At 47.2% G+C, this 71596-nt stretch overlaps 2 protein-coding genes across 2 annotated transcripts in view; one reads left to right on the top strand and one right to left on the bottom strand.

Moving 5' to 3' along the window:
- Positions 1–28861, top strand: part of LOC146197846 (protein madd-4-like) — a 261142-nt gene extending 232281 nt beyond the window's left edge. Inside the window, exons 11-23 of the mRNA XM_084593100.1 lie at positions 4763–4945; positions 7025–7154; positions 8662–8872; positions 9594–9785; positions 10539–10636; positions 13783–13979; positions 16175–16299; positions 17902–18052; positions 23100–23260; positions 24230–24382; positions 24966–25148; positions 25485–25635; positions 27453–28861. Coding sequence (XP_084449226.1) covers positions 4763–4945; positions 7025–7154; positions 8662–8872; positions 9594–9785; positions 10539–10636; positions 13783–13979; positions 16175–16299; positions 17902–18052; positions 23100–23260; positions 24230–24382; positions 24966–25148; positions 25485–25635; positions 27453–27562 — 2045 coding nt within the window. The 3' untranslated portion in view covers positions 27563–28861. The remainder of the gene's footprint in view (positions 1–4762; positions 4946–7024; positions 7155–8661; positions 8873–9593; positions 9786–10538; positions 10637–13782; positions 13980–16174; positions 16300–17901; positions 18053–23099; positions 23261–24229; positions 24383–24965; positions 25149–25484; positions 25636–27452) is intronic.
- A 9235-nt stretch (positions 28862–38096) lies between these two features.
- Positions 38097–49674, bottom strand: LOC146197845 (cathepsin B-like). Its single transcript, XM_084592534.1, has 8 exons — positions 49432–49674; positions 47974–48183; positions 46551–46663; positions 44350–44352; positions 42621–42853; positions 39171–39287; positions 38329–38457; positions 38097–38194 (listed from the first exon to the last, which is right to left on the bottom strand). Exons 1-8 carry the CDS (start codon positions 49561–49563, stop codon positions 38118–38120), a joined length of 1014 nt encoding a protein of 337 aa, XP_084448660.1. The 5' UTR covers positions 49564–49674; the 3' UTR covers positions 38097–38117.
- Positions 49675–71596: the final 21922 nt, after the last annotated feature.

The raw sequence follows: 71596 nt of genomic DNA, 5'->3' as shown, positions 1-71596 counted from the left end.
TAGTGAAAGGTTCGACCGGCGCTCGCGAAAGGCAGTCAGCATCCGCGTGCTTTTTCCCAGATTTGTAAATAACTGCCATGTCGAATTCTTGTAATCGAAGGCTCCAACGCGCGAGTCTCCCTGAAGGGTCCTTTAGATTCGTCAGCCAACAGAGCGAGTGATGGTCGCTAACGACTTGAAAGGGGCGAGCGTACAAATAAGGGCGGAACTTCATAACCGCCCATACCACTGCAAGGCATTCTTTTTCGGTTGCCGAGTAGTTCGCTTCTGCTTTAGATAGGGTCCTGCTGGCGTAAGCAATTACTTTTTCTACACCACCCTGGCGCTGCACCAGCACAGCACCTAAGCCCACGTTGCTGGCATCCGTATGAAGCAGTGTAGGGGCGTCGTCATCAAAGTGCGCCAGGACAGGTGGTGTCTGTAAACGTCTCCGCAGCTCATTAAACGCTTGTTCCTGTTCTTCATCCCAGTGAAAGACAGCATTGTCACGCGTCAGCGAAGTTAATGGCCAGGCAATTCGTGAGAAACCAGCAATAAACCGGCGGTAATAGGCGCAAAGACCCAGGAAACGCCGCAATGTCTTTTTGTCCGTAGGTGTCGGGAACTTGGCGACTGCGGAGAGCTTTTCAGGATCAGGCCGGACACCTTCTTGGCTAACGACGTGACCTAAGAATTGCAGCTCCTCGTACCCGAAGTGGCACTTCTCGGGTTTTAGTGTGAGGCCCGCAGATCGTATGGCCTGAAATACAGCTAGCAGACGGCGTAGATGCTCTTCAAATGTGGCCGAAAACACAATCACGTCGTCAAGATACACCAGGCATGTTTGCCACTTAAGTCCCGAGAGCACAGTATCCATCAACCTCTGAAATGTTGCTGGTGCTGAGCATAAACCGAACGGAAGGACCTTAAACTCGTACAATCCATCGGGAGTGACGAATGCTGTCTTCTCCCGATCTCTCTCGTCTACTTCTATCTGCCAATATCCACTTTTCAAGTCCATTGATGAGAAGTAACGTGCATTTCGTAGGCGATCAAGGGAATCGTCGATGCGAGGAAGAGGGTACACGTCTTTTTTAGTTACTTGGTTGAGCTTGCGGTAATCTATGCAAAATCGTAAGCTGCCGTCCTTCTTTTTAACAAGTACCACGGGGGAAGCCCAGGGGCTCTGTGACGGCTGGATAACGTCGTCTCTAAGCATTTCGGCCACCTGGCGCTGAATGGCTGCACGTTCTTTCGGAGCTACACGGTAAGGATTTTGTCGAATCGGGCGAATCGAGTCATCCGTGATGATTCGATGTTTTGTCAAAGGCGTTTGGCCGATCCGCGATTCGGAAGCAAAGCAGTCTCGAAATTGATCTATGAGATCCAAAAGACGGTCCCGTTCTGAAGAAGACAAATTTTTACTCACATCGACGATGGTTACGGGCGTCTTGCACATTGATCCTTCCTGTTGCAGTGAGAAGCAGTGCTGCGCCTTTGGGACGCTGTCGAAAAAGGCCACAGTTGTGCCTTTCGGAATTTGCTGACGCTCGTCGCTGAAGTTTGTCAGCAGCACTTCGGTCTGTCCATTGGTCAAGTTGACTAGCCCTCGAGCTATAGATACACCTCGGCTTAGTACCAGGGCGACTGCCCTTTCGGCGATACCATCGCCGGTATGCGCCATGTCGCACTTCACTTCAACAAGAGAGCATGATCGCGGAGGTAATGTCACTGTCTCATTGGCGACACGTAAGGGCATCAGTGGTACTTCCGCACAACCAAGGTCTTCATGATTGATGGTGAAGGCAACGACGCTGTCACGAATGCTGATTACAGCCCCATGAAGACGCAGAAAGTCCATGCCCAAGATGAGATCTTTGCAACAGTCAGGGAGAATAACGAAGCTGCCAACAAACACCGCGTTTCCTATTCCTATCCGGGCAGTGCACTTCCCTGTCGGTGCCAGTAGCTGGCCTCCAGCACTTCTTATTACTGGCCCAGTCCATTCGGTTTTTACTTTGCGCAGCGTGTCAGCCAGTTTCTGGCTAATAATTGAAAAATCCGCCCCGGTATCCACCAGAGCATGTACCTCCAGCCCATCAATGGAAACGGCGAGGTCAGCGCTAACAACGTTATCTGGGTTGCTCGTCTCTTTCGGCATTTTCGGCGGAAGTGCGGCAAGGTCAGCGGTATCAGCTTCGTCGTCGGGGCTGCTCATCTGATGCGGCATTTTCGGTGGTAATGTAGGCGGCATTTTCGGCGGTAGTGCGGCAATGTCAATACTAACGGCAGCGTCAGAAGCACGGGCTGTCGGCTGTTGCGGCGGTGGTGAGGGTTTTGACACTTTTAGACTGTGTGCAACCTCCCCTCGTGAGGTTGCGGCTGTTAGTTTCCCCGGTGAGGGCTAGGGGACCGCCGTCCGCCAACGTCAGCATTGCCACGACGCATCGGCGGAGAATAACGCTGTGGCGATGGGGAGGAGCGGCGGCGGAAGCCCGGGGATTCGGTTTCCCTGCTGACCGGAAGGCCATCGTCGGTTTGGGCAGTGTCAGCGTCGAAGCGGCGGCGAGCAGAAGCAGACGGAAAGGCCTGCCCCTCTTCGCGGTAACGGCAGTACCGATATACGTGGCCAGGTTGTCCGCAGTAGAAACAGAGTGGCCGGCTGTCATAACTGCGCCACCTGTCCGTTCGGCGTAGTTGAGAGCACCTGGAAGGCGCCCACTGAGGCCCCTGGAAGAATCGCGTCTCCTGACGGCTTGGTGCGCTCGGTGAGGCGTGGTCTGGAGGCGGGCGACGTAGGACCGCGGCGTAGCTCTCAGATTGCGGCTCGTGATAAGGTGCAGGAATGTTGGCCGGGTAGTTGACCGGTTGTGGAACGCGGTATGGTGGTTCGGAAATGACTGCCGCGTTGTCGACTGGATGAAATTCGTTGCACTGGGCAGACGGTGTTAGGGAGCACCGAATTTCATTCCTTACAGCCTGCACGAGGGCCTCTGACGACTGAGCTTTCGTAACCGAAATTCGCTGCAACTCCTCAAGGACAATTTCTCTAATCATGTCTCGAAGAGTGGTCTGATCTGTTGCAGTCAGCGCCGCCGCAGTCGTCGGGGCACAGCCGGCTGGTCGGTTGTACTGGCGGCACCGATCTTGGAGGGCTCGCTCTATAGCCGTAGCGTCCTTAATGAACTCACTCACGGTTTTAGGTGGGTTGCGTACTAAGCCGGCAAACACCTGTTCTTTGACACCGTGCATGAGATGCCGTAACTTCTTTGGCTCACTCATATCAGGGTCGGCACGGCGAAAAAGGCGAGCCATGTCTTCCGCAAACATAGCCACGCTCTCATTCGGCTTCTGGACACGCACTTCAAGCAGGCGCAGCGCATTGTCGCGTCGATCAGTTCTCGCAAAGGTGTCTACAAGCTGGCGGCGGAAGTCGTTCCATGTGGATAAGCTGGCCTCGTGGTTTTCAAACCACGTTCTAGCATTATCCTGAAGGGCAAAATAAACATTGCAAAGCTTGTGATCTTCGCTCCACTGATTAATCTTGGCCACTCGCTCAAACTGGTCAAGCCAGTCCTCGACATCTTCAAACGCTTCCCCGCGAAAGCACTCTGGCACCTTGGTGTTCTGAAGAGTCACCGGTGTAGGGTTGGGATGTGCCATGGCTTTGGAGACCTGATGGACTTGGTCGTTTGAAGAGTAGCTTGGCAGATGGTTGTACTCCGGGGCTAGGCCTAGAAGGCGGCGGCTAGCGCGATGTACAGGCGTGTCGATGTCTGGGATTCGCTGTGGACTGCCGGAAGGAGTCTTATGCATACCCCAGCGCGCTCCACCAGTGTCACGTCTCGATTGAACGCCAAGGAGGACCCAAAGATAGGACGGGTTTAATAAATCAACCTGGACGAGTCTTGCGCTCCAACTTCCTTCTCTTCCAGGCTCGCGCTTGTGGGGCCCAGTCATCATCTTTGGCGTCGTCTTCTATGCGGCAATATTGTATTTGTATTTCGCGGGTTTTCTCTTAAAACTTGTAAAAACGACACGGATGAGGCTTTATTTATCGGAAATTAGTAGAATGGGGGTTTTAGAAAGTGCTCTCCAACTTTTTAAATCACTATTACTGTCTAAAGGCAATACTGTGGTGCGCCAGATGGCTAGCAGTTGTATACAAGTGGTTTCTCTTGCCTATCTGAAACGTTTTATTTTTTAACCCTTGGGCTAAAGTTAGCTTGGACACCCGGTATATCCTGCAAACCAGCGCCCGGTTAAAAGACTCTGACTAATGTGGTCTTGCAAGCGTTATATTCACCTTCATAAAATATGCGAAGTGTGGTTAGGGACAGATTCGTCGGCCGCTATTGGAGAAAGATTTTCTTGGCTCGTACTTTTATATTCACTCAGCGGATTCCGACAGCTGGGCTCAAAGGAATGAAAGGTGTTTATATATGATATTGGACACTGAGCTGTGCTTGTAGCAGAGGAAAGGGGTGAGGATTAAGCCCACAGGCAAACAAAAAAGTGTTTTTCTCAGAGTCATGGCAAGGTAAGAGAAAGCCAACTGGAAACTTTGGAAAAGCTCTAGTGAATACTCAAAACCCGCACGAACTTCTTCACAGGACAGCTGGTGCTTATTTCAGCGCAAAACAAGGGGGCTTTTTCTTACAGGCGGCTGTTGCGTAAAGCGGATGTGAGCCTTACTTGTTGAAGGCTGTCGTGTGCCATTTTGCCTAGGATGTGCGAAGTGCGATGTTAGATCCCGCGCCAAAACGCGTGCGCGACGGCGCAGGCATCCGACCAGCAGAGATGCAGCGCTGCACGATGCGGCCCTGCGCTCTGGACCAGAACCGTGGGGACTCCGACGAGGAGGAAGCCGACGAGGAAGGCGACACCACGTCCGATGCGAAGCCAGGCACTCCATACTCGTGGCGCTCGGTCGGATACACACCCTGCTCGGCCTCCTGTCTGGGAGGTGGGTCTCGTGTGCTGAATAAGTGCTGAAAAAGCATTTAATAAGAATGAAACGATACATGACCCCGCTGAAAATTACCGACAGGCTAGGTCATTACGTCGTTCCCTAGCCAAGGCTCGACTTTCTCTGGCGAGACTTCTTCCTTCATCGAATGACAGTCCCAACCGGCTTTGTCTAGGGAGAAATGGTCAAACTCAGGAACCTAGGTTCCTGGAAGGCCATGGATTCCAATCTCACCATCTCATCTCAAAGGTGATACCCGAGTTGGCCATTCGGTCATAGCACGGGGTTGCGTTACGCTACAAAACCTGACGACCAGTTGGTGCACGGATGTGTCAACTGCCAACCACCTGCCAGATCTAGTATGCCCATGGTTTTTCGTTCCCAACGCCGACGCCGGATTTTCTGGAAAACTGAGTATCAAAGCTGCCGCGTTAAAAGGGCGGATTAACAGCAGGTCTCACTGCTCAATTGGCTCCTTAACCACAACTTGAGAGAAGGGACGGAAGGGGAGTGAACGAGAAACGCAACATGCTATGCAGTGCAAGGCTCAGAAATAACTTCGACCACCGACTGACCTTTAATGTACAGTGGCTACCTAAAATGCCAACTCTTCGCCATTGGGCTGCCGTTCTCTTGAGTTAATAAAACGCTCCGGTATTTTCCTTCTTTTCGCGATGCCTGCGATGATGTGGCACCGCTAGTTGAGACATACCCATACCCCATCGCGCTAACTTCCAAGCCCACCCGTATGACGTCATCTCAGGTGGCACATCGAACGTCATCGAGTATGCCACCTGCCTGCCTATACACCCCTATTGCAGTAAAGATGCATCTATATTCCAAATGGGACAATACGTTCATGGTGGCTCGGGTCCACCTAGGCAGTGCAGCGCTGTTTTTGTGGAGGGGGCAGGTGGTTAAGATATACCGAGGCCGCTTATCTTGGAGAAAACGTATTGTACGGCTATCGTTGTAGACATATAGCGCCCTCACTACGCTAACTGCTGCTACCAAGGCTGTGACGTAAGAACTTGCACACGGTTCTGAAAGGTGGGGAGTCGAAGTAGTGCACGATGACGGGTGGCGCGCTTCATCACTGTTGCATTTACTGGTGTCTGATCCCGCCGTCGACGGGACTGCGGCCACTGCTCGAGGAAGGCGAGCGAGGCCGCTCAAGTGCAGTCCGGATGCACCGTCTAGCACAGGTGCCGACGGAGGCCGGTCGGGCGCCTTCGACGTAGGTGGTAATTGGCAGGTGACGTGGCCGGGCACTGATTGGTCGTTGGGTTGTGTGACTTCATGAAACCCATGACTTATCTGACACGAGCTGCCAACTAGGGCTTCTCTTTTGAGATGGTCAAATGAGAATGGACCCTCCGGGATGCCTGGAGTGAGACATACATCTTCTCCTCGGGCGCACAAGGGTGTTCGTATGACATGTTTAAATCGAGGATTTATGCCTGTGTTGGGCGGGTTTTCATATAATGTGGCAGCTTATTACTGTAAACTAATGAGTATATATTTGAGAGGGAGAAATTAACGTTTTAGCGATTAGGGAAGAAGCAAAATGTATGTGCGAGAATCCGCAAGGGGATCCGACACAGAGGAACTATTAATGCCGTCGTCCTTAAGTTCAGTTCAACTGAACTAACTAATGAGTATATATTTGAGAGGCAGAAATTAACGTTTTAGCGATTAGGGAAGAAGCAAAATGTATGTGCGAGAATCCGCAAGGGGATCCGACACAGGGGAACTATTAATGCCGTCGTCCTTAAAGGTGGAGATAAAGAGCCCCCGATTTTTTTTCGCTCCTTTTTGAGCAGTAACAGCATCACCTGCACTTGCTTTCCTTCTACTGGATTCTTATTACTGCTGAACACTCGGCACAGTGCGAGGCCATCATTAGGCAGTTCTCGTTCCAAAACTTTGGAGTGATCGCTGCCCAAGGAAAACATTGGCAACAAACCAGTGACACCCGCCTAATGCGCAGCTCCATATGGGAGGATAACGTTTGACAAGTGCCAGGGCATCACGACGCGCTGCCTGTTGTACAAAGCAACCTGCATGTATGTGCAGGCATCCGCGAATCGCTGGTGGAGTGCGTACGCAACGAGGACGACGTGCCGGTGAGCTACGTCATGTGTGACATCAGGGAGAAGCCAGAGACCATCACCCAGACGTGCAACAACAAGCCCTGCCCTCCGAGGTAGCTACTATGGTGTGCGAAACTGGCGGGTGCGCGTTCCCGGGAGGTCATTTTCATTTTACGAGAAGTGTGTGCAGCGCGCTTGGTCTAAAAGATTTCATATCACATTTGCGACGGAGGCACTTCGCCTCCCATGTAGCATCCATCTGCTAGTCACGTTGGAGGCTAGTTTGCCAGAGGGATACAAACCAACGACATGTAGAATAGATAAGTGTTAGTGTTAACCCCATATATATATATATATATATATATATATATATATATATATATATATATATATATATATATTTGGTCATTTTCGAGTTTGCTCATTTTCGGCGCTGCTTCCTGTGTGTCTCTCACGTCCCTGTCTTTTTTTTTTTCGCTTCAGGTTCCGCCAAAAATGATGGGATTAAGTTTTTTAAAAAATATTTAATGCAGGCTAGGGAAATCAGTTGCATACAGCTACCAGCCGTCTTGCGCACCACAAGCAGTTTTTTGTTTCGAAAATAAATAATTAGCTAGTTATGTTAATCCTTCTAATTTGCTTAATATTGACTTTAAACAATGAATGTGATTTGCAAAGTTCGAGAACACCTTCAGAAACCCTCATTCTATATATATTTGCGAATAAGATTACCCCACGTGTATCTTTTTTCGAAGCTTTAAAGAAAGCACGCGGGTTCAAAAAGAAATGACGTCACTAGCGCGTGCCACGATTTCTCTGCTTTCAACCATGTATCGAGCGAACCAAAATCAACTGCGGCCGTGTCTCGAAGGAAGGTTGCAGTGTTAGGCTCATAATTTGGCGATGGCTGCAGCCCTCTCAGCCAGCTCACCGCGCTCGCTTCAACTTGCACCGCCACATGTGCCAACTGGTTCACGAGGGCGAAAAAAACCATTGCATTCATATTGGCCTGCTGCTGCAAACGGGAACACGAAGCCATGGCCGCAGCTGACTTCGTTCATTCAAGCCATGGTTGAGAGCAGCGCATTCGTGACGCGAGGATGCATTAGTCATGTGATCTTTCATATTTGCGGGATCACTTTGGAGCTTGAAAAACGTTCGACTTTCATTTCCGCCAATATATGCAATGCGAGTTTTTCAAGGTGCTCTTCAACTTTGTAGATCACTTTTAGTGTCTAACGTCAAGGTTAAGCAAATTAGAAAAATAACCTTATTAACTAATCAATCGCTTACGTACGTATCTAATATATATATATATATATATATTTTTTTTGTTCTTGAACCTGGATTTTGGTTCATGGCCCTTTTTCCCGAGCATTTCACCCCAGATGAGCCGAGCACCAGGCCGGGGGAAATCTTGTACCCATTGGAAACCGGTGGGTACCCGGTGGCACTGGGGATCGAACCCCGTACCTCCCGAATGCTAGGCGGCGATGTTGGAGCTTGCGTCTAATATATACTTTTATTATGTTTTATTTGCGGTAACGCTAGTTTGGTATCGCTTCGCCGAACGGCGAACTGTTTGCCGCGGCACACGGGGGTCTCTATCTTCACGCGCAGGTGGAACACGTCCGACTTCACGGCGTGCACTAAGCCTTGCGGCGGCGGCTCGCAGTGGCGCTCAGTGCAGTGCGTGCACGAGGTGACCAGGGGCGTAGGAAACACACTCGTCGTCCCCGACGGTCACTGTCCGCAGCCCAGGCCGCTGGAACGGCGAATGTGCAACCTGGTCGACTGCGTGGCGCGATGGAAACCAGACAAGTGGACCAAGGTGGGTCACGAGTTGGACACCTAAACCACTCCGTGAAGTGAAGGTAGGGCGAAGAGAAGATACCGCACATTATATCGCGGTAGGCGGCGGCCACCTTTTGGTGCCTCGGTGTTGTCGGGGTCCTTCAACCATTGTGAGCATTGACGAACTTTGGTAAGTGTATACATCTTTACGCGCAAGCTGCAGTCAGTGCGACAACCGAGTATTGATTATTTGGCTTGTGGAGTTAATGTCCCAAAGCGACTCGGACTATGAGGGACCCCGTACGGACGCTGGCTTCGGATGATTTCGAACACCCGTGGTCCTTTAACGGGCATCGCGCAGTACACGGGCGGTTCGCGTTTCGGCTCCGTCGAAAGGCGGCTCCACCGCGGTCGACGTCAAGCCTGGGCGGCCTAACTCAGTAGTCAAGTGCCCTGACTACTGAGCCACCGCGGCGGGGAATTAGAGAATAGAGAGCACAGTGCAGTGCGAATGAAAGGGCGTCTAAAAAGCAATAGCTCGTCTCGACTAGAGAGAACAGATGGCCCCGGAAACGAGCCGACTCGTGCATTGATTGGGCTGCACACAGCGAATATGCAGAAAATATATAGCTCTTTGATCGCCATGGGTTGCGAGAACGGAAGAACATGAGTAAACGAGCGCGAAATGTATGAAGTATAGAGGCGGGCGTTACTTTGTTTTACAATTTTTGCTTACGAACAAAACTGAATGGTTGCAGTGCTCCAAGAGCTGCGACGGTGGAGTGAAGACCCGCAAGATTCGCTGCCAAAGGGAGCTGGCGTACGGCAGCGTGGCCGAACTTCCTCCGTCCAAGTGTGCGTCACGGAGAAAGCCGCGTGCCGTCAAACCCTGCAACTCGAAGCCGTGCCGGGGTCTCAAGGCCTCCGTGCAGGGAGGGCCCGAACGCAAGGTGACTGTGTCGACATCCTCTCACTTGATCAGGATTGCCATAAGTTCTCACCACTTATGGCAGAAGCGAAAGTTTCTTATGTCGCCCATGGCAACGTAGCGAGTAATGACAGCAAATTATTTAATTGCTCAATGTAGTCTTGCTGAGTTTTTTTTTTTTTTCATACAGAATTCTGGGAAGCCGCATTTCATGTCAGCTTGTTGCACAGAATTTCAGTATCGCGAATTTTGCGAGTGGTAATATGACTCGCTTTTCGGGATTAACTCGGCAAATTGCACGGGAAACCGTTTCCCAAGCGCTGTGCCTTCGCATGTACGCCTATGTTCGAGCCGAGATGGCAGTAAACGCAGTTCATTACGGACAAGACGCACTAGTTTTTTGACACTGAAATTTTGCATGTACATCGTACCTGCATCTGAGTGAGTATTTTAGTGCCATACTTTTGCAAAGGGTTACTATGCCTTGAGGACAGCCATTTCTAGATCACGGCGGCGTACTAGGTTGAATTGGTCGGACGCATCTTTTACGTGTCACCGCGATTACGCCGTATTCTAGTATTCAGGTGCTACTTGTGACATTCGTAGTAAAAGACGGGACAAACAAAGAAGACCTCCTCAGCTAGTGCCGTTTTCCGGCGCAGTTTTCTGTCTTTTAGTAAGGATTAACCATCGAGCCCCCGAATCAGCCCTCTTTCGGAAATGACCACACGCACTCATTTACAAGGATTCGCTCGCTTCCTCTGTGGGCCCCCAGGTGTCGCTGACCGCCGAAGGAGCAGCGTCCGTGTACCGGGGAACGACGCTCAAGATGCGTTGTCCGGGTGCCGTCGTCAACGCTTCCACCGACATCAGGCAAGCACTCGAATAGCCTCCGGGGGTATTTCTCATACGGCCGTTATTGGTGAGGATGTTCAGAGGAGGCTTTCATGTGTCTACATCCTGGACTTGGAAAGAGCAGAGGCACGTGGAGTGAGGGCAATGAAATTGGTTACGAGAAAAGGTTATGCGCGTTGACTATTCCGCTATCGGCGGCCTAATTTCGGGTCTCCGGTATTTTATTTCTGCAGCTCATGTAAATTTGATGAATGCGAAACAGAGGCTTCACATCCCTCTTTCCCTACTGCCCCTTTCTCCTGTGGTATAAAGTCGTTACTCACTCACTCCTTGTGCTGTGCGATGTCAGTATTTAATTGGTTCACAGGTAGGGAAAGGCGCAATATCTGTCACACTTGAGTCTGTGGACACCTGAACCGCGCCGTAAGGGAAGGGATGAAGGTGGGAGTGAATGTGGAAAGAGAAAGAGGAGCCGTAGTGAAGGGCTACGGAGTAATTTCGACCACCTGGGGATCTTTCCAATACACTATAGCGCAGCAAAAGACGAGGACACAAGAGCGAGAGACGAACACCACGAGGGGATCTTTAACGTGCGCTGACATCGCACAGCACACAGACGCCTCTTCGTTTCGCCTCCATCGAAACGCAGCCGCCGAGGTCGGGTTTGAACCCGGGTCGATGTCAGTATTTTGTTGGTGTTGTGGCTGTAGGGAGAAGGAAAAGAAAATGTACGGGCCTGCCACTGGCTCTGTAGCTGAGCCACCTTTTTTTTTCTTATAGGAAGGGAAAGGCGCGGTAACTGTCTCACTTGTTTTCTGTGGACACCGCAACCGCGCCATAAGGGGGAAAGGAAAGTGGGAGTGAAAGTGGAAAGAGAGAAAGAGGAACCGTAGTGGAGGGCTACGGAGTAATTTCGACCACCTGGGGATCTTTAACGTGCGCTGACATCGCACAGCACACGGACGCCTCTTCGTTTCGCCTCCATCGAAACGCAGCCGCCGAGGTCGGGTTCGAACCCGGGTACTCCGGCACAGTAGTCGGGCGTCTTACCACTGCACCACCCCGGAGGGGCAGCTAAGCCACCTCCGCTGCCTCGTGCAGACAGAAAAGTCCGCTGCCTCGTGCAGACAGAAAAGAGAGAAGAAAGAAAAGGAAGACGGAGAGAAAGATGCGCGCCGCAACAACAAGCGATGGCGGGTGCAATGGCGGCCTACAACAGATAAAGATTCAGTGGCAGGCTAGTCCCCACCGCAAGCGGCGGTGACATGATCTACCTGCCCCATCAGGGGAGACCGCGATGTCAGTACACGTTAAAGATCCCAGGTAATCAAAATTACTCTGGAGACATTCATTACGGCACCCCCTTCTCTATTTCCGCTTCCACTTCCCTCCCTACCCTTACGGCACTGTTAAGGTGTCCACAGGAAAAGTGATAGATACTGCGCCTTTCCTTTACTGCAAACAAATAATAATAATAATAATAATAATAATAATAATAATAATAATAATAATAATAATAATAATAATAATAATAATAATAATAATAATAACAATATTATTATTATTATTATTATTATTATTATTATTATTATTATTATTATTATTATTATTATTATTATTATTATTATTATTATTATTATTATTATTATTATTATTATTAAATCGGTTTAACGGAAAGAGAAGGGGCAGTATCTGTCACACTTAAAAAAAACTGATTTATTTATAGGAAGGGAAAGGCGCGGTAACTGTCTCGCTTATTTTTCTGTGGACACCGCAACCGCGCCGTAGTGTTCCCTGGGCGCCTGAACCACACCGCAAGGGGAGGAATTGGGAGGGGGTTGAGGGGTGGCTGCTCCTGGCCCTATGGGGCTGGGACTGGTAGGTCACTGCCACTTGCGGTGGGGGCTAGACTGCCACCATATCTTTATCTGTTGTAGTTCGTCATTGCACCTACTATCGTTTCGGTGGTGAACTAGGGCTGTGGCGACGCGCATCTTTGCCTTCCTCTTCTTTTTCTTTTATTCTCTATTTTCTCTTCTGTCCGCATGAGATAGCGGAGGTGGCTAAGCTACAGAGCCAGTAGCAGGCCCGTGCATTTTCTTTTCCTTCTTCGTTCAAAAAAAAAAAAAAACTGATTCGTTTATAGGACGGGAAAGGCGCGGTAACTGTCTCACTTGTTTTCTGTGGACACGTCAACCGCGCCGTTGGGGACGGGAGGAATGTGGGAATGAAAGCGGAAAGAGAGAAAGAGGAACCGTAGTGGAGGACTTCTTCCTTCAGTCGCAACAACAACAACAGCAATGTTGGACTGAAACTGGAAAAAGAGAAAGAGGTGCTGTAATGCAGGGCTCCGGAATAATTACGACTACCTGGAATCTTTAGCGTGCACTGGCATCGCGGGTACTCCCCTGATGGGGCTGGGACAGGTGGGTCACCGCCGCTTGCGGTGGGGGCTAGCCTGTCGCAGAATTTTTATCTGTTGTAGGCCGTCATTGCACCCGCCATTGTTGCAGTGGTGGACGACGGCTGTTGCGGCGCGCGTCTTTCTCTCCCTCTTCTCTTTCTTCTTTATTTTCTCTTCTGTCTGCACGAGGCAGCGGAGGTGGCTCAGCAACAGAGCCATTAGCAGGCCCGTGCATTTTCGTTTCCTTCTTCCTACAGCCACAACAACAACAACATCGCACAGCACACGGACGCCTCTCCGTTTCGCCTCCATCGAAATGCAGCCACCGGCGGTCGGAATCGAACCCGGGTACTCCGGCACTGTACTCGGCCATCTTAACCACTGCGGCGGGGCCGATGCCGGCCAGACTGGGCTATATATAGTGAAACGAAAATGTAGGGCAGAATCGACACTCTAGCTACGCGTCCGTTTTACGTCACGTGGTACGGCGATGTGTTCATGCCGTTGCCATGGTGACCGCCGTCTGTTTACGATTCGCGGAATCACTCGACCTTAAAGAATGCTAACAGTAGAGCTATCGCCCTAAAAAGCCCAACATCATTAATCTATAGAAAGGCAGTTCTAAACAGAAAAATCTTCAATGGACATTGACATTCATAAGGCGCCTCAGCATAGGCTCAGATCCTTTCCAACAGGCACCTTGTTTTTTAAATTCGAAAGCTTAAAGCGATTACCTCTTTTGTCGCCACCGGTCTTGCAGTCGGGTAAAGTGGCTGAAAGACGGCGCGCCCGTGAAGGCATCCTCCCGTCGTGTCGCCGTCTCGCGCAAGGGGGCGCTGCGCATCCGCAAGATGGACTTCGACGACTCGGGCGTCTACGTCTGCTCGACGGGCACCTCCACGGGGCAGCTCATTCTGTCCGTCAAGCCTCTCGCCTCCGAGTCTCCAGCAGCCAAGGGTAAGAGTGGCCCTTCGCAGACGTTTTCTTTATCAAAGAAGGGGTTGAGAATTGTAAAAAAAAAAAAAAAAAAATTAAATTGGTTCATAGGAAATTCACATATCTACGTGGACACCTGAACCGCACTGTAATAGAAGAGAGGAAGGTTGAAGTGAGAGAGAGCGAGAAAAAAAATTTGTCGACGATTACGTTACTTCCTAATGCAAAATTTGAGCGCAGCTCATCAGCTGTTTCACCTTTTTCGATAGATTGAGGGAAAGATTTCGAGCAAGACATGTATATGCAATTACAGACAACTGTTTTATTTTTCACACATATTCCTTCAAAAAACTCTCCACTAACAGTTCTTGACTGTCATGAAGGAAGCTCTGTGGTCGGAGAAATGAAGAGAGCAATTAAGTTATCGGGAGGTTGCGGGAGGCAGCGCGTGGGCCCGTGGGAACGTTGCGCGGCGAAGAGACTAATGCCACAAGCTGCAAACGAGAAGAAAGAACCTTCTCAAATATCTTAAACTGACTTGAAAACGCTGTAGCCAAAGTTAGCAAGCGTCTCATTGAATTTCTAGCAGTATGTTTAAAGGAAAACGAGGGCGGTCCAGATCCGGGCCAGGCCTTCCTCGAAAGCCAAGGGACGATCGGCTAGAGATCCGGACTGTGAAACTAGCTCTATATACGCAGACTACATCAAAATATGATGCTTTTTTTTTGTGAGTGTGTGAATTATCGGTTACTGCTTATGTTACCCTGCAGTTCTGTGTGGGCGGTCGCATTATTCATGAATTATTTTCGCAGTGAGTACCATGTGTGGTCACGTCTTCCACTTGAGCTCTGAGGCGTGCCTTTCATAATTGGTTCACAGGAATGGAAAGGCGCAGTATCTAGTTGTCACACTTGTTTCTGTGGACACCTGAATCGTGACGTAAGGGAAAGAAAGAAGGTGGAAGTGAAAGTGGAGCTGATTACGAGGGACAACGCCGGCGGCGACGACGACGACGACGACGACGCGAAACCCAGGAACGGGCGCCGAAGAGCTGCGCTCTAAAAAATAGCTGTGGTTGAGCTTGTCGTTATACCTGAAGGTACGCGAGAGCTATCTGCATGACTACGATTAGGTTTGTTTGAAAGTAGAGACACGATTTTTGCACATAGTAATTAACTCTATGGTTTCAGGGGACACTTTTGGCCACTGAAGTGCGATGAGGCAAAAGCGTCTGTTGCGCGGTGGTCCGAAGCCCTCCACTACAGCACCTCTTTCTCTCTGCTTTCACTCCCACCTCCGTGATGACGCGGTAGCGTAAGCTACCAGCCAACATATAAAGCCCTGCTTTAACCGAGCCGTATGACCGTGCCTTGCGTGGCCTAGGGATAACGTGAATGGAAAAGTTTTGGCAGGCTGATTGTCACATCATCCTCCCATATGAAAGCAGAGGCCCGAGTTAGCAGCTCCTGCCAAAACCAGTCCTGCTTACGTCCAGTTAGCGTTCGGCCATGCCAGCAACCGCTTCCCACGACCTCTTCTTCTAGCGGTTGTTAGGCAACGGCTCAATGTCAGTGCGATCACGGCGAAGACTACGAAGAAAGTGTGATCACAGCGAAGAGGCGAAGTGGCTGGCGTAGTGTAGCTCTCGCTACAAAAGGTGGCCTAGTCAAGGTCAATAATTATAATAATTGGGTTACAGGAAAGGAAAGGCGTCACACTTTTCTCCATGGACACGTGAAGCTCGCCGTAAGCGAAATAAAAGATGGGAGTGAAAGCGGAAAGAGAGAAAGAAGCGCTATAGTGGAGGGCTACAGGGTAATTTCGACCACCTGGTGTTCTTTAACGTGCGCTGACATCGCACAGCACACGGACGCCTCTTCGTATCGCCTCTATCGAAACGTAGCCGCCGAGGTCGGGATCGAACCCGGGTACTCCGGCACAGTAGTCGGGCGTCTTACCACTGAACCACGCCGGCGGGGTCACGTGCTTTTCTCCTCCATCGGAAAGCGGCCACCGCGGCCGTGATTCGATCCCACATGCTTGTGTGCAGCAGTAAATCGCCCTAACCACATCTCCACCACGGCGGGGCTTGGCCGCATTTAGGCTACTTATAGTTCAATATAGCATGCTCGATATCCTACGCACTACCTCATTTAGGTGCAAGCAGTGATGTCCGCTGCGATCAATATTCATACATTAAATAAACTTTCCTACAGGCGTGGACCAAGAGACATTCAATTCTAAAGACCTGCGAGGAATTGGTGGGAAGCGTCCGAAAGGAGTTGACTTGCCCGCCTTCATCAACGGCATTGATGACGTGAAGAACAAAAAGGGGCATAAGGTAAGGTAGCTTCCTCAGGTGAAGCTGATAAATTAGCAGATGAAACTGTGCCAAAATATTTTACATACATTCACCATTTCCGACCGCCTCTATTTATGGTTGCTTTCGTGTTATCTTTTTTTTATTCAGACAAGAGATTTGTATGTAGCACAAGCAACTGAAGCACTCGCGCGCACATTGCAAGCGAAAGGTTCAGCATTAAACCATTGTTCCTCCTGAACACATAAATAATTACTATTGACTTTTATGCTCCCCGCGTATCATCATAAGCTTAACAGGATTTCGCCGCGCATACCCATTTTCTACACGGGGCTTTGTTTATTTATGAATGGCAATAAAAAAAAAATTTAACACGCTTCGACAGTGCCGCACCGAATCCAGCATTAGATGAGAGGGGCCTGCAACAAATTATTGGGTGGTCTGGACTAAATTTGGAGGTCACCATCGTGTTCGCTGTAGCCAAATTTGGCATGGACATCGGTTTTTGCCCAACTCGAACGGAGTCAAATTTGGAAGTGGCTAGAGGTACATTTGAAGGTCATCATCGAGTTCGCCATAGCTCTATTAGCCCAAATCGGACGGGGTCAAATTTCGGGGGCGATCTGTGCCAAATTTTAGGGTCACCATATTGTGTTCGCCACAGCCGAATCAGGTTGGACATCGAGTTTGGTTCAGATCGGACGAAGTCGAGTTTTGGGAATGATCCGGGCCATATCTCGATGTCAACCATAGAAGTGGTCGGCGCAACCGCGGACGTGACTGCGAAGCGCAAAGATGTGATGGCGGCGAGTCACGTGGTATAATATCATAGCCACACCTTCCTTTAGTGGTCAAATCCAAACCACAGATGACCTTCAAGACTGCGAGCAATGCAGCTAATGATGTAAAAAACCTCACTCGTGACACCGTGGAACACGCGTACCTTAGTTGCATGTCCACGCTTTATTTCTGTCATTTAAAGTGTTCTGTTCTCGGATACTTCTTATGGTTCATGGCCTAATACAGATGTAATTAAGTGCCTGAAAAGGTCATTAAAATTGAGAAAATTCGTTTTCTTTTGCTTGTTTTTTTTTTTCTTGGCAGCGTAATCGCCTCGCTGCAGGTATATATTGGTATTTGTCACTTGTATAATACTTCACTTATTTCTCACAAACTAAGTGAGAATTGAGTAATGAAACTGCACATTCTCGTCTTTCCCCAGAATGTTTTTAGTATTTTTCTGCAAACAAATCAACAGAAAAAATACACTTTTATTAAACTTGCGATTCTGTTTTTTGAAAGTTTACATCTCTCGACCTTCAAGCATGGTCGTTGTTCTCTTTATATGTCATTTGCCTGTGTGTGGTGTTTGTAAACTGCTGACTCCAAAAAAAAGAGGATAGTGAGTATGCCTGAAAAAGTTTCGAATATGCGCGTTCAGCACACAGCACTGCACGCTTTGTACAACTCGCTGCTTCAATTATAAATTACCTAATTTTATATTTTATTTATCAACAAGTGAGCAAAATAGGTAAACCTGGCTGCTTAGGCAAGGAAGTGGTGTGCGTTACGGGAAAAGCGCTTGTAAAGTGCGAGCTGCCTTATTCTTTCACGCGGACCCAGGGCCGCGACCGGCAAGCAATCCATGACGTCATGGGCACCCTGGATGACACGACAGCGCGGTCGGGTGCAGCGAGCCACCACGGAGGTTCCACAATCCCCAGCATCCAGACGCTGCTCTCCGACTTCCACAAGAGGCTCGGTGGAGGCAGTAGTAAGCATGTTCCGACCGGAACTTAGTCTGCAGTGTTTTCATCTCAACCCTCATTATATTTGCGTATATTCAGTCATGCGCATGTAGCATGAAATTTTATTTTACCGGCAATTTCGGACGGTGGACCGTCCTTTTTGAGTGCAAATTTTACCCTGAAGACGGATAGCTCACCGTCCGAAATTGTGGGTAAAATAAAATAAGATACCCGGGAAAGTTTTGTGACATCCTTATTGCAATAAATTGTCACGTACTCCGTGAACGGTGGCCAGACACGAAAACGCGTAAGAACTGTAATTAAGGGGGGTTATCCCAAGGGGAAGCGGCACACAACAAAAGCGCGTCCTACTCTCCTTTGTCCTTTGATGATGATGATGATGATGCGTTGGGTGATGATGATGATGATGATTTGAGGCTGCACCCTTTGTAACGGGTGGACACTAAACTGCGTCCCAGCCAAAAAAAAAAAGAAAGAAAAAAAGGAAAGAGAGAGAGAAAAAAAAAGGAAGAGTTAACGGTGGACGAGTGTCCACCACATGCGGAGACGGGATTTTGTGACTGATGTAGCACTGTCACTGTTGCCACTGTTGTCGCCACGTTCACTGCACTCTTAAGGCATAGCGGCGCCACCTGGCAAAGCTAGGTGGCATTAATCCCTTCTTCCGAAAACAAACAATGCTAGGTGGCAATATATATATATATATATATATATATATATATATATATATATATATATATAGATATATATATATATATATATATATATATATATATATATATATATATATATATATATATATATATATATATATATATGCTAAAAGTTTTGCGCGCGTATCTAAGCACCCACTTCTTGCGAGGAAGAGAGCGTGGACAAGGCTTCCAGTGCGCTTCCTCACTCAGGTGAGACGCAATCTTTGAGACCCGAAGGTGGTGCGCTGTCCGTAGCACGATTTTCACTAATTATCGTGTTGCTGAATTCCAACACTACGACAGCTGGCGGCGCAGGATGGCAAAGCCAGCCGTAAGCGATCCCGAATATTTTATCAGGGTGTGGTCCCGTGAGACTGGAATCTGCGGCCATTCGGCTGATCTTTGCAGGTTTCGCAGGCACCGTAGACATCCCGGGCCCGCGTTGCTTTGTTTGGTATCAGCCAAATGGTATCCGTAACGGAAGCCGGAATAAACTTGGAGGGGTGTCACAGCTTGAACTTCAAGCGCACTGCAATAGCGTTTGCGGAAGATGTTTCCTAAATTTGTTTGCCAAATAAACTTTTTTTTTTTTCGCGTCCATCTTGTCAAGATATTGACGCGAAGAATTGAGGAAATTCGGCTTTAAAAATCACGCAGTTCCCCACCTTTTTATTTTATTTTTTTTTTTTTGTTTTTGTTTTTGTAAGCCGATAATGGAGAGCGCAAAGCGCCATCTGCTACCGTGGTCTGCTTCCGCGCGCAGCTCCTGAGCGTGATCAGCGGGCCGGCAGTGGATGGATGGATGGATGGAATATAGGAGCGTCCCCTTTGAAACGGGGTGTTAGCAGTAGCTATCATGCTCATTTTTCTCCCTATAACTTAATTATTGTTATTTATTAAATTTTTGTTTCTAGATTACTAACTGTGTGCACGCGCTGGTCGGCTCGACGCGGCAACTGTGCGCGCCGCTGGGAAGCATGCGACCTACGCTTGCACAGTGGCGCCCCGCGAAGTGGATCACGCTATGCTCCCGGTCTCAGTGAGTCGTGCTTTATTCACTTTCGCACCGCTTCATCTTACGAGACGTACAGACGACGCGCGGCGTCCTGCTACAAACGAAAGCACGCTCCGTAACTTAGTCCCCATCGGGCACAACGGTCGTAACGAAGAGAAAAACTGAAAAGAGGGGGTTACGCGGCCCTATCTACTGTACTTGCTGTGATGCACAGCAACGGGTCCACGAGAGAGGAAGGGAGAGGAAAGTAGGTGGGAAGGAAAAGCGTCGCCGGTGCTGGTTGCCGTTAGAGAAGTAAATATGGATGGGAGAGGGTGCACACTGCGAGATCAGAGAAGTAAATATTGTTACGTGGCGACAAGCAAGAGAACAGCACAACATGGTGACATCCTGGCGCGAGGACTCCTCTCGCGCCACTGCCGATTTTCTTCGCAACACAATTCCCGGGACCACCGAGCGATCATCCCGATCGCTTCGTTGAAGTCGGTGGTGACGTGACGGTGTAGATGTTCAAGAAAATATAGAAGAGAATGATGGGCTTGCCACTACGATGACAATGACCATAATGATGCTTGGGTGATCCGCCCCTCTGGAACTCTTCAGCCATACGCGACCGAAGCGTCCATGGGACCGATAGCTTGAGGTCGCGTCGGGCGTCTGGGCGGGGGTTGCGTGTTTTTGTCTTTCGGTTCGTCGGGTCTTTGCTCTGGTATGGTCTCTGGTCAGTTCATGTGTACATCTTGTCTTCAAATCCGGCCCTCCCCGCCTCCTCCCCCTTCGGGACGGAGACGGGCTTCCTTTCGGTCCTTAATTCCCCTTGGCGTCCCCGGCGGCGACAGCAGGGAACCTGTCCTTGTGTTAAATGGACCAGAGGCGCGTCACCGAACAGCTTTGACCCCACTCGCCGAGTTCTCGAAGTAGGCGGGTGACCTTGGAATTACGCGGGAGAAATGACCACCGTCTGCGGGCGACTTCGTGGGCTGTTTCACCTTGGTGCAGGATCTCCACAACCAGCACAACATCGTCATCGACACCAGAGAAGTTTGCCTTCGCCACCAAAAAATGTGAGAGGACGTTCGAGCACCCCCCTCGGCAGTGGGCAGCACACCGAGTGATCTCTGTTGCCCCACTGATTGGACTACACCGATTGAACTTTGTTTCCCCAGCTAGGGAAGTGGGTACAACCGACCATATTTAAGCGGTGGAAATTGTCTTCACGGAGAGATTCGTTTTTCTTCCTTCTACTGTTAACATCCCATCATGTAAAAAGTGTATAAAACGTCCTTCTTCGCCTCTCCTCCCTGGCTGCTCCTAGTCCGTCGTCTCTGCTTCTTATGGTTCCACTGCGGTGAAACCTGCCCTCGATCCTGATCACATCAGTGGTAGTTGGTCGGGTCTGGGCAGGAAGGGCTGGGGCGAAGCTGCGCGGAGTTATCCCAGGGCTCTCGGTCGATATGGTTCCGGCGTAAGGATGGCGTCGATGCTCCAAGGTGAGGACAGGAATGACGTACGCCGCACCTCCAACCAAAATGTTACGTGCCGACAAGCAAGAGAACGGCAAAACAGGGTGACATCATAGAGAAAGAGTGGTGACATGGTGAAGGATGATTTAGTGGCTGGCCTAGCGCGAGGGCTCCTCTCGCTCCACTGCCGATCTTCTTTTTCGCAACGATATGTTAGAGGTGAAAGGGGAGAGGACGCACATTGGGAGACAGTACGAAAAGTTTTGGTTGTCATAATGCGGTCGTTGGCTCGCGGAGGAGGGAGCTTGTGCGAGAGGTGTGCGGGGGTGTGTGCGTAAGAGGGGGGGTTACTTATATCTTGTTTGCGAGCTTTGCGCACAGCGTGCTAGAGCTCAGTAGGTGAGTTCAGCAGGGACGCGGACAATCAGTGCGCCGACAAGCCAGCTCGGCCCGTGGCAGAAAGTCGGACGCTCTCGCCAGTGTGTGTTGTGAACCTCCTGTGTAAGGAGGCGCTGCCTGTGTGTGGCGGGTGGCGTTCGATGCGTGTCTTGTATTGTCGTGCTGAATGTGCGGCACAGCGTAAGCTATGGCGTCTGCGGACGTTAAGAAGCGACAGGTGTTTTTTTTTTTTTTTTTTCGTTTGCGGTCGTCGCGCTGAACGTGTGGCGTAGCGTAGGCTATGGCGGCTGCGGACGTTAAAAAGCGGCATGTGTGTGTGTGTGAGAGACAGAGAGAGAGTCGTCCATCCATTTGTCGTGCTGAATGTGCGGCGTAGCGTAGGCTATGGCGGCAGCGGAGGTATAGAAGCGACATGTTTTTCTTTGTTGTTTTTTTTTTGTTTGTTTTGCGAGAGTCGTTCACTCTTGCATCTATGAATCAGCGAAAGCACTCGGTCAACTGCGACCATGACACTGCTTTTTAGCATTGTTCGCTTCGAACGGCATTTGCAGCTATCACGCTTTCCAATGATTTTGTGGCAGAGAACTCCGCCCGCCCCAAGCGCGGCGTGATAAATCGAACTAGGCTTGTGCAATCAAGCCATCACGGGCACTTTACCAAGTTCGCTCCCTGCCACCGAAGGAACTACATTAAAAGTATAGACAAAGATATACACGCCATGATGCTGTCGCTGCGCAGCATCTTGCCGCTCTGCCAATAAAGGAGCTGTGGATGCGGCGGCCGAAACGTAGGGATGCGCCATGGACTAACGCTTTTCTTTCTTTTTTTTTTTTCAAATTCACGGCGGCAAAAGTGGAGGGTGGGTTTTTATGCGAGTGGGTTGATTACGCGACAAATACAGTATCATTTTTCACGATCGCAAGAAGCGTCTGAAGCCAATGTCTGTATATCAAATTATCAATATATCGAACTAGTTCACGATTTTCTTCGAGTTCGATATATCCAGATTCGACGTATCATGCAAAAGAAAAAAAAGAAGCGGACTTCCGGTTGAAAAACACTCTCCAATGTACTGCTGTTATTTATCTTGGTACGAAAAATGGAAACTTTTAGACTCCAGGGCAACATTTACAGTTAATTACATAATTAACTTATTGACATATTTATTTTTCTGAGGCAACATTACACCAGCCTCTATCGATTGACGCCACGCATTAACCTCTACTACTTATCAATTACCCGCAACTGCTGCGGACACGATTTTGCGGACGCGGTCTGCGGACAGAAATCTGGGAACATGGCAAAGTAACGCTTTCGCGTTAATAACAATAACAAAAGAAGCCGTCCTCCTGTCCTGAAACAGGCCTCGGGAACAGTGCGAACGGTTCAGCTGTGAGCTGCTGTCCGCAATTTCCGGAATGCCGTCTGTACTTTTAGGCGCAAGGCTTCGGCTTATGCGTGTTGCTTGACATTCATGCAGACCAAGTGAAGCCCGAGAGCATGGCCACGGATGACGACGACGACGCCCTGATGCACAATAGCTACGTTCTGGGCCGTGGGAACGCAGACAACCTGCAGTTTGAGTGGGAGACTACACCTTGGTCCCTATGCTCCCAAACATGCGGAGGAGGGGGCCTACAGGTCAGTGAGCACGCATCTCTGCACCATAATTATGTTGCCTCATGAAGAGTGTTCTCTTGGTGGCACTGATCTCACATTTACCCATTAGCAGTGTCCGAAATTTCCCCGTGACAAGCTTGAAGCCACGTATGGCATCTCAGCTGTACGGATTCAGACTCGGGCATTTGTATGTCCTTGATATCCACCATAATAGGTTACGGTGTCCCCAACATAATGTCGCACGCCTTGTCATGTGCAAAACCTGTTAGCTGTGGAATATATCACTAAGCGTGAAAAGCTGGGCTAGTTGGTTTCTAGTACAATTGTGAGATTTTGTTACAGCGTACGAAAAACACACGGACGAAGGTAGGATACAACACGATCCGGCGTTCGTGCTGTCTCTTTCACCTTCGTCCGCGTGGTTTTCGTGCGTTGTAACAATCTCTCACGATAGCTGTGGAGCCCGTCTGTGTGTTGCCCTTGTGCTTTTCACCTTCGTTCGTGTGTGTGTTTTTTAGCGCTGTAGCAATATCTCACGATAGCTGTGGAGCCCGTCTCTGTGTTGCCCTTGTGCTTTTCGCGCTGAAGCTCCGCAAGCTTACTTTGCCACATTATAAGCGTTTTAAAGGAGAAGCATCCCAATTTTCAAAGGGGCAGGAAGAACACTTCTGAGCAGCATTCGTCGACTTGTTTGCTTTCCTGCACGGTGAAGGAAGAAGTAGAACGGGGAGTACGTGAAAGCAAGAAGGTAGGTTGCAGTTGGGAAAGTGGAATTATGGACTCAAATCCATCTTTAAAATATCCTCCCATGATTCCGACATATACGACTAAATTCCAAATTACCGAGCCGAAGGAGTGGTTTGACGAGCTTTACATGTGCCAGCCTTTGCGCTGCTTTCGTCGGCTGGAGATGTTGCGCACCCCTTGGCTTCCCTGCCATCGAGCGCTGGAACTGATCCCCTTAGGTGGTGATCTGTACTCTACACGCAGGTCCGTGTGACACAGTGCATGGTTCGTCTGCACAACGTATCCAAGACCGTGGACAGAACGCTGTGCACGGACGCCGGCATGGAAGAGCCACAGATCCTTCAGAGCTGCGGCACCGAAAGTTGCCCTCGTTGGGTGGCGGGCGCCTGGTCGGAGGTGAATGCCGTTTCTCTGGAGACATTTATAACTCACTTGTTTCCGCTTGTATAATGTAATAATTTCAGCTACATTAAAACGCCCTTTCTTTAGTGCTTAAAGATACGAGAAGAACCATTTTTTTCGGTTTTGCTTCGCTGCCCTTTGAGCGATACTAACCACTGACACTTGTACATGCATTTCAACAAAGGCGGACAAACCAATATATCGAGTTAGACCGCAATATAGCGAAGCGTAATTTTTTGAAGATTACTATCAGAAATCGCATAGTTTGCAGGGGGGGGGGGGGGGGGGGGGGGAGCGGGGGGGGGGGGGGGGTTATATGTGCCGACGACACGAATTGTATTCTTTACTAAACTCATTCTTCTTCTTGGCCGCACTTTGAAAAGATAGGCTATTTTAGTCAAAATCACACATAGAATTATGCACGCGCAACAAGAACTTTGGATCGCGTAATTCACTTGACATTCTTTACAGCAATTTTCTGTCGATTGTAAAAAAAAAAAAAAAAAAATTATGGCACCGGGTAGTGCACAAAGAGCCTTCTAAATTACCTTTTTATTTTATGTTTCTGTTTGCTCAGTGCTCAGAGGGCCCCTGCCTCGGGCTTAGTCGCGCCGTCCAGCAACGCCAGGTGAGCTGTCGCCTAGGTAACGACAGCGTCGTGAGGGAAGAGCAGTGCGACCCTTCCTCGAGACCTCAGGATCAGCAGGAGTGCTTCAGTGAGCTCTGTAGAGGCGTATGGAAGGTTGGCGAATGGTCCGAGGTGAGCAGCCCAGGCATTACCGAACGCCGTACATCTGAACGGCAATAGACGCCCTTGCGACGCATAAAATGATAGATTGTCCAGGAGTTGTGCTTGTCACTTGACAGGAAAATGGCCAGATATATGATTGCAATAGATGGCAGCTTACGATGCCTTTGATATTGTGTATATCCTTCAACGCCTAATTATCTTAGTAACATATATGCGCCAGTTTTCCCTCATTAAGGTTTTGCTCCGTTACGTAGCATTGCAACAAGGCCAAGACACATGCATAGCTTAACACTAGTCTTGGACGCGCGAATACAGGGCACACTTTTTTTTTTTTTTTTTTCACAGTGCACTGCGACGTGCGGAGAGAGTGGTTTCCGAACGCGGATTCTGCGCTGCGTCTGGTATGGTACAGACAAGCCGGCTGGAGACTCGTGTCGCAGTCACGACCGACCAGAGGTGCTCCAAGGCTGCGAGGCTCCGCCATGCGATGCTGCCAGTGAGTGACCAGGACTCTTTCAGCGAGCTTAGCTGGGCGCCATCGCTTTGTACGAGCCATCATTGGCGGCGCCGCCATTGCGCAGTAGAATAGCATTTGATAGAATTATTAACCTGTTCATCATCAGCCCTCAACTTACAATGACTTAACAAATGATGAAAAGAGCAAAGAATTTCTTAATCAAGCTAAAGGAAGTGTGATAAAGAGCGACACTTCTTTTAGGTGAAAAAACGTGAAGACTTGACCAGAGTGTCGACTTGACACAAATTTGAATATGAAACCTATGTATCTTTATCAAACGCTTTATCAACTCGGCAACTCTTTTTTTCCTGAAAGGAATTATCATTCAGCACGTCAGGCCATTTTCAGGATATCCTGGTAACATCTTTTCTCTGAATGCATTTATCATGGCATGCAACATACCAGGTGTTTCAGCCAACACTTTCGAATATCCTTGAAAATTGTGAGTTCAAAATAGAGAACAACGTATCACAAACTTTCTGCCACAGTGATCACAATATATGCTGCGAAGCTTCTCATTTTCCAGATAATAAAAAAAATAAAAACTTAAAATACCTTTTTAAGCATCGCAGTTGGGTGACTAGCCCCAATAGGGGGACAGAAGCCATGAATAAGACTGTATCATGAAAGTTTTTAAAAAAAGAAAAACTGATTTTTTTTTAAGCCTTGCAGCGCGAAGAAATCCAGTGCCTTTTCTCGCGCGAAACCGAAACTGAACGCAAGAGACGCGCTAGCTAGAATCTTGGTACAGAGGCGACATCTGGTGACGACGTGTGCAGAGGGAGCGGCAGCAACGGCGCTCAGTTCGAACTGCAGCCGGTATTTCGCCCCGTCTTGTCCTGTCCAGCTAGGCTTTTTCACCGAAGCACGCAGTCGCCGCATTTCGCGAACCGCTGCCGCAGACAGCCGGCCAGAATCGACAGAAAAGTTACATGCAATGCAAACATGGGCGGCTGCTCCTTCCGCCCAAGCCTTCTGTGCCGCCTATTCGCGATGGTCATCAGCGGCAGCGGTTCTCAAAGTGCAGCAGCGCTCCCGCAGTTTCCCCCTAAGTAGGAAACAGTAGAGTTCTTCTGCCTCTCAGCGTGCACGGTTCAAGGTAAAGGCCACTCATTGCCGACTGCGTGGTCGTTATTCTTTTACAGTGACAAAGCGAAATGAAGTGCATGACACGTACGTCGAGGTAAAGCAGGCAATTCGAATTACCGATAGCACTGTCCACGTCATCACCGGACATCACTTCTGTATCACGCTTCGTTGTCTCTCATGGTTTGAGTTTTAGTTTTGTACGGAAAAAAGCGCCGGAATTCTTCGTACTGCTGAGCTTTAGAAAATGAGGTTTCCTTCGTTTGAAAAACTGATATGGCATCGTCCTGCTCATGGCTTCGAACTCTCCGGTGTGACCAGCCATCTAACTGTAATAAATAAAAAAAGTTGATTAGTGAGTTTTAGTTAATTAGCTGCATAATCAGAATAGCTTTACAGCGAACTGTGTCCGCCGAGCCTCTGAGCTTGTTCCTGCATATATATTTGCTTTCATTTCCAAACTCGCTGCTTTTAGGAATTTTCGAAAATGTTCACTGAAGCACCCAGTATAGGCCGTACAGTACAATTGGCTTATGAAGTGTAGACGACTAATGACCCTTTGCAATTTAGAAATTTTCACGCAAATTTGAAACAAGGGCTATCTTTTGAGCTGGTGCTGGTATTTACAATTATGTACTTCAAGGTCAGACACTCTCACAATCGCATTCCATGGCTTCCTCTCTTTTTCTTCTCCGCACGGTACCAAGCAGGGCAGAACTGTGAAGACCACTCTCGCAACTGCCAAATGATCCGCCAGTTCCGCATGTGCCACATGAAGAACTACCACGATCTTTGCTGCGCCACCTGCGAACGCAGCTAGACCTCCTCCTTCCCTCTCAGCCGGGCGACAGATGACTGCTCTTCGCCATCAGTTTTTGCCAGCGGCCCCCGCCTTCAACTGTTGGTGTAGTCGGCTGTGCATTATTGCCCTGCAATCGCTTGGCTAACCATCTTGGCCATTAATGGTGACAGTGTGCTTTTGTTCCCTCCAGCGGTTGGCAGAGGGCGCCTACTATGATTGCGTCCATGGCCTATTCGCAGGCAGTATCCTGAGTGCTTGAGGACTGATGGTGTACAGGAAACCGAAACGCTGCAGTATTTAGTCTGCGACAAAGTGTTAATGTTGACGCGGGAGTCCCATGCATCCTGTTCGTGGAGATTTCATCCTGCTTTGTATGACGGATGGCATGATGAATCAATGATGCAAGTGGATAAGTTGAGCTCATAGCTGAGTTGTAACCAGAACCATCCAGCTGCAGCGCCATAAAGCGTTGGCATGATTCTGCCCTGAACCAGGTGCTCAGCAGCTCTTGCTTGCAAAAAACCAGAAAAGCGTTACAGCCAGTGGAAAGGTTGGCTCGCAGTTGAAAGAAATTCCATTCATATGAGTTGGAACTAGGACTGATCAAGTGCTCATACTGATATTCGTCCACAGCTATTACGTATTGATATTATTTTCTCACGACTCGATCGTCAGAAGGGGCTTGCACCTTGGCTGATAACTTGGTGGGTCGCCTTCATGCGAACCTCATAAAAATTCTCTCTTTAGGCATTATGTGAGACTACGTTTGTGTGCCCGGAGGTAAAAGTCAACCCTCACTATGCGGCAAGCTTGAGCTGCCTTGCTACAGTTGCTGATTGCCACCAGTATAACTGCTACTTTCTTGACACAGCTTCACTGCTAATGATGTAGACTTCAGTAACTTGCTTTACTACAGCTGCTGACTGTCATCAGTATAACTGTTAATTTCTTGACACAGTTTCAATGGTTCTGTTAATCATTCAGTACAGCAAAGTGGCAAAATATCAAATTTGTTTTGCTGCTGAGTTAGATGCAAATAAGTAATTTTTTTATGGATTAAGGACATTTTTCCTTGCATCTACGACGGCTTCTTTTAATTCCTCTTTTTATGCAATCTGCACAACATGCACGCTGGTGTCAACAGTGAGAGCAAGCTGCTTTCCCATTTTCTGAGCCCAGAACAACATTATTTGGTATATGAATATTGGTATTGCATTTTGCATCAACTATTGCCATTTGACATTACTAAGTTAAGCCTACCAATTCACCTTAAGTTGTGCCATACTGAAAACCTGAAACCATATTTTTTTTTGTTTTATCTGCAGAGTTTTACAATGTATTAAAGCCTCACTGCCTTTTTACTTGTGTTCGTCAGTCATCCTGCAGTGGGTCACACTTACAAATGCCAGGACTCATCATATAAGGCTGAAAGAAAATTCACACTCTGTCTTGGACAGATTTGGTCAGCTGGGAAGAGTTTTGTTAATGACATAAAGGAAACAGCGAAGCAGTTACGTTGGTTATGGCTAAGGACTCAAGATGTTCTACAACATCTAAAGCATAGATCACACTTGTATTTAGGTGTTTGTGTGAGGTGTCTAACCTTACTGCAATGATATCAAGCTGTCTAACTCTGAGTTGTGAATGTTATTTGTAGATACTTATAGTCAATACACAAAAAAGAAAATATGCAGTACAATGCTTCGCAATGCCATGCACCTGGCAGCTTTCCCATAAAAAAAGAATTACATTGTTATAGCTAACAGTTCTGAGCACTTGCATTTAGTGAAATGTTAATGACATGTCTGGAAATAGTTGACTCTGAAAACGAACAAGATGCAATAATACCTTAATTTTGTTGTTTTGTGTAAAGTTTCTTTATGATGATTATATTGTCTCTTTAAATATGCCTGTCATGCATTACAGTACATAGTTTGTCACCACTTAGGCCGTCATTATTGCCAATTTAGAATGTGAGTGTTGAATTTGCATGCCTGTCTATTTGTTGAATGTTGCCTCTATTTCGGACTGCGTTACTCCTGGAGAAAAACGGGTTGAGGTTACACGAAAGGAGTTCAACTTTTCGTGTCTCCGACAATGCATTTCTTTAGTCATGCATTCTCGTACAGTCATCTTAATAGTTTTTTGAGTTTATGTTGTAATGCCACCATGTCCTTTTCTTACCGTTCATATGGCTAATGTGCTGCTGCTGTTTGCTAGATCGGGTGCCTGCGGAAGAAGTTAAAAATGTGCCTAATGAAATGCTGGGACTGGATTTTGTAGTCTGCACTGATCACGTTGTGTTGCAATCACTGTTGCCCTTCTGAATTTCAAACTCATCATTGTGTGTACTTACATATTGTTCTAGTTAAATCTTGGCTGCCTTCTGTGTTCTTTCAGAATAACTTATACTCATCTCCTAAGTACCAAGTGGATAACAGGTTGCTTTTTTATTATGTGGCATTCTCTACCATCATATATCATAAGCTGCAGTTTCTAAATCTATGATCACATTCTTAACGACTCTCCTTAACCCTTAGTTATGAATCTTGATAAACCAAATTCTATTTCTTCCCTATACCCCTACAGTGACAAAAAAATCTGAACAAATGCTAAAAAGTGTCTGAGCAGCAAACTATTTAAGGGAAGAAATATTTGTATACCGATTCCTACCACGTCTGCTCATACCAGCATCAAGGTGCCCAGTTCATATAGGTGGTAACACAATGTAGAGAATCTGCTAGTCTAAATGCTACATGAACACAAACAGTGGCATATCAGTGGCCTAATTTTTGTTTCCTATTTTGGCTTCCAGTGTTTTTGCTTTGCAGGCAGAGTAAGATTAAAAGCTCAGTCTTTTTCTTTGATAGTAGTCGTTTGGTGATGCTTCGTGTTCCTTCTTCTTAATAGGGCCCGTGTCCTAGAAAAGTGAGGGTCAGCATGCCGTAAGGTGTTTCTACAGGTTGTGTTATTCCACTGAAACTGGGGTCAGCAACACTGGTTCAAGTAAATTGTATAAATGCAATGGACTCTTACTATAATATCTGTACAATAGTTGGGCAAAGTCAAACCAGTCTTGCTTGTCTTGCACCCGCTTGCAACATTGACTCTGAAAATGCTGAAAATTTGAATTCCTTCTTCCTGAGCGTTGCCGTAACTTCACAGTGCACGATAGCCCCTGTTATGTAAAACATACTCGATCAATTGCGGCAAAATTCTATTATCCTTGTTAGCATCGAATTGAAATAATATTCTCACATACAATACAAGCCTTTGTAGATCTACGATGACTACTTTCGCAAACGAGGGAACAATGATGCGAATTTCAAGGTTTGGCTATTGATGTGGTAGATGAAAAGCTGTTATCGTTTCTTTTCTTTTTCTTTCTTCGATGGTCATATAATCAGCTTTGTTTTAGCCATTTCTTTGTTTTACCTCCTTCAATTGGTGGTAACAATCAGGTGTGTCATATGCTATATGGGCTCGTGTAGGATGCCCAAATATCCCACAGAGACATTCCAAGTGAAGCAAAAGTGAGCAAACAAGAGGCACATCTTTGAGCACTTAGGTACATTCCATTTGCATCCGGTATTCCAGCCTGAGAAGGAAACTGCTTCATCTGGTGCTGCATGAAAATACCCCGAGAAGCAATAACACCCTTCCCTTATATTCACCTTGCTGCCAACTCTTCATTAGGATTCTATAGTTACACGGAGAGGCTTGCATTTTGCAAGTAGTAGCATTCTTGTTCCAGCGAAAGACTTCGAAGGTTGAGAAACCCGATACTTGACACTGACATTATCTTCAGACTGTGATCAGTAGCGAAGGAAAAGAGTGCAATGAAAGTGCAAAGAAAAGCAGGCTTTTTCAAATGACATGCTTGCGTTATGTGTCTATCAGTGCAACAGATGACTCAAAGCACGAAAATAATTCTGAGCAAGATAGTTGCACTTCTTCTAGTAAACTAGTAGCAAAAGTTTTACAACAGCAGCAAATATGTTATAGATATGAACTGCCACCAAATCACCTTTTGAACAGTAATTTAATCACTCCTTTTTATTGGCAAGCTGAAAGGCACGTTAACTGCACGTGACGGTTAGATTAATACTAGCTGTGGACAGCTATTCTCCTGCTTTGCTTACACATTAGAATTTTCATTCTAGCATCTCATTCAAGTTGCATTTTCTCTGAGAAGTGACAAGACGATCCCTATACAGGACGAAGTGGGAAGTGACAGAACAAAGTGCCTGCGTGGGCTGTGTCACATCGCGGTTGCAGCTTTGAAAAAGGTCAAGCCTGAAGAACTGCCTGAGGCATAGCAGGTCACTGCATGGGCAAATGAAACCATTGTTGCAAGAAATTAGTGCACCTCTTTGTGCATAAGAAATTCTCACTTCATTTTGTTTCATAAATATAGCATCTAAGTGCTATATCACTGTTGGGTCATGTGCTGGGTCATTTGCTGGGTCATTTGTGACAGTTAAGAGACAGGGTACACATATCATTTTACTTTTGTGGGAATTTCTTTTTCACACCGGCTCCTGTACTTTTCTGTGCTTCCTGAGTCATTACATTAAGTTCCTAATGCCAGTATTCATTCATTACTGCTGCCTTGAATTGACTAGTGCTTTATTAGAATGCACTAATGAACTAAACCCTTCACCACTTGCACTTTAAGGAACAAGGAACACTTCACGCAGAAGGCAGCATAGTTGCTTTTTATTAAAATACAGCAGGAGCATATCAGTTAGTATAAAAATACAGCAGGAGCATTTGAGTTGGTGCTTTGCCAAAAGAGCAGATATGGAGTGCATTGAAAAGAAATGTAAGCCATCTGCCCAAATTATAATTTAGCAGCCTCATCTCTATGTGGGACTTGGCTTGTGACAGTCAAACCTTAACATTATTCAAAGTTAGTTAATAAGCAACCTCGAGTTCATCTGTTGAACAATGAGAATGCCTCCAGACCTGCGATTGAGAGACCTCAAGGAAAGCATAGAGCAGTTAAATTGCAGCATCTACTTAAAAGTACCCTTGCACAAAGGCAATGTTTGTTCTTCGTGAATCTGTAAAGCATGTATTTCAGTTTGAGTTTGTTATGGGATAAGTGAATGACCTCCTCTTTACGTGAAATGTTGTCTCCTAGTTGAATGTAGTGGACACATTCCTTAGAACAGAAGTTTTTTAAGTGTGTGCTTCATATTGAAGGTCTGTGCAGTTGATTAGCACCTTTTTTTCAAATCTCTTGATGCGTGTTTCAAGATTACAATGCTTAATTTGGTCATTGTGTCAACTGGCTTTCTGCTTTGATGCACACATAATGAAGGGCGAAATTAAGAACAATAAAACAAAGCATTGAAGCGATTTTTAGGCCTGCACACTTACGTCTCGGCATTATACATTTTCCTTTACTTGAGCACTTTGCTTCTTCTGCTTTGCTTATCACTTTTGTGCTTATGTGACCAAAGCTTCATTCTTAAATCATCTTTTGTTTGTCAAAATGGAGTCCTTTCGAAAGAAATAAAGAGAGACCCATGCATATCTTATAACATGCATTGGCTTTCTACGCAGTACTCTTGAATGAAGCCTCATTTGTAAATCGTGTGTCATATTTGTGAATATATGCTGAAGCAACTGGCAAAATGATCACAGTGTTTTCTATCTGCACATACAGGTGACACGCTCATCAAATGTCTTTTTTCTGTCCCCTAAACTGACTTACACGAACAACCATGTTGCGGTCACTGTGCTTTCTGATCATACGAAGTGTAACATTGATTTTTATGGCAGCGTATTTCACGCAGTGTAGTCAGTTAAATTGTTCACGTTTCTTTGTTGCTTCGAACTATACCTCTCCATTATGTGCAACTCAAGCTCTAACAATTTCAGGAGTACTGGTAATAAACACCTTACATTGTACTCTTTAAAGATCATGCTGCCTTGAGGCTCAGTGTTACTTTTCGTGCCGCTGTCAAGCAACCTAACAGAACTGCATAGCAACCATGAGTGCACTTTGCAGTAAAAACTGAAAACATCCTGTTAAGCGCACTGCATTGCCTTGTCAAGATTTTGTGTTATGTGTGATGTGCAGTAGCTTACACATGACTGCGTGATGTTCTGTATAAAAATCACGTGTGTGTTCACTTGAAAGTATGGAGGGCAGCCTGTTCACAAGGTTCCTCAGAGAGCTATTTCCCAAGGTCTGTATGAAAGTTCACTACAAGAGCAATAAGTTTTTTTTGTGTCTGTGTGACATGTTATTTATGATCTCGTAGTGCCAATAAATTATGACCTAGAGAAACTGAACTGTCATTTTATTTCGCCGACGTGGGCGAAGAGATATGAAAACGCCGAGCATAGTGTTGTTTTTGTTTTCAATTTCGCCCTTGAACAGTCATGGCCACCATGCAAATGTTGAGAAGTTATGCATTGACTGGCATTTTCGTTCTGAGCATAATGTCACGCCCTATAACCGTGTAGTGCACAGGACGAGTACATGTCGAAAACGGCGTCGTATATGGGAGACCCAAATAATGATTGAGGCATTAAAATTGGCACAGGTTTTTGGTACCAGGCACCAACAGCATGTATTTTCATCACTTACACTATTCAAGGAAAGCACTGTCTTATATAAAGGGATGCCTGGCATATTCAGCAAAACAACTGCGCATATTAGAATCGCCCACGACAATGGCATGGTCATTTTCGGTCTCCTTACCTACTTCCTGTGAGTCGCCCTCCTTTAGGTGCTTTCCTGTCTTTTCTCTGTAGTGTGGGTCATCGCCCTTGCCCTGTCCTCTTGACTCCTGCATAGTTTTTGAGTTCGCTTTCCTTATCGCCTTGTACTGCTTGTTCGGAGTTGTCAAGGGTGGGAAATTCGCTGTCCTGCTTCTAGTTTCCGCCATTTTAGAGCCGAAAGGCATGTCCAGCTAGCTCGTCCTACACTTTCTTTAGCCTCAGTTCAACCGTAGCTCTCTATTTCTCAGTCTGCCGTTGTTTTTCCAGTTGTCGAACATGTTCCGACAATACCTTGTGTTGGCTCAGCATTATGTCCATTTTCCTCTCCATTTGACACTGCTTACAGATATATTTCTCAACTTCTCGCTCATCAGCATGGCTCTCTATCTTAAAATCCCCACCACATTCTTCACACTAGTCACTTTCCCTGCTATTTTCGGATTACGCACAAGTTTAATTGCACAATGTACCGCACTAATGCAAAAGTAAAAAAAAAAAACGTGTTGCATCACGCGGTCCCGCGCTATACAACCTAGACAAAATGAAACAACCACAATGGGAAAAAGCGCCAAAGAAGCACCAAAAGCGTAAAAAGAGTCTTTTACCATACTTTTATGATACGAACATTTACGATGGAAAATTAGGCTGACTGAAGCCGGACCTTGATAAATAGCCTAGTAAATAGCAACAACATACCGACACGTGTTACACGTGGTTGAAAACGTGGTCATGCGCTATCCAACTTAGGAAAAAACAACCAACCACAAAGAAAACATTAGAAGAGTTAAACACTGCTGAACCGAATATTGAGCGAAAGCAATAGCTGCGGGTGATTGAGAATTCTAATTCTTCTTCTTCCCCAGCCCACACATAAAGCCCCGCTTTAACAAAGCCGTATGAATGTGCATTAGTGGCCTAGAGGGGTAACGAAATGCCAAGTTCCTGGCAGGCTTTCTAGCATAAGCGTCCCTTGTGAAACGAGAGACCTAAGTTGGCAGCTCCTGCCAGCCAAGATATAAAGCCCCTCTTTAACCAAGCCGTATGAACGTGCCTTATTGGGCTATAGGAGTAACGTGAATGCCAGGGTCCTGGCAGGCTGATTCTGACATAACCATCCCATGTGAAACGAGAGACCAAAGTTGGCAGCTCCTGCCAGCCAAGATATAAAGCCCCTCTTTAACCAAGCCGTATGAACGTGCCTTATTGGGCTATAGGAGTAACGTGAATGCCAGGGTCCTGGCAGGCTGATTCTGACATAACCATCCCATGTGAAACGAGAGACCCAAGTTGGTAGCTCCTGCCAGCTTGGGGTCGTCTACGGAGGTCATCTAAAGGTCAACGGTGGTCACCGAAAGCGTAAAAAGACTTTTTGACGGGTTAGTTGGTACACGATCTTGACTTTTATAGCGCTGAAGATCGTGATTTTTGTAGCGCTTCCTGTGGTGTTTCTTCAGCGCTATAAAAATATTAAAGTTGCTCAGTCGAAAATTAGGCTGACTGAATCCGGACCTCGCTATTCTAAGCTCCTCCGAGAAAGCCCGTCCGAGCCTAAAAGCAAGCCGGTCTCTCTATAGGTAATAAAACTGAAATAATTCATCCGTTTGGCGCTCGGATTTCCCACTTAGCAAACGGCGTCCTTGAAGAAAGGAAATACGGTCTGTCTCCAGGAGCTACTCCTGCTACTCCTAACCACGTCCGCACTGCATGGCGCCTCACCCGGAACTATGGATGGATGGATGGAATATAGGAGTGTCCCTTTTGAAACGGGTAGGTAGCAGTTGTTATCATGCTCGTTCCCCCCCCCCCCCCCCCCCCTATATTTTAATTGTTTTAGATCAGTTAACTATACCATCATTCTGTTTATTGAAACTTTATTTCTACATTACTGACATTATGTTACTTTTCTGCTTTAAGGCTATCAATCTTCCAATGGTTTTTTTGCTAGCTTCCACCGCAGGTTCATTCACCCGGCCACTGGTATCTACAAACCCCAGGGGTTCAGGAAGAGTGACTGCGCCTGCATCGACTTCCGGATGGATACCATAGCGTACTTGCTTTTCCGTCCATATATATATATATATATAGCCATTTTCGAGGGCCTGAGGTAGTAATAGTAGTAGTAGTAGTATTAAACGTTCATTTTGGAACATGGGTTATGGGTTAAAGGCGGGTATAGGTCACTCTTCAGTCCGGGACTCCGTTGGCTGAAGCCACTATCCCAGCTCTCGCAAGCAAGGCCCTTTGTGCCGCAAGGCGGAGCTGAACAGGGGGACCGCCTCCCAATCCGCCCTTGTTCGGTTTTCATTGTGAGGTGTAGCCTGGTTTTCTTGGAAAGCCCGTACATGCATGTCGTAAAGGTCTGCTTTCTGGCCGCAAAACGTGCAATAATGTAAGAAAGTGTCCTGAGTTATTGTGTTCAGTCTAGCTGGGCTGTTGTCGGGCAATTTTTGTAACTGTCTGAGATGACACTTCTCTTACCGTGTCCTTTAGAAGGTGCTGGGAATGTTTGTCTTGCTAAGCGACCGTGTTACAGTATCTCGTTATGAGTGGGGAGTGATGAGGGATCCCTGGAAAGGAATGCTCGGGCTGCGGCGTGTGCACACTTTTTTCCCTCTACCCCTTGATGACCAGGCACATTACTTCTTTGAGGCCTGGTGTCTGGCCTGAGATAAGATTTTACAGGCCAAGGGAAAAGCCCGGCCTCACACGTAGTTTCTGTAGGCGGTTAGGGAGTCGGTGACGATGTATATGGAATCGGTGTGTGTTGCGGCTAATGCAATCGCTCCCTCCTCCATTTGTGCAACGTCTGAATTTCTAGCTGTCGGCCCCGCGACCGTATCTCCTAGACGAGTGAGGGTTGCTGTTGTGATGCCTACGCAGGGACCCGCAGCATCCACAAATAAGGCTTCTTTGCCCTTGGGGTAGTTCTTATCCATCGTCCTGGTTCGTGCTTTGCGTTTTGCCTCATGATATTCGGGATGCATATTGCGCGGTAGGGGCATAGTGTGGAGTTTGCCCCTCCATTCACGTGGTATGACCTCAGTTAGTAGTCCGTCACAAATGTGGATATTGCTCAAGCATTGCAGATATTTGACAGATGCAGCCTCGCCATACTCTTATCTTTTTTTTTTCGGCAAGTGAGGGTAGACCCCTTACTTACACTGAATGCAGGACAGTGTTTGCATCAAGAGCTGACAGTTGGGCGAGTTCGTGCACTGCAGTCAAGTACTAATACACACGAACATGGACAGGGGAAAACGCGGACGACAAAGGCGCTTTTGTTGTTGTATTTAATGTGCAACTGTGTCAATAAACGATCGATTGGAAGTTAACGCTAGTGTCGTCCACGTCTTTATCTACACATGTTCGTGTGTGCAAAGAATCACGTATTAAGGCAAAGACAGCGTCCTGGCAGTTCAGTTGATAGAGCAAAAAAGGAGCAATGATCCCGATGCTCTGTGGCGCTCGCTTGGCAAGTTTCGTGCGTGCAGTGCATTGATGTAGACACTTCGGAAATGGGCCATTTATTGAGTTATATGTTACCCTTAACTTCCGCCTGTAAAAAAAAAAAAAAAAATCAGTGACACATTGGAAAGTCACGAAGAAGGCTTCATGCAGTCTTATCGAGAAGTGCATAGCCACTGCATTCCGCCACAGCGCGCTTGTTTTTACCTAATTCTGATGCATCGACCTCTGAAAATTTCAGAGAAGCCAGAACAGCCTACATGTGTTGGGCTGATGGCGACAAAAAAAGTGATTAAAACGTGACTGTGTCTCAAAAGAAGCTAGAGCGCACATTACTACGCATAGTAATTTTTTATTCGTCGTTCAGATCCTATAGCCTTGGGATTCCAGCGTTGATGTCGTTTTCTATGCCACATTCGTTCATTCCTCGAAGGATCTTGAAGAAGCCTGTGAAGTGAGATTGGAAATGTAAATCACGAATCATTACAGCGTACGAAGGCACCTGGCCACCAACCCAAGGAGTTTGGCTGGTTTGCCGGGTAAATTGATCAGTGAAGTGATTGCTTGATTGGATTGATTACCTTCATCGCCCCAGTTCGGATTCCACGAGTTGGCCGCGAGCCAGTAGGGGACACCCTCTTCGGTTCCCCACCCTAGAATCTTGACGGCGTGTCCGCCTACGTAGTCGTCGCTAAGCCTCTGGTAGACGCCTGCAAGTCGAGTCAGTAGTGCGATTTCCACTTTGCGCTTCATGACAGCCAGTGCGCATAGTTATCACATAGAGCTGTACGCACTCGCTTTAGGCCCATTCCGCTATCTTGGTCACCTTAGCCCCCATATCGGAACCCCTATCGTTATTTCCTCAAGTTCGATATAGTTTAGTTTATGGCGTTGAACTTACATTCAGTGGAAATCAAGAAGAAGAAATGGACATGGGCAGGACATGTAGTGCGAAGAGGGGATAACCGATGGTCGCTTAGGGCAACAAAACTGAATTCCAAGCAAAGGAAAGCGTAGCAGGGGGCGGCAGAAAGTTAGTTGGGCGGACTAGGTTAAGAAGTTCGCAGGGGTCAAGTGGATGCAGCTAGCACAGGACCGGGTTAATTGGAGAAATATGGGAGAGGCCTTCGCCCTGCAGTGGGTATAGTCAGGCTGATGATGATGATGATGATGATGATGATGATGATGATGATGATGATGGCGTTCAACGTGTCAAAGCGACAAAGGATACGCTGAAAGCCGCAGTGGAGGGCTCCGGGTATTTAGACCACCTGCGGCTCTTTAACGTGCCGGGCGCCTCGCTTTTCGCCTGCTTCGAAAAGCGGCTGCCGCGGCCGATGTTCGATCCCGCAACCTTGGGTGCAGCAGTCGGGCGCCCTAACCACTGAGTCACCGCAGCGGGGCTATTAGAAAACGGGCTTACCGCTTTTATAAGAGAAAAAGTCTGCGTAGACGTCGAAGTCAGCCTCGACGGGACCATTCGTGAAGATTTCAGTCTTGATTTGGGTCTCGTCTGAAGAGATAGAGTACACTTTCGCCCCTGAAAGTAAAGGCCGGTAAACCGCAGCATTACAAGGAACTGAAGACATCAACTGCCCGCTCCAGTCTGTGAGCCGGATTAACAAAGAAAAATAACCACACTTTCATAATACCTGTCCCTAGCCACAACCAGAGTCTTTCAATGCTAAAACAGTACTTAAGGACTCTGCTACAACTTGACCCCCTTAAAACGACATATAAAACGTGCCATCAGATGAGCTCTGCTGAACACAGAATAATGAACTCGGTGTATACCCACGCTAGTGGCGTCCTTTTTACAGCGATGTGCTCCCCGCTGGCATACTGGCAGACCATTGCTAGCTGCGGGTGCGGCGACCCATGAATACGCATGCGCGTGCACCTGAAGGGGCCGACCGTCATCTCGCCCCAATCGTTCAAAAGAAGAACGCACTGGACGCACCCCTACGTGGCACTCTGCGGACGCGAGCGCGAGATCCAGTACAGACACATCGGAGAGTCGAAGCTAGCGCTGCGTGGCGTAAGTACCACTGGGGTTCATATCAAATCTGCTCTGTAGGTGGTGCTTCGGGAAAATCCGCTGTTTATCATGTCTGATTTTATTGCTGGTATGCGACAGACGCAATAATAACTCAAATAAAATGAGGATCAAGTTCATTCCCGAAATGAGGGTCAAGTTGATTTCCTCGTCTTCTTCAACAGCGATATGCAGGCCACACGAGAACCGATGGTCAGCTAACCTGGCCTCGCCGCACAACCGGTGCATAGAACGCTGGATTCTTCTGGATGACAGCAGTGGCGCTTTGAAAGCAATCCACCAGACCGAAGGACACCTTCAGTCGGACTCGACTTTCACTTCGTCAAGCAGTTTTACGGCGTTTAGCAGATGCCCAAGGCTGAGCAGTCGACCTGACCCGGCTCCGCGTGCGAAGTGATCGTGGAGGCGTCGTTAGGAGTTCGATTAAGGCGAACTGCCGGGACTCCCATACTTTTTCATTATACTTTCAAGGGGATATTGTGAGAGTTCGATATAAGCAGTGATTCAATATAACCTGATGGCATATATACGAGACCAAATGAAATCAAGTCAGATTTATTTCACATCTAGACACGATGTAGGCGGCCCAGACAAAAAAGCCGAGAAACAATCGACTTGGCAAAGGTCTGTGCCACTTCCGAAAATTCCATACCCAGTAATCAAAATAAGTTTTGACGATATCAATCAAACATGGTTACGCAATGTTATACAATGGCAAGAACATTATCTAGTTATTCAAAATGAAAAGCAACGCAAGAATTTTAACTCAAGAGCGTTAAAGACCGTGTGTACCGAAATTCCGACACCCTTATTTGGCGTTGTGAGCAAGAAATCTCGAGATGGCAATGGCAGGGGGTAGATAACATGTCCACGCACTGAGCGAGCGCAGGGTTGCCTGACGTTGCGTTCTGGCAGCTGCCAACTCGGGCCTATCCTTTCATATGGGAAAGTGATAACAGAATCAGCACGCCAGGGCACTTGCATTCACGTCACCCCTTAGCCACTCCGGCACGCTAATCCTTATTGGTTAAAGGGTGGCTATATTTTTCGTGCAGTAATAAGTTTTTTATTACACCGGCAATCATTTTTGTACAAAATCACGTGAAATTAAGGATACGTAAGGAACCAAGTGAATTTAGCAAGAATGGTAATGAATAGGACAGTTAAGGATTGAGCCCCGTAATTCGTGCGCGCGCGAGTACGAATCGGGTTGCAGTATGACGAGTGCTGTGTTGTTTTGTGTTTTCAGACAAACTAGACAAATGCTTAAAAAGTTGCCTTCTCTCACTTGTTTTCTGTTTGGTACCGTTGCAAGAGTAATTCACCATGTAATAGTTTCACGGGAAAGACTTGAAGTTCCTTGACTCATATGCTCAGTTGCAAATAGCACACAGAGAGCTACATGTATCAACTGTATACTGTTGAAACTCGATTTAACGAAGTTGAGGGGAGCCGCGAATTATTTCGTTAAATCTGGAACTTCGTGAAATCAGTGAGGCTTTTTTTGGTCCTATAATTTGGTGCATTCGATAATAAAGTGCTGCGGTATTCAAAAAGCTACCGCGGCATCATACTTGCGAATCCTTTATTCTCCTAAAATGCAATGCGGCTATCAAAAATGACTGGCGCCAGTAGCACACAAGAAAAAAAAATTTTTACTCATCAAGAAAAGCCCGAGAGAACTACAAATTTATTTTCCACCAAATAAGTCGATGATCTTTGCCTGCGCGTGCTTTGTGAGCAGTGACCGCACTGATTTCTCGTGGGTCTGAAGTGCTAAGTAGCATGTAGGCCTAACAAGCCGAGCTTGTTAGAAGCATGCACTCAAAGGCACGGGAAAATATCTGCAGAAGCACAATGGCGAACGAACCACACGAAGCACGCCACACACACACGCAAAAAAAAAAAAAGCATCGAATTGCAACTCCGCCCCTTGGAATGCGACATGATACTTTTCTTTTACCGCTGGCACCATCTGATGAATTCTCGTTTTGCGCCGCGCAGTTTGAAAAAAAAAGCGGGACGAAGGTGCCCCGCGCTGTTACCGTGGGATCGCAATTAATAAATTTTGGGGTGCTCTCTACAAAATAGACCAAAAATAGCCCCTCTTCATTTTTCGAAAAAAAAAAAAGTTCGTTAAATCAGAACAGATCATGGAATTGATTTCGTTATTTCGAGTTAGTCAGATCATTGAATCCTATGAGCGTCCGAGGGGGAATTACGATATCTTCATTAAATCATGACTTTCGTTAAATTAGGTTTTGTTAAATCGAGTTTTGACTGCATTCTACGGACCATGGTCACCAAACATTATGTCGCCAATCAAATCCCTCAATCTGACATAAACTCAGTCAGTCGCTCAATCAGCTGGTCAGTCAGTCAGTCAGTCAGTCAGTCAGTCAGTCAGTCAGTCAGTCAGTCAGTCAGTCAGTCAGTCAGTCAGTCAGTCAGTCAGTCAGTCAGTCAGTCAGTCAGTCAGTCAGTCAGTCAGTCAGTCAGTCAGTCAATTTATAGGTCGGGTGGTCCACCAATCGGTCTTGATTAGCATTATTATGTGTGTGGCGTAACGTATGCGAAAAAGTAGTTACTGAATCGTACATGCCAACACTCATAATGTTAGCTACTTGCAGCACCTCCAAACGCCGCTGATAATTTTGTGTTGAGTTAGCCACGCCTGGCTGCTGAGCTAGTGGCGCACGGGAGAAATAAACAAGGAAGTTCATTTAGGTTCTAGGCTCGTCGTGTCGTTTCGTTCTTCGCGGGCATGATGACATTTTCTAGTGGTCGCCGACTACCGCCTGGTCATCCACACTATACCTTGGTATTTGTCGTTGCTGTACTCCGTATCGTGGCCCTTGCGGCACACGTGCTGGCACCGGGGTGTCGGCAGTGTGCTGCTGCTGCAGTTGGGTAGCGGACCTACGGTGTGGTGCTCGCAGGGTGGGTACTGGTACGGCTGGCAGCCGTCCTCTGTTGCGTATAGACCACCGGACACGACGCCCCGGTCTTTGTAGAACTGCCAAGCTGCTGAAGGGAAGCCTCCGAAACAACTGCGAGGAGGCGCCAGAGCAATGGCACATGCTATGACAGTTGCACAGCCCTGGCAAGTGTAAATATTTTCCGCGCGTTTTGAGTTACGATCACTGAGCGAGTAGGGGACACGTCACTCATGAACTTCAAGGCACATCCTGACTGAGTGTCGGCGCTCTTGTGCAAGAACCGGTTTGCGCATGCGTGTGGTACAAGACGCCACAAAACTTGAGCGAAGCGCTGAGAGCTGTTCATGATGTCGGCGTCAGCGTTCACGCAGGCGCCGGAAGCTGCTCACCCACGTAGGTCTCTCATTGGCGTACGGCGGCCTCTCGCTGCGGTCCCGTGGCTCTACGTATCCGCACAATTATGCTTCTTCTTATCGGCTTCTCTTGCGATGGCTGCTCCAAGAACATGTTGTCCATTGGAGGCGGCCTGCAAGAGGGATTTAGGAATAACGCAGGCAGCAGCAGACTGTCCGGCAGATTGTATGGACCGGTACATGCTGGCCCGGCTCTCCCTGGAACGTCGGTTGCCTATCGACGGCAGCAGGCATCGATCCTGCTGAAGGCCTTCCAGTCCTCGGGTTGGTGGGTGCGTTCGGTCACCCGCTCGGCACGTCGTCTGGCGGCTTGAAGTCCGAGGAGTTGTAGGTCTGAGGCTGGTGGCGGAGCACAGGTGTCTGCTTCTAGCTGCGCGCTCATAGATCGAGTTTCTTAGCTCTTACCTGGAAGGAAAGCTGGTGGTGCTGCACATCAGTCACCATGGGCGCGCTAAGCATCATGAATCGATGTGCTACTTGGTGCCGGACAGTCGATGTTTTTCGGGAACACAGACGGTGTGACTAAGCTGTCTAATCACGATAATCATCATCATCGTCATCTCGGGGCGCGAACGTAGAGAAAATACGCAAAAGTAGAAGATGCCAAAGTTTTTTCCGAAGTGCCACTGAAAAACTTCCTGCAGTGATTGCGCAACTATATATATTTTACAAAGTAGTTTCTGTTGGCTTCCGTAATTAAAAGTTGAAGAGAGTAGACACTTCTTAGAGACACAAGTTTGTTGTCAACGTTTCGGTCGGAGCGGCTCCGACTGAAACGTCGACAACAAATAAATGTGTCTCTAAGAAGTGTCTACTCTCTCCAACTATATACAAACAAAACACTTTTTCCTTTTAAAATGTGCCTATTAGATGCGAATTATTGATTTCCGTGCTGCTCAATACTGAGCCAATAGGAGAGAGAGCCATCGCTTATTTTGGATCAATTTTACACTCACATGCTGCTTTGCTAGCTTTTTGCAACTTATATTCACAATACTGAATGTTGGGACCTTTTCTTATTGTAGAACAACGTTTATTTTTGCGTTATGTTTGGCCAAAAGTTGTAGCTCTGCACCCGGGAACTCTCCTCCCCATGATGCTTAGGGTCCTCATGGTGGCTGAACTGGTCGGCATGAAGCTCCATGCAAACTTCCATAGATGGCGACACAGCTTTTACTCTAGGAGTGACTCTACCCTCTAGGTAAGAGTAAGAAACTCCGTGTGCGCGCTCCAATGCAGCATGAGGTGACGTAGAGTTACGTGGCAGCAGCGAGGGACCACCTCGGTAGAGCACTATAACCCCGGCGAAGAATGTTGAACGCCAGCGCAGAGCTCCATGGAGATGCGCACTGCCTTTGACGCCCACCGTGGCAGGTATTTTGTGGCACGGCGACGATAGCACTGACGCTCAGGAAGTGTCGTTGAAGTTGGGCATTTAGGTGTGCTCTCAAGTAAATGAAGGCACGTGCCCCACAAACAAAGGAATATGTTCGTTCAAATTTCCCGTCTTTTGACTCGAAACCAATCGTGGTTGGCGTTGTGTCGGGAAACCTATGATTGATCGAAAGTGTTTACGTCGAAAAGAATGGGAATTGATGGAAACATCAGATAAATTGGCTGCAACGTCTCAGCATGAAGCAAACATCACTGTGACAAGTAAATGCGCAAAGTTTGTTCATTGCGATAAGAATAAAGTTATGGTATTTAAACGGGCATCGCATCTGTGACCCTTGAATCGCGAATAAGACCCTTTGGCCATAGAAGCACGCTTGCTCTACTTGGTTAAACGGATGACTTGTGTGCCTTCCGGTAAATGAAAAATGAAAGCAGTGTCCATGTCTGCAATGTGACATATAAAGAGGACTTTAGGCTACCGTAGGGATCCACTAACGCTGTCACGTGATGCACTTAACGCGGAAATTAAGTGTCCTTCAAATTTCGGGGTCTATAAAGGCTGGGTGAGAGTGAATGCATTGTTTCTTCTCACTAGCCTTTTCTTTTCGTCCTTCGCTTCCAGTTCTAACGTCGCAGTCATTAAACAGAACACGAGGCGAAGGCGCCTGCATTTGTTTTGCTTGTGCACACCGTCTTATCTGTTTGCGATGCTGTTATGCTCAGGCTCAAGGCTTCCATTTTCATTTTATGTGTCACCTGAAGTGTCTTCAAGGCCCCGTGTAACGATTCTTATCAACTATGCCTGCAAGTGAAACATCAGCTAAACCACGGTGGTCATAAAATTTACCCCAAACACGTTCTCAAGCCAAGTACGCCACTTTTTTTATACTGAAGGTAGTTGTGTGTGTGTGTGTGTGTGTGTGTGTGTGTGTGTGTGTGTGTGTGTGTGTGTGTGTGTGTGTGTGTGTGTGTGTGTGTGTGTGTGTGTGTGTGTGTGTGTGTGTGTGTGTGTGTGTGTGTGTGTGTGTGTGTGTGTGTGTGTGTGTGTGTGTGTGTGTGTGTGTGTGTGTGTGTGTGTGTGTGTGTGTGTGTGTGTGTGTGTGTGTGTGTGTGTGTGTGTGTGTGTGTGTGTGTGTGTGTGTGTGTGTGTGTGTGTGTGTGTGTGTGTGTGTGTGTGTGTGTGTGTGTGTGTGTGTGTGTGTGTGTGTGTGTGTGTGTGTGTGTGTGTGTGTGTGTGTGTGTGTGTGTGTGTGTGTGTGTGTGTGTGTGTGTGTGTGTGTGTGTGTGTGTGTGTGTGTGTGTGTGTGTGTGTGTGTGTGTGTGTGTGTGTGTGTGTGTGTGTGTGTGTGTGTGTGTGTGTGTGTGTGTGTGTGTGTGTGTGTGTGTGTGTGTGTGTGTGTGTGTGTGTGTGTGTGTGTGTGTGTGTGTGTGTGTGTGTGTGTGTGTGTGTGTGTGTGTGTGTGTGTGTGTGTGTGTGTGTGTGTGTGTGTGTGTGTGTGTGTGTGTGTGTGTGTGTGTGTGTGTGTGTGTGTGTGTGTGTGTGTGTGTGTGTGTGTGTGTGTGTGTGTGTGTGTGTGTGTGTGTGTGTGTGTGTGTGTGTGTGTGTGTGTGTGTGTGTGTGTGTGTGTGTGTGTGTGTGTGTGTGTGTGTGTGTGTGTGTGTGTGTGTGTGTGTGTGTGTGTGTGTGTGTGTGTGTGTGTGTGTGTGTGTGTGTGTGTGTGTGTGTGTGTGTGTGTGTGTGTGTGTGTGTGTGTGTGTGTGTGTGTGTGTGTGTGTGTGTGTGTGTGTGTGTGTGTGTGTGTGTGTGTGTGTGTGTGTGTGTGTGTGTGTGTGTGTGTGTGTGTTGCGGAGGGGGGGGGTGCTGCGTTGAGAGAATTGACTCAGCTCCACAACCATACGCACCTCCCTTCCCAAATCACATCATTGTCAATAGATGTTTTCTCTTCCTCCTGGCATTGGTTAGAACACTCAAAGCAGTGCCCCATAGCCGGCGGCTCAACTCACCACAGCTGCCGCAACACGCCAGAAGGTCCTGGGCCGAGATGTTCACTTGCATCTTGCCTTGGCTGTGGATGCAGGTGCGGTCGGATATGGCTTCGACGGCTCCAAATGCCTGAATGGCCAGTGAATGAAATTTCTGCTCGAACAGAAATGCGCTAGCAATATAGATGCTACCACTCAGCCATTTAGCTGTTCTGCATTCCCTGAGCTTGAGTGAATAACCTTGCCAACTTGTGCAGCACTTCTGAAAAACCGAGTCCTATACAGGCTATATGATACTATTCGGTCCATATAGATAAATCGGTGATTTATATTTATATCGGGCCCAATTTTGCATCATGCGGTAGATTAGGAGTGCATGCTAATGAGTTGCGACCACGAAACGAGACCAAAGTGAAAAATCGAAACACTAGTAATAGTACGTGGCAATTTAATGAATAGAAACGATTTTTGCCGGCAGCGGCATTTGTCATCGAACGCGCAGGTACCTAAGCTGCGGCGACGGAAATATGGGGACAGGGAAAGGAAATGATAAAACGGCAGCGTCAAGGAGAGATGACAGGCTCTAGGATGAACAATAATATAAAATCAATAAATTTAAATTCACTTTCGCGCTGGCATGAATGCTGCCGGTGCGAAGGTTAATTTTTCTAATTCGCGTTTGGCCTAATCACGCTAAATCAGGCGTCATTTTTTTTTATGTCCAGTTAACCAGGGGTGCGGTAAATTGAAGTGCACAAGTCAAAACATTTGAGCCTATAGAAGCGCCGGCTGAAGCTGACGCATGCGCATGGCTATATCGCCGCTTTTTATCGTTGTATTCTTGGTGGAGTACAGCTAATTGGTAAGGCTACTTTTAAACTATTGTTGCGGTTTTCTTTATTATCTGGCTTAGACGCACAATATTTCACAAAAAGAAACCACAAAAATATTGTGCCAAGAGTGGCCAAGAGGCGCTACAGTAATATGCAGGCAACCTTACCCCTCACTTTCATGGATTCCAACTTGCGTGGTCAACAGATGTCAAGATGACTGCGAGCGTCTTGCGATTGTTGAAGTCCTATGCAGGGGCTTGTTTGTTTTTTCTCAGGGAACAGTCTCACAAGCTATTAAGAGCACAGTATATACTAAGCTTAGGAACTGGCACAGTATAGGAACGGAAGTTGGCTGGCAATAAGCGTCGTGGGAGCATGAGGAATGAAAAATATAGTGCAGCTCTCAGCCTTAATTTCAACATAGCAGCAGTTTTTCACGCGGACCTGACTTAATCTCAGCAGACGAGCTTTTTTTTTGTGTGTGTATGTAATCACCACAGAAATGATGATGCCACGGCTCATGTGCTGCAGCAGAACTTAACAGCAATTGAGCAACAACTCTGGACTGAGTAAACCACTCCACAGTGTCTCGAAAGAAAGGAAATACCCAACAAGCCCCACAACTCGACTGGTCCCGGATGAGTCCAATGCTGCCGCACTGGGTCCATTTTTGTCGAGCATCGAAGGACTCCGGCAAGTCCGCGGGGATCTCTTCGTGCCGAAAGGCGGGAAGCCGATGCAACTTATTGTCTGGATGCACACCCAGCAGGCTCCGGATGAACATGGGCGAGATCTTCCGGTTGAAGTTGCGTCCGGCCTGGTGGGTGAAATTTATTAGCATTCAAATAATCAGCTTAATTGTTTCATGGTGTGAGTCATCGCTTCCGGAAGATGAAAGAATGATTCTCTTTTCGGTATTGAGCCTTATTGTGCTTCGGTAATACTTAATGTTGTTACATGGCGACAAGCAAGAAGACAGCACAACATGGCGACTGGGTGAAAGATGATTTATTGACTGGCCTAGCGCGTATCTTCATATATTTAACTGCGAATATTAGGGGAGCATCATCATCATCAACATCATCAGCCTGACTATACCCACTGCAGGGCGAAGGCCTCTCCCATGTCACTCCATGGGATTGGTTGCGGACGCTGTTTTCAATTTACAGAGATAACACAGAACCAAAATGAGATCTCTGTTCAAATTTGCGTCAAATAGTAGTCGTTTATCTAGTTTTAAAACCTTAAGTGTGTTAAACACCTTATAGAAGCTATGAAAAACGTTTATGCAAATCTGATTACCTTCTTCTAACTCAACAGAGTCTAGGGTCTTTTTTTGTTTGTTTGTTTGTTTCAAAATAAAAATGATAACCTAAATCGATACATATCTCTACAAATACAAGGAGTGATGCCGGGGTTCATTGTTTTTATTAGTATTACAGTGAAGGGTAAGAAGACAAAGGGGGTGGGGGGGGGGGGGGGGGCTACTGATGATCACTTTCAGGGAGTGGCCTGAAAGCAGTTGTCATAATTAGAGGAGGAATTATATGAACGGCAGGCTGAGAACGAGAACAGGAGCACGGAAAAAGAAATTACATGTCCCTGTACGTGCGCCGAAAGAAAATGTAAATAAAAAAGGATAAAATGGAAAAGCTGCTTTACAATAACTAAGCGATTAGTACCCAAGTAGACCACGAACTTCACACGCACAAAAAAGCTTACTTTGGTTTTAGGAAATTGTATGAACAGGTACAAAGGGATTATTAGGACTTCTACGGCAACCCGCTTTTAATTAAAACAAAGAAAGACATTAAGGAAAGGAAAACTGGCGCAGTCACATGGCAAGTGAACTGTGTAAATTAAGCAATAAACTGTATCCTAGACACTGCGCTGGGGTATACTGACTGGAGGAAGTAAATTACTGCGGGATCTCCGAAAAAAAGAAAATAGAGGAATGAGTTCAAGAACGTTCTTAGCTCAATAAAATTCCTTCAATATTCTTTGGACTCGGCTCAATGCAGCTCAATCGTGGGCTGCATCGTGCGAAGTGTGTCGTTTTCCTCACTTTCCAGGTGGTGTTGAGCTTGTTGATGTAGGCCACCATACCATCGGACATGGGCCTCAAGGAGGGTGGATGAATACTGCGGCTGTAGGCGACCGCCGCAAGCAATGTGCACGCGAGAACGCGCTGCCACATTTTCTGCGAGACCAAAGGACGTCGCAGTTAGTAGGCACACTCAATACTGCTTTGACGAAAGTTCGGCTCAGGGAATCAGTTTCAGCTCAACTGTACTGAAACGTAACCTGTTTAACTGCCAGTGGAAAGAACAAACAGGCATCTCCGCTTTGTATCCGCATGTTCCGTGCAGTACATCAGGATTTCTTCTTTCCTATCACTGCCGCTGTGTAGCACTTTTTATTTCGCGCGCCTAATCTGTGTACACCTTTGTGGCAGAGTTCCTGGCTGTTCGGGTATACGATTTTTTGCTCATCGTCCCAATGTGCTCGCTATAATGCCAATAATGATGTATTTTTCCTGATTTACCTTGTGCTTTTTTGTGATCTAATTATTTCTCCATTCATTATTTATTAATTGCGTAAGCGTGATTTCTCTGCTGTGAAATGCCGTCATATACAGAGGCAGACGACCCGTCAAGCTGCTCTTCGAAGCAGTTTTTTAGCGGCTGCTCCTTTCCTTTCCTTGTATTAAAGAAAAAATAAATTATTATTATTATTATTATTATTATTGTTATTATTATTATTATTATTATTATTATTATTATTATTATTATTATTATTATTATTATTATTATTATTATTATTATTATTATTATTATTATTAATCAGCCTCACACTTCATCTGAAAGACCGTTTCGAGTATGTTACAGGAAGGAAAGTTGAAGTGGCCGAGACCACCTCTCATAATCACTAGGCCGGCTCCTCATTACAGGAGCCCACTGGCGACTGCGGCGGCTCAGTCGACCAGGGCCTTCTGGCTTGCCAGGTCGAAGCAGCCGAGCAGGGCTGTCTACGGAGCTGCACCGACTCCAGACCCAGTCGATTCTCGATCATTCGAGATTGTCATTGATCACCAATGGGGAATATCAGCCCACATGTCCAAACTGCTCGCAGGCTGAAATTGTCACACAAGCACATATCCTAAGGGGATGCACGAGACATCCGCCTCCTCAAACTTTGCTACCGGCACCCTCCGAGAAGGGCTGGAACATACTCCTACGCCGACCAGACAAAATGACAAAAGTGGCACTCGCCACGTGGGCTCAAGAAGTCGCTCCCGTCCGGGGGCCACACCAAGCCCAACTGCCCTAACCGACCATATCCTAGGCAATAAAGTTGTTTCATCATGTTTCCCAGTCCTCCCTAGTGGGATTGGGTTTTAGGACGAGCTTCGGGTTTGACTGCCATGTCCACATCACGTGGAAGATGTCTGGAGACTTATCCAAGATCAATGCAAGATCAAAAAACAGCGCGGCTACTTGGGACAAACAGAGAAGGGAGAATAACGGACAAGCGCTGTCCGTTATTCTCCCTTCTCTGTTTGTCCCAAGTAGCCGCGCTGTTTTTTGATCTTGCAATGCACCAACTAGCTCAGATTTCCGTTCTTCTGAGACTTATTCGCACAGTGCGGGCTTTAGTCCTGTACAAGTAGGATCAAAGTGTTTTTTTTTTTGTGTGTGTTTTAAAACTTTTTGACACATCAGTGTTTTGGTGTAAAGACGGGGGAGTGTGAGTTCTTCCGCCTTCGCATGGCGTTTACAGGACTTATTAGAAATTGCCTCACTTTTCGAGAAATTACTCAATTATACCGATTCGGCCACGCAATTTATCCTCTCGCACTCATCGTGGGGCCAGAGTGTGACTCAGCAAGGGTATATGGATGAGCCTTCCCTGGTGCTTTTCTATGTAAGATAACGGTATATATTCTTATTCTTCTATATATTCTCTTATAGAACGAAAATCACTCGTGCTATCACAGGAGAAACATGCAACTTCTACAAACTGCAATTTTAGGCTTGACGATTCACTATTCAGGTCAGCGATTGCTTGGCTTTTTCAGGCAAAAAAAGCAAACTACTCAGAATTTGGGCTTGATTAGAAGGATTGCTCCCAAATCTGGCGGCGTGTGTTCCGCTTTAATTGGTGAGAGCAGTTCTGCAGCCACATATTGTTTATGAAGCCCAGTTTCCCCAGATTACAAGGGCACAATGGGATCGCCTTGAGGCAGTGAACCGAGAGGCTATAAAAATCAATACATTCCTTCCACGTATTACAGCGGTGATGGTTTTACAAGAGAATGTGCACCTCAACACCACTGACTAGCTGGAGCAGTAGCACCGTGACGGACGCAGACTTAAGACCAGTTTATCACACTGAAAGCAAGCACTGACGGCTTATGTAATTACGCACTCCATTCTTCAGCCGCCAGCGCCAGAGTTTCCTCCTTGGAAGCTCGTGCAGTCAAGCTAAACAAGCTAACAGATAATCACAAACCAACGTCGATCAATTCATCATCGTCGCTTCGGCAGAGATTGGAAGAGCAAAAGCTCACCTGCCACAGTGATCCATCGTTGTATACGTGGATGCAAGCATTCAAGGTTGCGAAGCAAGAACAGCAGTCTACTGTCTGTGCAGACCTGACCTTAATCAGACCTCCAGTTTCAACTAACGGAACCACCGTGCTGAGCTCGTTGCAGTACAATAGGCACTCCGCTCCATGGCCGCCACAACTACGCCTCCTGCGGCCCACGTTCTCATCTGTACTGACGTCCTGCAAGCAGTTCGATTGCTCCGATATGTCCACCGCTGTCCAGGATTATGTCAGGACGTCCACCAGCTCGCGGCAAGCATCCCACAGTCTGTACGTGTTAAGTGGGTTTCACGGGATCTACTGCCTTCTCAAACTTATGTAGATTTAGCAACCCGCCTCATGACCCCAGGGTCATCATTGCCTCGATTCCTTAATTTGGACGGCGCTACTCTACTCATTTCATCAAGAAAGGAACACCTCCGGCGCCGCCCAGGTGCTCTTATCCCTCCGTATGCGGTAACCCTTCCCCGCGGTCTCGTACGTGCAGAGGAGGTTGTGCTTCGGACGATCCGAGTCGGTGTTGCCCTCACTCCTGCCGTTACTCGCATGTGGCCTCATTTCCAGCATTTATATCCCCGCCGAGGGTGTCCCATATGCAAATGCGAGAACTCTGAAGCCGACATTCGCCATTTGCCGTGGGACTGCCCTCCTCTGAAACTGACAAGGATCAGGCACCTAACAGTAGCGGCCGGGTCTTTCAACAAGGAACCCAGCTGCATATATTACCTGAACGCAGGAACCTCATCATCACTCACTTCTGGACTTCATAAAATAGCAAGCATATTTCCTATAATTGAATCATTTGTTCATCCTTCAATATAACCCTCTGATGCTCTGAGGCAATAAGTGCAGTTCATAAAAATAAGAACTTGCAACTTAGCATCCATGTGCAATGCGTTACTCTGCTCTGCTTCGTGCCCGGTTTTTCGCTTCGAACAGTAATGCAGGCCACTTTCTAACGCAGAACAATCCCGCGAACGAGTGCTTTGTGCTTGATGAAAATTCACGCACTGTTTTATTCGTAACAGTGCTTATGAACGCACTGCAATTGCAACAGCGCCTGCGTCGTAGCAGCTAGCTGATGCACTACAGGCAAATATGTGGGAACTTTGAAGAAGCGTAAGCTTTTACAGTTTGAGTGGCGGGGGGGCGGATGGTCATTGTTGCATTAATGACGATAATATGAATAATGTGTTAGTGCTTATCCCATCTACAATTATATGTCATGTGTGCCATGTTAACCACTGCTGGGAGTAAATGAATCGATGGACGGAAGACGGCATCCAGTGTTAAAAGCGCATTTTATTTGTAGAATAACAAATCCGCAGCAATCAAAACGCAACTCAACAGTTAAAGTGCAGATAGATGAAAAAGGAACCTCAAGAAACACATATATATTTCTTCTCAATTTTCACATCGCTGGACAGCAAAAATATAATGCGGTTTTAAAGCGAGGCCGTTATATTAAAGTAATTATTTTCTTCTGATTTTCTTACATCCTTATCGCACGCATCGCTAACTGGCAGATTAACAGTATCCAGTGCAGTGAGAGCAAAGAGGCGACGAGAATAAAGACAAAATCGGAATGGAGATATTTTGTTATCCTGGCTCAACGTGAAGACCATATGCATGGCGAAGTATACAGTAATCAGGGCATTGGAAATGTTCTTAATGAATTACTTTAACCGTGTTTCTTCCTCACCCCTGTCGGGCTATTTCTGCCATCATAACTAACGAACATGAATAACTTATTTCTCTTTACGTTTGCGCCTCACATGCATTGTCCCTAACGTCGTGCATGCAAATCCATTGACCTGTGATTTATGATTGTTTCCTAATCCTACTATTCTGTATGGCTTTAGCTAGACGCTCAACAGGCTTCGTTTAATATTAATAAGGGTAGCATTTTTTTAGCGCTAGTCTTCGGAGAAAATATTCAAAAATTAAAGGATATGCGCAGCGTCTGCTTGCTTCTTTCTTTTTTGCTTTACAGGGTTATAACTTAGGTACTGACTTAGAGATGAAGGCAGCAAAAGTGAACCCCCAGCTATTGCTGTAGTTCTAGCCCCCTACAGTTTTATCTTCGTTAAAGGCACAGGAACCGAAAAATAGCTCTTCTTGAGTGCAACCCAGTGGAATAGGATGAAATTTATCTCATTTAAAGGAGAAAGATGAAAATTCGTGTGCTTTGCAAAATTTACAATTTTCATTTATCAGCTCAAGATTGGTGACAAAATGTAAAGCTTGGATATATCAAATCATCATGTTTACAGACGTGAAACTCTCTAACCGTAACACATTGGAATTCAGTCATTTGTACTTGTTAAATCAATTAAAGAGGACACATTAAAATTTTAAATCTTCATGAAAAGCTTGAGAAACTTACAAAAATTCACTAAAAAAATATATTCAGATGTTAACTGTATGCCCATTAGGCGCAATAGCGTCTGTTTGAAAAGTCATTAAAAATTCATAAAATTTGTCCTCATCATGCAACTAAAAGCTTGAAAGACGAAAAGTTATAAATGCTTACAATTTGAAATTATCGCTAGCTTTTGCAAGAACGAAAAGGAATACATATCACCTTTTAACAGCAGATAAAATTGATTTTCTTTAAACATAACTCAAGTTTCACTCATATATAGCTCAACGAATATCTGGTGATAATAGGTCTGCTTTATGCTTACATTCTATCGTAGTTACATCCGAAATAAATGCCCCTCTTATAATAACGGTGCTTTATGCTAATAATATTTGTTGTTGAAAATGAGCTCTTTGTTGAAACTTTAGCGCCGTACGTGACTTCCTGACTTCGGAGGAAGCGCAACTTTGGCACGCCTTTTACCTTTTCAGTGAAGATTGCTCTATGGGAGAGTGGCGTGTATCCGCGTCCGTCGATCCTTACCTGTGATGCTGCCGTAGACGACAAGTGGAAGATGCTGTGGCCCGCTTTCTTCGACTTCTTATACGCAAGAATAAAGAGAGGCACTATCGGCGTTATCATTTACGTTCACTTTCTCCTTGTACACATACCGCACTAAACGATCAACGCTTCTTATCTCCGCACACGGCGCTGCGGCACGTGAGCGCCAGATCGTCGAAAACTTATCACGCTCGGGAATTTCGAAAACCTCGCAACATGATGGGCCAGCGAAGGACAGCTCCCCCTCTCACTCGAAAAAAGGCAAAGCAGCATGAGATCATTAATGATAAAGGTATATGATAATTCCTCACTGGTATACTTGGTGCAATCGTAACAAATGAAACGTATAAATAGTTTTGCAAAAGACAAGGGAAGTATTTCTAATTCCTAAACTTCAGCCTCGTGTGATGCCAAACGAACAACAATTCGTAAATTACTTTTGTACACTTTAAAGCAGGCAATCGATGCCACTTACTGGCCTCGCGGTTATAAGTATATTTCAAACTGATTAAAAAGCAGCAATACTGAACAAGTATTAGGATGTCCGAAAATCACGAAAATGTCTTCTTGTTTTCTTGTCGTGGTTATGCAGAAGCAACGTCGAGTAATGAGACACGAAATTACAAGTTCAAACAGGTCAATTACATTAAACTAACAGAAACCTGATAGCTGCTTGTCGGCAATCGCTGCTCGAGGCAACGAAGGAAAGGCACATGCACTCGTTTGAACATTTTAACCTGTCTAGACTGCACTCATTTCTTTTCCGTGATTAACCAATAAGTAACTAGCTTCTTATTTTTTGTATTTAACCTATGCTAAAGATAGCCAGTAATCAAGCGCGCGTCGGGCGCTTTGAGACAAAACGTTGACATGTGTGCGTGTGTGTGTGTGTGTGTGTGTGTGTGTGTGTGTGTGTGTGTGTGTGTGTGTGTGTGTGTGTGTGTGTGTGTGTGTGTGTGTGTGTGTGTGTGTGTGTGTGTGTGTGTGTGTGTGTGTGTGTGTGTGTGTGTGTGTGTGTGTGTGTGTGTGTGTGCGTGTGCGTGTGCGTGTGCGTGTGCGTGTGCGCGCTTCACTCCATATCAGTGGCCACTCCTTCCGACACGAATAACTTTGCAGTGCTGCGTCTCGCAAGAAGGGCGCAGATTCAAGTTTACGAAATCGTGAGGTAAGAACTTGCATGAAAATAAACACGCGGAAACTCCACAGCACGCGAAGAACGTCGTTACATTCCATATTAGACTATGGGTGGATGGTCCCAACCCTTACTCGTGGGACAGGGAAGGGTTTAAGTACGCTTCTCCCATAAGCTATCCCCAGAGTCCGAAAGGCACTCACCCTGAGGGTTGTGAAAATGCCAATAGCTTTCGCTCAGAGCAACACGCCAACAAGATATACAGTGTTCTGCCACTTTATCGGAACCGTTCGAGGCGGGAAAATTTTCCAACACGGTTCTGATAAAGTTGCAGAACACTGTATGTCAATGGTAAAAACAATAATGCTTGCTTTTCAGCGGCTCGTTTTACCCTTCCGGCTCAGCAGCGCCGTTACGAAGGAGTATAGTTCAGCAATATGAGGGCTATCTCCATAACTTCCAAACTTCTGTTACGGCCCAACGACTGTTGAGATGCCTGCGAACACAAGAGCATGGTTCAGCTAAACACACTATACGTGTTGACGATAAGCTATGTCTTCCACTTGAAGATACTGGCGGTATGCGATACCGTCGGCTAACTCTTACGAGGATAGTCAACTGCTCTGTACCACTGAAGCGTGCCTTGTGTCGCCCGATGCCAGAGGGTGTTTTTCCTTTCTGTGATAACAGACCACCCTGCAACCACGAGAAATCAGATAACAAACCCTACAAGATTCACCAATTTCAGATCTCTTGTTCGTGCCCTAAAGCAATTACAGGCCGTATAGGGCATGACTAGTTAACAATGGCAACACTGGCGACGATGTTTGGAAACTTCCAGTCTATAAAATTCCTGTGCCCCTCCTTCCATGTGTACCGTTCTTGTGCCAGAGAATGGAGATAAAAAAGGCGCTAGATAGCTTCGAGGTAAACAGCTAGTTTTTTGCTCGTAACATCAGCTTTCTTTTTGATGTCACAACAGAAGGCGAGAGCAGGAGTGCACAACACTCAAGGCGTCTTTCCAGCGTATACACTGGCAAGAACCCTATCGCACATTGATGTCTGGTCTACGAGCGCGTTCTACGACCCCCTTGCCCTCGAGATGCATCCAATGCTTTATGCGCGTTTTCACAATAACCTCGCCCCTAAAAGCCAAGAACTCGCAACGCCGGGCCGATAAGGCAGCCAGGTATACACTGGCATATTACGCACGCGCAGTTCAAAAGGCGGGATTTTGTATGGGCGCAGAGGGGACAACATTTGTTGTTAATTCGTCATCTTACGGACATTGCTTGCTGCCTCTTAGCGTAGTCGCCAACTACAGCTGGTCACCGTAGTAAGAACGTAATAAAGAGTGAGGGTAACCTATAATCACTATTGCTGTCCTATTAGGCCCATGAACCTCAACGAAATACTCGTCTTTTATTTTTTTACAATACTTTACAGACCTCCGTGGACGCATTGTGAAGGAGGTGCAATATATGTCAGGCATCTTAGGGAAGCTGGTCACTAAGTTTTATAAAATAGGCTTTTTGAATTATGAAGTCGGCTGCTGCCACACGACAGTACCAGTGTTGACGGACATTAGAAAGGTAAATAATGTTGCCTATAGTGATCTAGTTAACTAATTATTGATAACTAGTTTTTAACTATTATAGTTAGGCGTTGGTGGCAAGTAGATGTTTGAGGGTGGTTTAGAAAACGCGATTTCCCTCGGCGCTCCTTATAGTTGGATACAGCTTAAGATCGCAGTATATACTGCCACACATGATTCCTTCGCATCATATGCGAAAGAAATTCACTGTTAAAGTTCTTCAGTTATCTAAATATAAAGCTAACCATCACATCGAATTAGAATATTAAAACTTCGATGCCTGTGGCTTGTTTCGTAGTCAAATATAAAAAAAAAAGCTGATTATGTTTATTGTTCAGCGGAGTAATATAAGTGCCGCCTATCACTGTCCATAGTTATCAACTGCTGATTTTTTTTAACTGTGTCCTATTATAGGGAGCTTGACGCCATAGGAAAATAGACAACTCAGGGATGGGACGGGCAGATCTAGGCGACCCTTCAATTAAGGGGCGGTGGACGTCGTAGACGCCCACGGCCTTTGGGTAGGACTGGAATACGCGCCACAAAGGTCGCAACTGCTGGTAATCTGTAATAACGGAAGGGCTTGTAAAACAAGGCCGAACAAGATACAGATAAAAATTCAGGAAAACGGAACCCCAGAGCTCGATCCGGCAGACTATACGGCTCTTTAAGCGCGTGGCGACTCGGCTACAAGGCACGAGAGAGCGCAACGCATGTCTGCCCTTTCAGGCTTTTGTCGTCATGTTCGCCACCCTTTACCTGGACCTAAATAAGGCCGATAATGAACAGTTGCATTGCCTGGGAAGGCGCACAAAGCGGCTATCGGCCTCTCCAGAAACATGCCCACCGCGAGACTTCTGATTTGATTTGTGGGGTTTAACGTCCCAAAGCGACTCAGGCTATGAGAGACGTCGTAGTGGAGGACTCCGGAAATTCCGACCACCTGGGGCTCTTTAACGTGCGCTGACATCGCACAGCACACGGGCGCCTTGTTTTTCGCCTCCACCGAAAAGCTGCCGCCGAGGCCGGGATTCGATCCCGCATCCTTGGGAACAGCAGTCGAGCGCCGTAACCACTGCGCCACCAAGAGCTCATTAAGGCCCAACTTCCTGACATCGCAAGACCAGCGGCGCGATCTGGCTCTACATCCTGAAAATCTTAGGATAAGGGGCGAGGGTCCTTCGAGACTGATGATTTCGCCCGTAGCGATTCGCGAACGCATTTGGGTCAAGCCAACCCAGGGCGAACGCGTTATAGGCAAAGTGTATCAAGGAGGCGATATGTGTATGTTGATGAGGTAAAATATAACATTGCAAGAAGACTTTTGCTGTGAGCGCGGTATGCATCTCCCGCAGGGTAGTGTCCTGACGCTGGGGCTATGTCGACCCGGCCTTCACTTGGTAGCGTGCAGAGATTCGGGGTTGATGAAGGATTGAATCTTCGAAGTTGGTAAAATATATACAAGCAGGTTTAATGGCACTTTGAGAAAACTTATTTACATGATTATTTACACGAAAAAGAAGGGTACATCAGCAAAATGACAAGCGTTAAGAGTTCATAGCGAGAAGCGACTGGATGAGCCGTTTACCCAGGGCTCAGAGCGACATTTCGTGCTCTGCAGCGTCCTTAAAACCCCCTATGTCCAGCCCCTCTCTGAAGATGCTGACCAACCAAATCCAGGGCACGCCCCTCAGATATCGGCATCCAATCGAACACATCACTGCACTGATGGTCTGAAGCACTGACTGGCCCGGCATTGTTTCGTTGAGCCTGGTCACTTGTTGGCGGGAAAAGCTTGGGAACGGCGAGGAGGTACATTTCTATTCTTCAGCCAAGAATCGATAGGCTGGTTCCGGCAAGTGGATTTACTTCTCAGAAACCCAAGTGCACGTGCGCGCCGCATACGCTCCCAGCATTGTCCGTTTTCGACAATTGCAAATCTTTCCTGCATTCCCGGGAAATCATTTAATGGCCGTATGCGTCATGCTCCTTTCTTGTCCTGCACGTCAGCGGACTTGTCACTCTGTTGTCTCCTTTGTACAGTAGGCATTCCTTACTTGACCATAGCGCTTCTCGACGGGAAGGGTGAACAATTGAACGAAAGCACTTCCGGCTATTTCCCGCAGGGAGACATTTCTTTGTGTTTTTCTAGACGTTCTCTTGACAGGGTCAATTTGGCATTTGCAGGGTGTCCACAAAGCAAAACAGGCTTACAAAACAGGATTCCTGGAAACAGGCTCACTTAGAGCCATTGTACCAACACCACATATCCACAGCACTTATCCATGCCCACAGGCGAACAATAGAGCGCGCAAGTGCGGATGATGCACGGTCGTAACAGTAGCGCTATAGTATATGGTTGTCAGGGGCCGAGTGGAAGCTGTCGAAGAGGCTGTAATAGCACTAGGAATCGCTTCATTCAGAACGGCACAAGCACCATTTTCAGCGATTCTAAAACGAATCTTCGCAAGAGGTCGTATCTCCGCCACTGGACGCTGAATGTGACTCCAAACATAGAAAGTGGAATGGAACTGATATGGGTTCCGGTAAAGCCCGGTTCCGGACCACTCGAGCGCCCCGAGTAACGAGTCCGCTCACCAATATTCTCGACATTTTGCAAGCAGAGCTTGTGAGGGGATCTCAGACGCGGTTGCCCCACGAGGTAAAGCACTGGATACGTATCAGACCATAACGAATTATTAATGCGTAAGTATTGTATGGCTATGTACGCGGGTTTCGCGTGGACATGACTTTGTCGGCGCTGTAAAAGAGGAACTGCATATCGGAAAAAGAATGGCACCAGGATAGAGCGTCAAGGAAAGGTGTGCAAGTGACGAAGTGCTCGATGTGCTTTAATTCGGTATTAGAGCCAACAGCAATAATATTTGGTTTACCGAAAACGATAGGCTGTCACACTTGTTCTGTGGACAACTTCACCGCGCAGCAAAGGAAAGAAGGCAGATGGGAGTGAAAACCGAAAGAGTGAAAGAGGTGCCGTTAATTGAGCGCTCCGGAGTAATTGGGGTGGTGATCCTGGCCCTACGCGGCTGGGAATGGAGGGCCCAGCGGGGGCTCGCCTGCCACCGGAGGTTGTACCTGTTGTAGGCCGTCATTGCACCCGCCGCAGTTTCGGTGGCAGACGACGGCTGTTGCGACGCGCGTCTTTCTCTCTCCCTCTTCTTTTTCTTCCTTTCTGTGTCTAATTTCTCATCTGTCCGCATGAGGCAGCATAGGTTGTTGTTGATTACCAAATGACACATGGCACATACCCACACAGGGTGGTCGGCCAAGAATTGGGTAGCAGAGAAAGTTCTTGTTTACATATCTAAAAAGAATATGATTGGAGAGGTAGATGTCAAAAAACGAAAAGGTGAAATAAATGGAATAAAAAATGAAAAGTCATAACGCATACGGAAGATTGACACTGGGATTTGTACAGAACAAGTGATGTTTGAAACATTTACCAATGTAAACTATTTGACTCCAATAAAAAAAAATTGCATAGCAGTAAGAACAGACCTGTGAATGGCCAAGGATGGTGGTGCTAGATGATGTTAATATCAGGCTACTTAAACTCAGCCTAAGCTGTTCCAATGGCTTTTCCATCAACCGTCTTCTCAACGTAGTGAAGCGGCGGCAAAACAATACAAAATGATCTAATGAGTCCTGTTCATCGCAAAATGCGCAGGCTGGAGAAAGTGCCAATCCATATCTGTGAAGACAGAAATTTAGAGGTGGAATACGGCAGCGCAGCCTTGTTAGAGAAATCTCAAATTGCCGTGAATGGCATAATTTCCTACTCCAAGAATATTTAAGATGCAAGTAAACATCAGTTCTTAAAAGATGTCCAGTTTGCATGCTTATTAAAATGCTTATCCGAAATTTCGCTGCGATGATGTACGCTGTCGCCGGAAGGATAGGTAATAAAGAGCATTGAGGTGGCTCAGTTCCAGAGCCAGTAGCAGGCTCGTGCATTTTATTTTCCTTCTTCCTACAGTCACAACAACGGAGTAATTTCTACCACCTGGGGATCTTTAACGTGCACTAACATCGCACAGCACACGGACGTCTCTTCGCTTCGCCTCCGTCGAAACTTAATTTGAGCCAGTTAAGTGTTTTACAGGAGAAAGACCCAGTATCTGTTACTCGCGGAAGAGGAACTACAGAACTAGTTGGTATATCAAAAAAAGAATGGTGCAGTTGGATAGTGCGTCAAGGAAATATGTGCAAGTGACAAAATAAGTTTGACTGGGTTAATTAGGTAGTTAATTAGAGACAATTAAGTGGTTTACAGGAAAGGAAAGGCCCAGTATCTATCACTCGCGGAATCCCGCTGACACACCTCGTGGACAACACAACAACGCTTAGGCTTATGCATTTCTCCCGTGCAGATTCTGCAGTGATCTCGGAAATTTTTTTACAGGCAGCTGACGACAAGCTTGCCTCCTCCGCACGTTTCGCTCACCCGGTAGGCTACCGATTGACAGCGGCTGCAAACGCGGTCAACGTCGAACGCTTGGACGTAAGTCATCGTTTCCGTACTGCCAACTATGCGGCCACCCTGCCACGTTGAAAACCTCCAAAAGTGTCGCTCGCATTCAGCGCTGCGTAATTGCTTAAACTGCCGACTATTAAATCTGGGACAGCGCGGAGAATCTGCTTCCGGCAGATCTAGTCACGTCTTTTCTTGAACGATGGGAAGCTGTTTTTGCCAGCCGAAACCAGGACGTCCAGTCCGCTCCAGTCCAGAGCGCTAAAGGTCGCTGATAGACCAACTGCCGGCCTCGAGAAAACTATACCATCTCATTGAAAAATCATTTTCTTTTTCCCTCTCCTACCTTGACGCTGTGGCTCACCAAAAAATTCACTATCTCGCGGAAGTGAAGCGCACGTTTGAAAAACGCACTTGAAAAGCAACGCCCCAGCGCCATAATCCGACGGCCCCGTTTTGGCGATAGACCGGAATGCTGGCGATGGGTGCTCACAGCACGCCGCGCTAGCTGACATCGTTCGCATGATCGCGGCGCGTTTTGAAGCTCGCAAGAAAGACACAAGTAAGGCTTTCCTCATCGCAAATAAAATGCGGGTTCCTGAAAGTGCTCTCCAACTTCGCAAATCTAATTTATTGCCTAAATACAATATTAAGTAATTTAGAAAATTATCTTCATAAGATTTCATAATATTTATCATCACACCGACCAACTCATATCGAGCCTTTTTATACACACCCCTTATGTTTCTGCATTGTCGATCATCGCTACAAAGTTGCCATAACACACCAGAACACAATGGCGTATGGACACTAATTTCTACCAACACGACATGACTGGAACCACTTACCTGCTGGCCTGGTCGCTATCACCGACAACCGTCGCTTTCGCATTTCGCTTAATTACATACAGTGGAACTTATTATTGCTCGCACCTCCCGTTCATTTGTTTTTTGTGTATGAATTGTCTTCACAACACAAATTATGGAAGATATTTTATGATAATGATGTGCATCGTATGAGAGTCTATGTGATTTGATGAGATTGTGTGAGGTTATTGCCCCGTAGAACTTTTCGTTTTTCAGTTAGGTCTCCTCACCAACGCCCTGAAGCGGATAGCCCTCCAAGGGCTATGCTTTGCTCTTTAAGGGCGGCCCCATAAGGGCTGCCTCGCGCAATTCAGGGGAAGGTAGTTTGCCTTCATCTACATTTTTTTTTTTTGGCAGTAAATATTTTCAGCAATACCACCACCCTCTTGTCGGTTACGTCACTCTTCAGGGATCCGACAGTGTTTTACCCACTGAGAGCGCTGTAACGCGGCGCATTCAGGCGCGCGCAGTGCGTTCCCACGTGCGTGGAATTTTAAGACGAAAGCCTTTAACTGCTCATACTGTCGGCCGCGATTATAACGTGGCTGTGATTGTCACACACTTCAGTCACACTATAGCTAATGTGGCGTCACATCCAGTTAAACATAGCAAGATGGTCAAACTGATGACGTTATCGATGTAACTCAGTAATTTAGTCGTGATGATAGTATATTATTAATTGGTCATTAATTAGCAATTAATTAAATATCCAATCTGCACCGGGATTCAAACCTCCAACCCCTGCATCCCCAGCCGAGTACTTTAACCAACTGCGCCACACTCGGGGATCGTGAAACGCACATCATAATTCTTGTCTACCGTGAGGATGACAGCAGCGATGACAATGACACTGAAATTTGTGGTAATGACAATGATGACATCCGCGATGATAATGACGGTGAATACAGTTGATAATGAGAGCAAACATAATGCACCGCGTGTGCATCAGCAACGCTCACGCTTTCGCAGTTCTGCAGTGCAGATTTCAAAGTGCTCTCGGAATATTTTTAAACTTCGAGTACCTTTATTTTTGCCAAAAAAAGGGAGGGGAACACGATTACCGCGAGGCTGCCTCGTCGGAAGCACCTGCACCTGGTCATTTTCCTGGCGTTCGACGACTTCGTATCCAAATCAGAGCATTTAGAGCGATATTTAAAAACGTAATTAGTGAATGTCGACTAATCATTCAAGAAAGAAAAATGAAAAAATACCCGCGAATACTTTACATGATTCCGAACATATCACTCAGTTGATTTCAATTGAAAAAAAAAAAAGGCTTAATATTTTTCACATCCAGATCAACCTTTCCTGGAATATTTATTGTTGGAAATTGTATTTTCTGAATATTTAATGAGCACAAAACATAACTAAATCAATTTGTGTAAATTGGTTATAAACCGGGTGGGGACAAAGTCTGAGAAAAATTGCCATCACAAAATCAGTAATGAACTGAACTCCATTAAGTTTTTATTCGCTCTATTAAGCATACATTTGCTTATATTCAATATATTGATTGACAATCGGAAGAATACCATCTTTAGTAGAACTAGACATCTGTGTCCCGAGTTATTCACGTCTAGACTTTCAGCCTAAAACCGTCTAATTAAGCATGCAAGATCACGGCATTCGGCATAAGGCTCCTTCTTTGTGTGACGCAGCTATGGCATATAGCTATTCGCTTAATTGGCATTCAGGTCAAAATTTATTTGCAATTTTCTGGCGCTAACAAAGAAGACTGGGCTTCTTTTCAACTTCTCTTCCCACGCATGTTCATGCTGACTGAGGAAGTCCCTACGACTTTTCTTCTCCCTCTACGAATCACCCGCGATACATTAGTGGTGCGGGAGAGATCCCACTCAGGATCTCAATCTACTCTGTCCCTCTACGACTACCCGCGATACATTAGTGGTGCGGGAGAGATCCCACTTAGGACCTCAATCTACTCTGTCCCTCTACGACTTTCGTGAATTTCAGTGAGACGCTTCTTCTTCGTTTCCCTTTCGCCAATTGCTATTACGTAGGTATAATGACATTTCCCAATGTTTCAAAAACGTTTGACAACGTTATTCAAGATAGGTTTAAAGGATGTTTTAAAGGAGGGAAAAATCTCTGCCGGATAAAAAGGAAATGAACTTAGTTTGCAGAAGAAAAGGGTGGGGAGAAGTAAATATCTGTCTCGAAGGAAGGGATATCCTTATTCCATAGGGCCACATGGACGGTACCAAACTTAAATAATTTAACAACGGCAACGCATTCAAAAGTAATCTGCACGGACCTGACGCAGCACTCACTTAGCTCGATCAATCGCTGCATCGTTTCAGCTCTCGTAGAGAGGACAAAAAGCCTTGGGACCTTTCAGCGGCACAGTTTATACACGAGAGAAAGCAGCTAGGTCTGCGCATTAAATTTAGTTTCTGGCATCCACATATTCCGCATACGACCAAAAATATGTGCACAATTTGCTTCCGTCTCGCCTATAGCTTCAAAACATATATATCGTGAAAGAAACTCCAGCATCAGGCTCGTGACCGAATGACAGAGGTAAAAGCGTACAAGGTCTCCAAAACCTGCATCACTGGCAGTTGACCGCATTAGGCGGGCATGTGAAAGCGAACTGAAGATAAGATACTGAGTGGGGCCATAGACGCCGCTTGTAAACGGAGTCGGTGAGCCAAATTCGCACGTTTCAGGCGCGTTGCGGATGCCAATGCAAACCATAATTACTACGAGCTAAAGGCTCCCTAACGCATAGCAGCGCAGAAATTAACCGAGGCACCAAATACAAGTCTCATTGATGTAAAAGCGTGCAAGGTCTCCAAAACCTGCATCACTGGCAGTTGACCGCATTAGGCGGGCATGTGAAAGCGAACTGAAGATAAGATACTGAGTGGGGCCATAGACGCCGCTTGTAAACGGAGTCGGTGAGCCAAATTCGCACGTTTCAGGCGCGTTGCGTATGCCAATGCAAACCATAATTACTACGAGCTAAAGGCTCCCTAACGCATAGCAGCGCAGAAATTAACCGAGGCACCAAATACAAGTCTCATTGATGTAAAAGCGTGCAAGGTCTCCAAAACCTGAATCACTGACAGTTGACCGCATAGGCGGGCATGTGAAAGCGAACTGAAGATAAGATACTGAGTGGGGCCATACACGCCGCTTGTAAACGGAGTCGGTGAGCCAAATTCGCACGTTTCAGGCGCGTTGCGTATGCCAATGCAAACCATAATTACTACGAGCTAAATGCTCCCTAACGCGTAGCAGCGCAAATATTAACTGAGACACCAAATGCCGAGTGCTTTACCAACTGATCCGGAAGCGTTCATGATAATTCCCCTTGTCTGCCGTGATGACAGCGGCATTCCGCAAGTGACAGATTCTGCGCCTTTAATTTCCTGTAAACGAATTATAGAACGACGGTGAACTTGATGCGTTCAATAGAATGCTGGTTGTTGTTGTGGCTTTGTAGCTGAGCCACCTCCGCTGTCTCCTGCGGACAGAAGAGAAAATAGAGAAAGAAAAAGTATAGGGAAAGAAAGACGCGCGCCGCAACAGCCGTCGTCCACCACCGAAGCGGTGGCGGGTGCAATGATGGCCTACAACAGATAAAAATTCGGTGGCAGGCTAGCCCCCGCCGCAAGCGGCGGTGACCTACCTGTCCCAGCCCCATGAGGCCCAGTAGCAGCCACCCTCCGTCTTGGTTGGTTGTGTTCGGCAAGTGGCGCGCCATGTACCGTCACGACTGGTCATGACGTCACCAGGCGATTCATGCACGCACCGTCCATCTGGTGGAAGAGGCCGCTAGAAGCCAAGGGCTACCTGCCAGTACAGTGTTCTAGAACACTGTACTGCCAACCTCTAATCCGCGGGCGCACGACTCCCCGTCTTCCCCAGCACGCGTGCCGGGGGCGGGGAAGTGGACGCACATTTCCGATGGAAATAAAAGTTGTGCAACCACGCTTAGAAGCTATGGTCGAGAGTACCCTCTCCCCACATGCTTTGCAAAGACATTATATTGGAATGTGTCGATTCCCCTGGAGACGAGGAAAATATCAATAGCAGAGAGAGCTGGGAAGCCCTGCTGCGGAGCGAAGACCCCGCTCGGCAGCAACAAGCCGTCCGCCTGGGGGCTGAGGCCGCGAAGAGACAAAATCTCTTTGTTAGCCTTTAGTCGCGGAGGCTCCAGCCTCCATCGCCTAGGCCTGCGTGTCGGGGGAGGGAGTAAGGGGCCTCCATTTAAGGTGGACAATAAAAGTTATCCATCCATCCATGCATAGAAGCTGGCCCCGCCGGGCGTCCGATCCAGGCGTCCGTGCGGCGCCTTTTATTTGGCGCTTCCTCGAACGCCGCGCTCTTACCGACCCAGCGCAGACGCACACAGAAACTCAGAAACATCCACAACGTGCCATACACAGCTTTCAGGGCAACACAACTCAGCTAGCGCACAAGTTGCGGGACCAATACTTGTGCACTACCAAGTACCCCCGCGGACCGGCGCACTCTTCTGCAGGTTCGGAGAACGCCGAGCTGGATCAGCCGTTCCAGCTCCACGATCTGCGGGCGGCCCTGGCGAAAATGAAACGGGGCACAGCCCCGGGTCGGGACAAAATTACAGCCAAATTACTAGCTAACTTACCCGACCCGGCCTACCAGTTCTTACTGGATTACATCAATTCAATTTGGCTCAGGGATGCGCCACTCCCCATCGATTGGAAGACTGCTCTGGTCACTTTTATTCCAAAAGCTGACAAGGCCATCAACACGGACTACCTTCGCCCCATCTCTCTAACCTCGTGTGCAGGCAAACTAATGGAGACGATGGTGCGTGACAGATTATCTGAGTTCATGAAAAATAAACACATCTTCGCAGACTCCATGTTCGGATTTCGCCCGCACAAGATGTTTGGCTACAACCTAACTGGGACGTTCTTGACCCGGTCGAATGCTTCCACAACGACCAGGTCGTACTCGCCTTAGATTTGAAGGGAGCCTTCGACAACGTTACTCATGAGGTAATACTCATCTTTCACAAACCGGCTGCAGACGCAACGCGTTCAGATACATTCGGCAATTTTTGACAGATCGCCAATATCCTACATTAAAATCCAGGACACTGAACATGGCCCGTTCCAACTTGGAACCAGAGGAACACCACAGGGTGCAGTGCTGTCTCCTCTCTTATTCAATCTGGTTATGATGCAGCTGCCTGCCCAATTGGGTGCTGTCGCTGGTGTGCAGCATGCGCTCTATGCCGATGACATCACCCCATGGGCCACGCAAGGTTCCCTTGGATATATTGAGGTCAACCTGCAGCAAGCGGTAACCATAGTGGACCGTTATGCTCGCCGCTGCGGCCTTCAATGCTCCCCTGAAAAATTTGAATTTGTACACATATGCCCCCAACCAAAATGTACGACCAAAATTGAGCTCTCTTTGGTGAACGCACAGAAGTTCGGGTACTGGGGCTCTTCATTCATCAACATAGACGGTCGGACATTACCTTGGCGAAACTCCGTAAGGTGGGGGACCAGGTGGGCCGCATGGTCCGCCGGGTTTCTAACAAACGTGGGGGGTTGCGGTGCAAAGACGCCTTGCGGTTGGCGCATGCATTCGTGACCAGTAGAATCCTGTATTCGACTCCTAACCTCTACCTTCGGAAACAAGACGAGGATGCACTCGAAGCCGTCCTCCGCAAAATTTTTGAGAACCCTCGATCTCCCCGTGAACACCTTCAACCAGCGTCTACTGGGCCTGGGCATGGTGAATACGTTCCGGGAGATCAGAGAGGCTCACTGAACCAACCAATACACACGTCTTTCTAAGACACTGTCGGGTCGCCGCCTCTTTGCCTGGCTACACATCCAACATACCACCCTTATCGAAGAGCATGTACGTCTCCCTTTCGAGTGGAAATGCGCCCTCCACGTACGCCTTCTTACGAAAAACATGACACGTGAAGACCACAATGGCCGGCGCCTGGCGCGGGCGGAAGCTCTGGGCCGCCATTATGGGTCAAAACCCGGCGTTTATTACGTGGACGCACCGGCCCTCTCCATGGGGGATGGTACACTGCAGCAGTGGTCCACCAGTCCAAAACTGTTAACAGGCTTACATTTCGCGCCTGCAACATAACTCACGTGGAAGAGGTCGCCATTGCGCTAGCAGCTACCCACACCGATTCCAAAACAATTATCTCCGACTCGCGAGGGGCCTGTCGGAACGTCGAGCAAGGCTGGGCACCAGCCTACCGACTACTTCGAAAGTGCACCTATACCGGAGACCCCGCTTACCGGAATATAGTATGGGCTTTTGCTCATATGGGTCTCGAGGCAGCCGACGCCGCCGCCCGCGCGCTTTCTTTCCGGGCTTCCCATCTCGACCCCCTAGATCAGGATCTCGAATTCGAACCTGCGTATTCTCTTAAAGACATTGTTCTATATTATCAATCTTGCCATAGTCTTTACCCTCGTCCGAGTAAAGGTCTAAGACGGAGGAGCGGCTTCTACTCCGTCTCTATACCAACACTCTGCTGTGCCCGGCAGCACTCAAACATTTTAATCCTTCCTTCACGGGCAGTTGTCCCCACTATGCGAAGTCTTCGGACATCTACCACATGGTGTGGGCTTGCCCATCCAACCCAGCTATTCCTCCTCACCCCAACCCCACTCGGGAGGCGACCCTGCTCTGCTGCTATGACCTGCAGGCCCAAAAGGCCTTGGTCGAGCGCGCCCGGGCAGCGGCCGACGCCACTGGGGTCCCGTACTAGGGACCCCACCTAGTATTTGTAAGGGCCGGATTTTCAAAGATCCGGCTCATGCATACCTCCACCCCTTTTGAGTCATTAAACGTTTTTCACCACCACCACACCACAGCAAACAGACGAAGACCCAGATATCTAGGAGGCGTTAGTACAGCAGGCATCAGCGGCGTTTGAAATTGATTTACAGGATAGAAAAGGCGCAGTATCTGTCAAAATTCTCCGCGGGCACATGTACCACGCCGTAAGGGAAGGGAGGAAGGTGGGAATGAAATAAGAGAGGGAGATCGGCTACGATCCACCGCGCTGTAATCACTTTCGCCTCATCGCAGTTTAGTGGTCCGAAGTGCCCTCTAGAATTTTTTTTTTTTTTATTCCAGCTCACGGCCGACACAGCAGCCTGTATAAAACTCACTCCGGAGTGGGCAAGTTGTTAGGCCTACATAATGGAAGCCAGCCAAAAGGAAAATACAGCACAGAAAAAAAAAAAAAAAGTGAAGCTAGAAGCGAAATGTATCTGCCCAGAGCCTGTTGCCATGTCGATGAAAGAGCACAATAATCTGCGTTCCGATAATCGCTGTACTCACGGAACCTCTACTTGCTCAGTGATAGGGTGTGGCCTACTTCTTAATTTTTCTACTGTTTTTTATCTAATGCTAGATTTTAGGTCCAGTGGGTCCTGTCCGCATTTGAAAGGAGCCACCCGCTGCTGAGCACTGGGCGAAAACTGGAAGCATTAGCGTACAGTCTAGCGCGATTTGAACGGCATGAGCAGCGCAATGACCCAGAATCATCTGCCATGGCAAGGGAGGTATCAAGCCAGCTTTCTTCACTATGTTGTTTCTTAGGCAACCGCCACTTCCTCCTGGGCGAGTAGCTTTTGTTTCCTTTTTGCTTTAGCGAACAGGTAGTGATGGTATTGCGAGTAACGCATTTCCCCAATTTTTGTTATCGTCCGCGAAGACAAGAGGTAACTAAGTCCACACTTTATAGTGACGAATGAAATGCTTAGAATATAAAGGGTGGCGAGTGGCGAGGTTGTCGCGGCGGTGATGGTTGTAGTATGGAACAGCGAACGAGGGAAAGAATGCGAAATCGTGATTTTCCTTGCTCCGAGACCGGCCGCTAGGATGGTCGACGCTCGCGCGGCAACCTTCAAATCGCGCCCGCATCCGAGCCACGTCGAAGAGCTCGATTGTCTTTCTGGTGCCTTTTCTCGTTACCTGCCGGCGAAGGTGCTGTTGCGCAACAGCATGCATTCCATTACCACAACTTGGAAACCAGCGTCATGCGCCCGGCACCATGCGAAGCAAGCCCCGTCGCTCACTGGCTTTCGGACAAGTCGCAGTTTACCCGATCCGACGCGCCGACCACACCTGATGCGAACTGCGCACGGTTGAGCCCTCTCGTTCATTCGTAAAATTCTAAAGGTGACCAGCCGAGCTTCCCGACTGGAGGGTTCGAGCTGCTAGCTGCTCCAACTGAGCCGCGCCTAAAGTGCGTGCCCGTTATGCTCTCCGCTCACGGGCCAATTTTGCAATGCCCTTTGCATCGGGCGAGGAGCATGTCGAAATGTCTCCTCTCCGGGCTGTTGCAAACCAGTTACGCTGCCGCTCCCACCACACCAGCGAAACGTACACACAAGCTCAGTGACTAATGTGGCGACGTCCAGGGAGCCCTCGTTGCAAAGGCCTATATGTCTTGTACAAATGTTTCGTTCGCTCGCTGTCGTTTGGCTGCTTCTTTCCTCAGCCCTGCGCAACAGTGGAAGGAGTCCGGGATGTCCAAGGAACACGTGCACAGCAGTGGGTGGAGCGGTAGGACGTCAGTTGTAACTGCACAACACTCGTCCCATAT

Source organism: Amblyomma maculatum, chromosome 2, assembly GCF_055883805.1.
Source record: "Amblyomma maculatum isolate TAMU_Amacu chromosome 2, ASM5588380v1, whole genome shotgun sequence".
NCBI classification, from domain to species: domain Eukaryota; kingdom Metazoa; phylum Arthropoda; class Arachnida; order Ixodida; family Ixodidae; genus Amblyomma; species Amblyomma maculatum.
Note: the sequence above shows the minus strand (reverse complement) of the source record. Positions and strands in the feature narration are given on the sequence as shown.

Coding starts and splice junctions, on each gene's coding strand:
- LOC146197845 (XM_084592534.1), bottom strand. CDS start 49,563: ATGTGGCAGCGCGTTCTCGCGTGCACATTGCTTGCGGCGGTCGCCTAC. Junction 46,664..47,973: donor CGAGTTGTGGGGCTTGTTGG/GTATTTCCTTTC, acceptor CTGGCCATTCAG/GCATTTGGAGCCGTCGAAGC. Junction 39,288..42,620: donor CAGCAACGACAAATACCAAG/GTATAGTGTGGA, acceptor CTTTACTTTCAG/GGGCGAAAGTGTACTCTATC.